This window comes from Nerophis lumbriciformis, linkage group LG33, assembly GCF_033978685.3.
Source record: "Nerophis lumbriciformis linkage group LG33, RoL_Nlum_v2.1, whole genome shotgun sequence".
Taxonomy (NCBI): Eukaryota; Metazoa; Chordata; class Actinopteri; order Syngnathiformes; family Syngnathidae; genus Nerophis; species Nerophis lumbriciformis.
In genome coordinates this window covers 18,217,987-18,290,075 of record NC_084580.2, presented here as the reverse complement: position 1 = coordinate 18,290,075, position 72,089 = coordinate 18,217,987, and the positions used below count along the sequence as shown (strand labels likewise).

The 72,089-nt window shown below is 38.8% G+C and overlaps 4 protein-coding genes and 2 long non-coding RNA genes across 6 annotated transcripts in view; 3 read left to right on the top strand and 3 right to left on the bottom strand.

The window, feature by feature from the left end:
* Positions 1 to 2,832, top strand: part of LOC133575547 (major histocompatibility complex class I-related gene protein-like) — a 7,484-nt gene extending 4,652 nt beyond the window's left edge. Inside the window, exon 7 of the mRNA XM_061928209.2 lies at positions 2,221 to 2,832. Coding sequence (XP_061784193.1) covers positions 2,221 to 2,264 — 44 coding nt within the window. The 3' untranslated portion in view covers positions 2,265 to 2,832. The remainder of the gene's footprint in view (positions 1 to 2,220) is intronic.
* A 6,585-nt stretch (positions 2,833 to 9,417) lies between these two features.
* LOC140677488 (uncharacterized) lies at positions 9,418 to 17,440 on the bottom strand. Its single transcript, XM_072912125.1, has 2 exons — positions 17,407 to 17,440; positions 9,418 to 10,851 (listed from the first exon to the last, which is right to left on the bottom strand). Exons 1-2 carry the CDS (start codon positions 17,438 to 17,440, stop codon positions 9,767 to 9,769), a joined length of 1,119 nt encoding a protein of 372 aa, XP_072768226.1. The 3' UTR covers positions 9,418 to 9,766.
* A 1,577-nt stretch (positions 17,441 to 19,017) lies between these two features.
* LOC140677487 (major histocompatibility complex class I-related gene protein-like) lies at positions 19,018 to 23,763 on the top strand. The gene is made up of 5 exons (XM_072912124.1): positions 19,018 to 19,241; positions 19,826 to 20,092; positions 20,267 to 20,545; positions 23,245 to 23,553; positions 23,666 to 23,763. The coding sequence occupies exons 1-5, from the start codon at positions 19,184 to 19,186 to the stop codon at positions 23,761 to 23,763; spliced, it is 1,011 nt and encodes a 336-aa protein (XP_072768225.1). The 5' UTR covers positions 19,018 to 19,183.
* Positions 23,764 to 41,219: 17,456 nt separating this feature from the next.
* On the bottom strand, positions 41,220 to 46,516 carry LOC133575579 (uncharacterized). The gene is made up of 4 exons (XR_009811512.2): positions 46,381 to 46,516; positions 43,195 to 43,309; positions 42,256 to 42,446; positions 41,220 to 41,372 (listed from the first exon to the last, which is right to left on the bottom strand). It is a non-coding gene; the product is annotated as an uncharacterized lncRNA (long non-coding RNA).
* A 356-nt stretch (positions 46,517 to 46,872) lies between these two features.
* LOC133575578 (uncharacterized) lies at positions 46,873 to 47,957 on the bottom strand. Its single transcript, XR_009811511.2, has 3 exons — positions 47,815 to 47,957; positions 47,495 to 47,715; positions 46,873 to 47,013 (listed from the first exon to the last, which is right to left on the bottom strand). It is a non-coding gene; the product is annotated as an uncharacterized lncRNA (long non-coding RNA).
* An 11,894-nt stretch (positions 47,958 to 59,851) lies between these two features.
* LOC133575577 (major histocompatibility complex class I-related gene protein-like) lies at positions 59,852 to 66,781 on the top strand. The gene is made up of 7 exons (XM_061928255.2): positions 59,852 to 60,046; positions 60,627 to 60,893; positions 61,068 to 61,346; positions 63,322 to 63,630; positions 63,743 to 63,850; positions 63,949 to 63,966; positions 66,256 to 66,781. The coding sequence occupies exons 1-7, from the start codon at positions 59,989 to 59,991 to the stop codon at positions 66,297 to 66,299; spliced, it is 1,083 nt and encodes a 360-aa protein (XP_061784239.1). The 5' UTR covers positions 59,852 to 59,988; the 3' UTR covers positions 66,300 to 66,781.
* Positions 66,782 to 72,089: the final 5,308 nt, after the last annotated feature.

Below are 72,089 nucleotides of genomic sequence, written 5' to 3'. Positions count from 1 at the left end.
TCACTCACACACTTTGTAAGTTTACCCCCACAAAGATTGAAGTTATTAATATCATTTATTACATATTCATCTTTGTTATACACCTTTATGTCAGGTATATTCCATATAATATTGACTTTCTGTTTCTGTTACCATCAAAATTCTGGATTGTTGGTATCTTTGTAAGGGTCAACTTGCAAACTTCCTGTTTTGAGGTGTGATGTAGACACGTGTTACAAGTTTAGCAGGAAAATAAAAACTTCCCTCCATTAGGAGTAGCTTGATACTCGTGTAAGCGCACGCAATAGAAAGTATCACAGCCAACTTTTGATGAGTCGTCATGATAACGAACATTAAGGGCCTGATCTACTAAAGGTTTGTGTGTATTAAAATATGTGCAAACCTGATCTAATTAATTTGTGTGCAGAGTCTCTGAAATGAGCAAAATAGAGAGCGCAATCCATTAAGCGTGTCTGTCTTCATGTATGTGCAGAATATATGCTGATTATCAATCCCCCACAATAGTAGGAGGCGGAGATACAAATGTAACTAAATGAGGCAATTCCTGAAGGAATTGCGTGTGAATGCTCCAATGCTGAAGTTGAACTGAAATGCTGACAGAATGTAGTATGAATGTAAGAATAGAAGAAAGTTTGAATGTTGAAGAGTTTGAATTCCCAGGAAAACCGGAATTTGGTTTGAAACTTGGGGATGTGTTAGTTTGAATGTCCAGGATGAGAGGAATGTGTTAATGTTGAAATGCTTTGAATAGATTGAAAAATGTGGGAATTGCGCAACTTGGAAAAATGTCCCATTCATTTCAATGGGAACTTCCTGGAAAATTGGGATTTTTTTAGGAAATGATTAGGAGCATGAATATCCTGAATGAGCTGAATTTGTTGGTGTTGGAATTGTTTGAATAGGGCAAAACATTTAAAAATAGTAAATGGTATTTGGCAATTTGTTGGAAAATGGTAAAAAAAAACTTGAATGAGTTGAAATGGTTGGTGTTGGAATTTTTCAAATCGGTCGAGAAATGTTGAAATAGTAACATGTTGAATTGAGAAATGGTTTTCCTGGAATTAGTTTTTTGTCCTGATTAAGAGGAATGTTTTGACAGTAGAATGGTTGAAATGCGTTGAAAAATGTGAAAGGAGTAGTCGCCAGAAAAAAGGGTGGAAATGGGGCTTTGGAAAACCAGGAATTGTGGATAATCCTGGACATTTTTTTAACTTGGAAAAAAGGGAAATTTGAATTTCCAGGATGGTGGAATGTGTTGAAGGTGGAATGGTTTAAATAGGTAGAAAGATGTGGAAACGGTGGAAGTTTGAAAAATGGCCAATTCATTTGGAATGGGAAAAATGTCCCGGAAAATCTGGAAATCTGGGAATTTTTGGAATTTGTCAAGGGAAAGCCCGCGATTCCCGAATAGGCTGAACAGTTTGAAGTTGGAACGGTTTGATTCGGGTGAAAAATATGGAAGGTAGAACGCGCCAAAATCTTAACAAGAAGAAGAAGTTTAATAATAAAAAGATGAATTTTGGTGTAGAAAACCATATTAGTGAATGTTTGGAGCATTCACACAATTATTTAGCATCTCACACAGAACAGACTCAAGAATAAAGATCAAGAAGCCAGTAAAAAAGAAGAAGATGAAATGGGCAAAGTGAAAGGAAACAGAGGCATGGCACTAAGTTATCCATACACTTGGGTAAAACTGAATCCATCCTGTTTGGGTCCCACATCAACCTTAAGAAAGTCAATGACTTCACTATAAAAGTGGGTGACATTGTTATCACCAGGAAGGATGAGGTCACCTACCTAGGTTCCATTCTAGAGGCTGATCTTTCCTGTGATAAAATGGCAACCAAGGTAATCAAAAAGGTCAACCAACGAACGAGATTTCTCTCTTGAATCTACTACTACCGCAACCTACTAATAAAAGTCTCAATCAATCAATCAATCAATCAATAATGGGACACTTAGGTAACTAAGACACTGGAGGGCTGGTTGCACATGAGCCTTGAAGCCAAGCTTAACCTGTTTGGAGACTTAGTCTTAGACTAGTCAGGAAGTAGAAGAGCAGAATTCTGCTTCTTGATGCTTCTGATTGAATTGACAGCTGCAAAGATGTGATATGAGTGAAGATGCACCTTCTGGATGGACTTCCTTCACCAGAGTGAGGTGTTGGCTCTGCATGAGCAGCGTAACCAGCTCACGGTGCGTTTTGTGCTCCCACAGCTGGTGACGCTGGTAACGAGCTCTCAGAGAGACGTGAAGGCTGAAGGCTGAGTGAGACACAGTGAGGACTTTTCTTTTTCATGCACCTCCAAATGTTCTTCTGACTTTGTGTGAAGATGATGTTCAACTTGGCTCTCACTCTGCCACATGCTAACATCTGCACTTGGATTCACCTGCTTTTGTTGGGAATGTGCTGAGTCATCTTCTTCCTCCAGGATGCTTTGTGCACTGGAACACAGAGAGATGTCTCCATCGCTGAGGGACCTCATCACACTTGGACATTTCTTTCACATCTGCACTAATTGCTCCTCATCTCATCCATCATGTCTTCTTTGGGTGTTTATGGCTGAGAAAACACCTTCAATCTGCATTTTTCAACAATATTTTGCCAGTGAATCATGTTGATGTTGATCTTTGTGTCCATGTAGTTGTGATGTCATCATTTGGGGCTCACGTGTCATCACATTGACAAGGATTTCTTCTTTCCTTTTCAAACCAATAGACAGCTGCTTATCAGTGAATATCACCTTGTGTCACATGTCATCATTATTTTTTACAAATATTTTGGAACAATAGCACAATTTTTCGGTACTTTTTTATGTTAATGTTAATTGTTTGATAATCAATTTTTGTTGTAATATTTAAGAATGATGATTATGAGAACTGCTGTCCAGTTGTTACATCTTGTTTTCTGGTTACATTAGTCTCCTTTGCAATGCAGTTGCACTTCCAAGACCATTAGATGGCAGCACTGTATAACTATTTATGCTATGTTGTCAAACTAGAAAGTAGCTTTTTTTCAGGAAGATGAATTTGTTAGGTTGCGCCCTACAAAGTGTCAATACTGTAAGTATTGTCGTCATTGCACAAAACTGTAAAATTCTAACTATATTATTAGTTTTCGTTTCCTTTACCAAAGCAAAGGTGTTGAAATCGCCATGTTAAATCGCTCATGCTAATAGTCGCCTGTCTATGGCTAATCCTATGTAAATTAGCATTAAGCTAGCGCATTTTGAAAGGGTGTAGCATTACTTTAGGTTTGAGCGTATTTTTTATTAAGCACACTTTGTTGGTGTTGAAAATGGCAAGGTGACTTAGAGGGAGTTTGGCTGAGTCCGGCCTGAGTGCTGCTTGAGTGATTGTTTACCTGTTTAGTCTGAAACCAGACATGACCAGTCTGAAACCGGACATGACGTCACATGCAACAAAGGTACGAACTACGGCACCGTTGGATTTTACGTGAATTGATAGTACCGAAGGAATTTGGTCATTACCTACAAAAGTACTGAATTGGGTAGCCAACCCTACCAGTTAGTGTGACGGAGGGGGACAGTGACACAAGATTTTTATGACAAAGCGTTGCAAAATATATTTATATTTTTTTAAAATATTTGCTGTTTTTCCTTTCCTTTTTGCATAGTCATATTTTTGCTTGATTGCCAAACATGCCGAGGATGTCATTTGGGAAGTAAACAAGGTAGGCCGTTCATATACTCTTGATATTCAGTGTTTTATGTGTACTATGTTTCATGTACATTCTGGGTGTTTTATTTAGTAAAAACTTGTCAAATACAATTCTGTGTTGGAGGTGGTTTGTCATTACACACATGATAACACTTTCAGCTTGCAGTCATGCAAAACAAGTGTCAAATGTCTCAAGTATTCCTGTCAAAAAGACACAAGCACATACAGCAGATTGTGAGACACTTTTACAGATAAAATAAGATTTTTTTTCCAGCTGTTTGAATTATTTAGTGTGAATTTAGTGTTGCCAACCGTCTCTTGAAAAACATAATTAGAACGAGAAAAACAAAAGTACGTGTCAGGTAATGAGCCTAAAAGGGGCGAACTTTGTCTCGTGTTATTGCCGTTCAGTTTCAGTTCAGTTTATGTGGAACATGCATACGATACATGTAATACATCACATATTTCCAGTTGTTTCATGACAGCACGTCCGAAAAGGAGTAGGAAGAAGCAGAGCTTATTTAATCCTACTCCTTTTCATATCATAGCAATTTTATCCCATTTCCTTGTTCTCTGTAACAGAACAGTGAATAAATAATTAATCTACCATAGTAAGTCAACAAATATTAAATACATAAATAATCCTTATCTAAAAAAAAAAGTTGAAGATGTTCATCATATTTGTTCTTCTTTGTACTTTTTGAACAGTCTCTTAATTTGGATCATATTGGTGCTTTGTTTGGTTTCTTTGGTTAATCCATTCCATCATTTAATTCCACATACAGATATGCTAAAGGTTTTAAGTGTTATAAGTGCATACAAATGTTTTTAATTAGATTTTTCTCTAAGGTTATAGTTCTCCTCTTTTGTAGAGAATACTTGTTGTACATTCTTGGGTAGCAGGTTATAGTTTGCTTTGTACACCATTTTAGCTGTTTGCAAATTGCACCAAATCGTTGAATTTAAATATGTGTGATTCAATAAATAAAGTGTTTGCATGTTCTATCTATATCCAACATTATGTTTTATTATAACTGATCTTTTTTGGGTACCGTATTTTTCGGACTATAAGTCGCAGTTTTTTTCATAGTGCAACTTATGTATGTTTTTTTCCTTCTTTATTATACATTTTCGGCAGGTGCGACTTATACTCCGAAAAATTATTTCTTTTGTCATTTTGATTTTAAAAACGTAAACACAGTTGTCTGCCAATAAATAGCTTCACACAACCATTAAGCATGAGTGGAAGAAAGGTTTTTGTGTTATCATTCATATTCTCTGAAGAATGGCCAAGAAATCATAAATTCTCCCAGGGTTTCTAAACTTATGAGCACAACTATATATATATATATATATATATATATATATATATATATATATATATATATATATATATATATATATATATATATATATAATATATATATATATATATATATATATATATACACAGTATATATATTTTATATATATATATATATATATTAATATATATATATATATATATATATATATATATTTATTAAGTCTTTCATACATACATATATATATATATATATATATATATATATATATATATATATATATATATATTATATATATATATTATATACATATACATTAGCCTATTGTTAAAATAATGAAAAAGCATCATTAAATATATTTGTTTTATTGTATTGTTACATTAATAGCTGTTGTATTATTATAGGATGGCTTGTTAAACATTTCATAGGATTTTCAAAGGGAGGAAAAACCAAGTCATTTAATACAAAATGCAAAAGGAATAAATACATCAAATAAATTTTTTTTAAAAATGGTTAAAAGCCATCGTCCCGGGGAGCATTTAATTTTGTCCCGTGCTTTTTTTTTTTACCGTCCCCGGGACGACGGGACTACGTTAATCTCAAGCCCTGGAAGTTACATTTTATTGTTATTATTATTTGTTTCAGCATTGCACTTTGAAGATGGTCCCTCAGCTCTTTGACAGCTTTGGCTCTTTTTCAGATCAGCAGACGGACTCTAAGTCTTTCATATTTATAGTATATATAAACGTTTCTCATTTCTATTCAGACTTCCATATATATTTAATTTCCTTAACGGCTTGCCATAATATATATATATATATATATATATATATATATATATATATATATATATATATATATATATATATATATGATATATAAGCCAAATTATCCCGATCCAGATATTACTTTAATTAAAGTAATTAAGTAATATTTCCAGGGCTTGAATTTACAACCATTTTAGTCACATATGTGCCCAAAATGTAATCTGTGCAACTTCAAAATATTTGGGAACAAAAAATTATTGTATTGTGAGCTAAGTGGTGGCATTAGCCTCAATGTTGTGAAGTAATAACATAGAGGCTAATGCCATGACTTTCATTGTGTTTCAGTGTCTCTTGAGGGATCAAGCAAGTCATTGTTTCTTGTTGATGCTGTAAACAAAATGTCACTGTGCAAACCCATGTTTGTTGTTGTACTGAACACAGATTGAAAATAAACCCACCGAAATAATAATAACAATGTTTCATTTCTAAGTCTTTGTTAGCCGTTTGTGAAGTTTTGTGCTCGTGCGCTACGTTGGCTCACATCCTGTGCATCTCCTTGGGGGCTCATTTGCATTATTGGGTCTGGTGTCTTTCAACTTCTTCTTCACAATACCCCACAAATTCTCTATGGGGTTCAGGTCAGGGGAGTTGGCAGGCCAATCGAGGACAGTAATACCATGGTCAGTGCACCAGTTACTGGTGGTTTTGGCACTGATCATTAATATATGATCTTGCAGTTATCTACCATAATCTTTTTCCTCTTTTCTATTCCTTCATCATCTTCATGTACTCTTTTTGAACTCAACTTTCCTTCATGCCCTCCTCTCCCCTTCTTTCCTCTCTCCCCTCTAGTCCTATCCATGTCCATACCTTCCTCATACATCCCCTCCTTATCCCATTCCATCTCGATCCACTCACAAATCAGTTTATGCTCAACCGCCAAAAAGATTAAGACACTCTCACTGTCAGCCACCGCTCCTTGGTTCACTTCCGCTTCCGATCCTCCTCCGTCCTTCCAGCTCTTGCTTTTTCCTCCATCTTCTTCTTTCTATTTCCAGCAGACTAGTAGAACATCTTAGGTGTATTGCTGCCTTCCACAGGCTATTAACAGAATGTCCTCCTTCTGTCCGATGGCCCACACTACAGACTTGGACACAAACAGGACAGAAAGTAAAAAGCAGCTTTAAAGGCCTACCGAAACCCACTACTACCGACCACACAGGCTGATAGTTTATACATCAATGATGAAATCTTAACATTGCAACACATGCCAATACGGCCGGGTTAGCTTACTAAAGTGCAATTTTAAATTTTGCGCAAAATATCCTGCTGAAAACGTCTCGGTATGATGACGCCAGCACGTGACATCACGGATTGTCGAGGACATTTTGGGACAGCATGGTGGCCAGCTATTAAGTCGTCTGTTTTCATCGCAAAATTCCACAGTATTCTGGACATCTGTGTTAGTGAATCTTTTGCAATTTGTTCAATGAACAATGGAGACAGCAAAAAAGAAAGCTGTAGGTGGGAATGTATTGCGGCCGACTGCAGTAACACAAACACAGCCGGTGTTTCATTGTTTACATTCCCGGAAGATGACAGTCAAGCTTTACCATTGGCTTGTGGAGAACTGGGACAACAGAGACTCTTACCAGGAGGACTTTGAGTTGGATACGCAGACACGGTACCGTGAGTACGCATGCAGCTGCGGCTTCCAAACATTTGATCGCTTGCCCGTACGTGCGTGCCGCTATGTGCATGTCACGTACGTAACTTTGGGGACTTTGGGGAAATATATGTGCTGTATGAACTTTGGGGAGGTGAACGGTACTTTGGGCTGTGGGATTGAGTGTGGTGTGCAGGTGTTTGAGTTGTATTGGCGGGTTATATGGACGTGGGGGGGGAGGTGTTTGTTATGCGGGATTAATTTGTGGCATATTAAATATAAGCCTGGTTGTGTTGTAGCTAGTAGAGTATATATATATGTCTTGTGTTTATTTACTGTTTTAGTCATTCCCAAGTGAATATCAGGTCCCACCCGCATCTCACAGCATCTTCCTTATCTGAATCGCTCCCACTGCCCTCTAGTCCTTCACTCTCACTTTCCTCATCCACGAATCTTTCATCCTCGCTCAAATTAATAGGGAAATCGTCGCTTTCTCGGTCCGAATCGCTCTCGCTGCTGGTGGCCATGATTGTAAACAATGTGCGGATGTGAGGAGCTCCACAACCTGTGACGTCACGCTACTCGTCTGCTACTTCCGGTACAGGCAAGGCTTTTTTTATCAGCGACCAAAAGTTGCGAACTTTATCGTCGATGTTCTCTACTAAATCCTTTCAGCAGAAATATGGCAATATCGCGAAATGATCAAGTATGACACATAGAATGGACCTGCTATCCCCGTTTAAATAAGAAAATCGCATTTCAGTAGGCCTTTAAGGATGTCAAAACAAAATGTATGCATTCTTTCTAACGGCCGCTGGGTGGCAGCAGAGGCTCCATGTATTACCTGAAGAAACATTTGACTTCTGACCTTTCCACATTATTTATCTCATCTTTACTGCTGGAGTTCAGCTCACTGAGGATGTAAGCTCCATTTTGGTATTTTAATTATCTTTAATTATTCATAAACAGGCTTAAAACAAATCATTATTATCATTATATTATATTATTACATTGAATATTCACATGTTTATAACAGTGCTGACAATTTTAATTTCCCCTCGGGGAAGTATTTCAGATTCTGATAATTACATCACTCTCATAAAGCCTTTAAAGCTGAATATGTTTTATTTACCATAGCTCAGCTGCACAATGTTGGAATATTGACTGCTGATATTAATATTCTTCTATTGTTTAGAATATTACACTTTACTATTTTTCTTTGCTCAAATGAACAGGATGAAAGTGTATTTAATTGTCACTACTGAGTGTAATTATATATAATTATGTACATAATAATCTTCCATTCTTCACCTTCATTACCGCTTGATTCAACACTCATCTTAATTTATCCAGAGAGAACTTGACCATAAAAAGATGGCTGCACATCAATAAACTGTCACTAAACTTCAATAAAACTAAATATATCATTTTTGGATATTTTAAAAATGTAAAACACAAATTATGATGGATAATATTGAAATGAAAGGAATAAAGGTAATCACATTTTTAGGAGTTAATATAGATGATGAAGTAAGCTGGACACTACATATAAATCATATAAAGAAAACATTTAAAAAAAAATGGGAGTGCAATACTAAATAGAATAAAATACATACTTACAAATATTAACTACAATTATTGTACTCAACTTCTGTTGAAGCATACATTGTTTATTGCATAAAGGTCTGGGGACATACATATAAAACAATCACACAACAATATTCATATTACAAAAGAGAGTAATAAAGATAATTAATAGAATAGACTATAGAGACCCAACAAATGATTCATAAAGTCACACATTTTAAAATTGTATAAAAGACAACTGCTCAAATGATGTATAAAGTAAATAATAATATGTTACCAGAAGTGGTCCATATGTGAACCAGTAAATATGAACTAAGAGGGATTTATTTGTAAAACAAATATGTACATCATATAAATGAGTTCATCTATGGAATCATCTACAATTAGCAATTAAAATATGTAACACTTCATTATTTAAAAAAACTTATATAAAAACACTATTTTGAATAAGTATAAAAGTGAATTATGAATATCTACACATACAATGTTTATTGTATGTAACATATTTTATGTACTGTTTATTCTCACCTTTTCAGTCAAATTGTTCCGTTCATTTTAAAGTACACAAATGTGTAAATTAACTCATGTACTTGACTGAAATAAAAGCACTAATCTAAAGTGCCTAATCTATAAATGTCAGAATCATATTAACAAGATTGTGTTACACACACAACGATGATGTCACACATGTTATATGTGCTGATGTTGCTAGAAAGTCAAAGTTAAAGTTCCGACACTTTATTTCAAATCCTGCATCTTCATTTGCTGCTGCTCTTCTCACCAGCACACTTGTGTTTCTTACACTGGTACTTAGAAAATAATCTTACACCACACACACTGCAACTCAACACTTTCTCTCCTGTGTGTGTTCTCATGTGTACTGTAAGAGTGTTTGGGTGACCAAAGCTTTTGTTGCAGCTTGAACAGGAGTATGGTTTTTCACCAGAGTGCGTTCTCAAGTGGGCTTTTAATTGCTGTCTTTCTTTAAAACTGTAACCACACACTGAACATATAAAAGCTTTTTCTCCAGTGTGTGTTCTCATGTGTATTTTTAAACTTAGATTTAATACAAAACTTTTACCACATTCCGAGCAGGAAAAAGGTTTTTCTCCAGTGTGTATTTTTATGTGTGTTTTCAAATGTTGCCTTTGAGTAAAATCTTTACCGCAGAATGAACATGAAAAAGGTTTTTCTCCGGTGTGTGTTCTCATGTGTTCTTTCAAATTTTGCCTTTTTGTAAAATCTTTACCGCAGATTGAACATAAAAAAGGTTTTTCTCCGATGTGTATTCTCATGTGTTCTTTCAAATGGTGCCTTAGAGTAAAATCTTTACCGCAGATTGAACATGAAAAAGGTTTTCCTCCAGTGTGTCTTTTCATGTGTCTTTTCATATTGCAACGGTCTTTAAAAGTTTTGTCACAGAGAGAACATGCGAAGTGAGTGTTGTCAGTGTGACATGTCTTATCATCTTCAGAGTCTTCATCATCAGTGTCAGGAGAGTGTGACGTTGTGTCCTCACTATCTGATAGTAGAGCTAAGATCTTGTCTGCTTGTGATCCTCCACAGTGGTCTCCATCAGCTTCTGTTGTCATGTGTTGTGTTGAGCTGCTGCTTGGAGGCTCCGCCTCTCTCTTCTCCTCACTTTCACCTTTGACCTCATCATGTTCACTATTTACAATCACAACAAACACTGGGAACTCCTCCAGTCCTTGAAGATGCTCTCCCTCTTCACTGATGATGTGTTCCTCCTCTTCCTCCTTAATGTGGGAGGGATGTGGTTCCTCCTTCACCATCTTGAAGCCCCACTTTTGTTGCTCAGGGAGAAGATGTTCTTCACAGACGTCTGCAGGACACAAGACGACAAACATGTTTTAGAAACACCCAGCTTTGCTCAGTTCAACCATGCATTCAGTACGTTTACATGTACTTAAGCAAAACAAATTATTGAATGAACTGTCTTGAAATCTCAGTGGCAGACAAACACGCTGCTCTTTACAACTTTACTCACAGGAAAATAAAAACAAGCTGCGGCGGGGGAACTTTTTTTTACTAAGGATGGGCCACATCCTACTCATAGGCCCATACCCATAGGCCTACTCCGTGGCCTAGTGGGAGATCGGTACGTCGTGAGTCATACCAAAGACTATAAAAATGGGACCTATTACCTCCCTGCTTGGCACTCAGCATCAAGGGTTGGAATTGGGGGTTAAATCACCAAAAATGATTCCCGGGCGCGGCCACCGCTGCTGCCCACTGCTCCCCTCAACCTCCCAGGGGGTGATCAAGGGTGATGGGTCAAATGCAGAGAATAATTTCGCCACACCTAGTGTGTGTGTGTGACAATCATTGGTACTTTTTAACATGGCCTCAAATGTATTGTGCGATGTTATTTAAAGGGGAACATTATCACCAGACCTATGTAAGCGTCAATATATACCTTGATGTTGCAGAAAAAAGACCATGTATTTTTTTTAACCGATTTCCGAAATCTAAATGGGTGAATTTTGGCGAATTAAACGCCTTTCTAAAATTCGCTCTCGGAGCGATGACGTCACAACGTGACGTCACATCGGGAAGCAATCCGCCATTTTCTCAAACACCGAGTCAAATCAGCTCTGTTATTTTCCGTTTTTTTCGACTGTTTTCCGTACCTTGGAGACATCATGCCTCGTCGGTGTGTTGTCGGAGGGTGTAACAACACAAACAGGGACGGATTCAAGTTGCACCAGTGGCCCAAAGATGCGAAAGTGGCAAGAAATTGGACGTTTGTTCCGCACCCTTTACCGACAAAAGCTATGCTACGACAGAGATGGCAAGAATGTGTGGATATCCTGCGACACTCAAAGCAGATGCATTTCCAACGATAAAGTCAAAGAAATCTGCCGCCAGACCCCCATTGAATCTGCCGGAGTGTGTGAGCAATTCAGGGACAAAGGACCTCTGTAGCACGGCAAGCAATGGCGGCAGTTTGTTCCCGCAGACGAGCGAGCTAAACCCCCTGGATGTCTTGGCTCACACCCTCCCTTATGCCACCAAAGATGATCAAGAGAAGAATATCGACCCTAGCTTCCCTGGCCTGCTGACATCAACTCCAAAACTGGACAGATCAGCTTTCAGGAAAAGATAGCGGATGAGGGTATGTCTACAGAATATATTAATTGATGAAAATGGGCTGTCTGCACTCTCAAAGTGCATGTTGTTGCCAAATGTATTTCATATGCTGTAAACCTAGTTCATAGTTGTTAGTTTCCTTTAATGCCAAACAAACACATACCAATCGTTGGTTAGAAGGCGATCGCCGAATTCGTCCTCGCTTTCTCCCGTGTCGCTGGCTGTCGTGTCGTTTTCGTCGGTTTCGCTTGCATACGGTTCAAACAGATATGGCTCAATAGCTTCAGTTTCTTCTTCAATTTAGTTTTCGCTACCTGCCTCCACACTACAACCATCCGTTTCAATACATGCGTAATCTGTTGAATCGCTTAAGCCGCTGAAATCCGAGTCTGAATCCGAGCTAATGTCGCTATAGCTTGCTGTTCTATGCGCCATGTTTGTTTGTGTTGGCTTCACTATGTGACGTCACAGGAAAATGGACGAGTGTATATAACGATGGTTAAAATCAGGCACTTTGAAGCTTTTTTTAGGGATATTGCGTGATGGGTAACATTTTGAAAAAAACTTCTTAAAATAAAATAAGCCACTGGGAACTGATTTTTAATGGTTTAAACCCTTCTGAAATTGTGATAATGTTCCCCTTTAAGGACTTCAACACAAAATGTATGCATCCTTTCTAATGGCCACTGGGGGGCAGTAGAGGTAACTATTCCAGCAAGGTTTTACAAAGTGTTCTACAAGGTCTGACTCAAATTGCCTACCTGGTCTGTGTGACTACACTCTGGCAACCCATGTTGTCTGATATAGTCCTCAAACATACATTTTGCTACTGTAAATCCAATCCAATCCACTTTATTTATATAACAAATTTAAACAACAAAAATGTTTCCAAAGTGCGGCATAACAATATTAAAAACAATATTAAAAACAATATTAAAAACAATATTCAAATATTATCCTTAGCTGCACCAATGACTGAATAAAAACAACAAATAAATAAATATAAAACCAATATAAAAACAATACAAAAATAAATATAATTAAAAACGATTTTAAAGGGTAAAACCAATTAAAACAGTAAATAGAAATAAACATGTATAAAACAAACACACAGGACAACAGAGGACAGAGGACCACACAACTCACGTAGTGTTAAAAGCCAAAGAATAAAAGTGGGTCTTAAGACGAGACTTAAAACACTCCACTGTGGGAGCAGTTTGAACATGGAGGGGCAGAGTGTTCTAGAGCTTAGGGCCGACCACAGAGAAGGCCCTGTCTCCCCTGGATTTAAAGGCACGCTGGAAAAGGTTGACATAGCGTGTAAAGTAGTCCATAACCACAAGTACACACCTGTTGCCCTGAGATGTAACAGGTAGCTCATTAATATTCATAGCGGCAGATCCTATCATGTTGAAATGTACCATCTTTATCTTTCATGATGGTCACTGCGGTTAAGCGGCTTGGATCAAGCGTCCAGTCAATGTTTGGCTTTACCGTGTCTAATTTCACATTTCACTTTCCTTTTCTTGGATGCTTTGCCAGCAGAAGATTCAGCCTCATGCTTTTCCCCTCCTCCCACTTTTAGCACTTTGGCCACAGCGAGTCAATCACATGAATTGTTTCAGCTTTAGTTTTTACTTCCTGATCCAACCCTGGCTTGGAATTGAACCCTGGCTTGGAATCTAACCCATGCGAGGCAGAACTGCCAAATGTGATCAACTATCATTAACAGAAATAAAACTATAAAATGGGTGAAGTCAGCACAAAGCGTCAGATGGACAGAACAACTGTGCCAAGAGCCAAGGTCAAAGTTTTCTTCTGCTTGGAGACGGCACATATCTAACATTAACATACACACCTTGATGAGTTACCCACTAGATTTCTAAAGTCTGTGCTGAGCAGTTTGTCACCACAATTCCTTCATCTAGTTAACGTCTCACTTCAGACTGGAACATTTCCAAAGGCCTTAAAGGGGCTGTTTGCAACATTTACACAGATGTCTAGAGGGCGCTAACTTTCCAATTGATTTCACACAGCATATCCCTCCTTTCTTTCGGCTTCTAGGCCGTAATGATGTAACTACATACGTACGTAACACATGCATTAGCTTTAAGTGTTGTTAGCTAATAATAGCGACTTGAATAGTTAGCGTTAGCTGTCATTGAATGTAAATCTTATCTTAACAATAACATTATTGCAAATTGTTTGTTGCCTCTCTTGGACTGCTTTTGTACGTGTGCACGCCTTCTCTGCACGTACGTGTTGACCAGACAGGGTGAGTGACCGCCGTAAACACCAATCATTTTATACTGGTAACATTTTTTATTGAATTCAATTCAAATGTTATACACTGATATTAATTGTTGAGTAGCTCTAGACTAGATTCATCTACATTTGATGTCAAAAGAGGAATAAGACAAAGCTGTGGAAGATCACCTTTACTATTTATAATGGTGGCAGAAATGTTAGCTATTTTCATGAAGAACTCTTTTATAGAAGGCATTCAAGTGATGGGAAATGAGATATTGATAAGTCAACTTGCTGATGAAGTCACACTTTTTTTTGAAAATCATCATCAAATCCCTTTGGCCCTACAAGCTATTGATTTGTTTTCTAAAGCTTCTGGACTGGACTTCAACATGCACAAGTGTGAAATCCTCACCTTACACCATTGTCCAAGCACAACATTGCACAATATCAAAGTGAAAGATGAGGGCAAATATTTAGGCATTGTTTAATGTAACAAATAAGATCAGAGCAGATAAGGTCAACTTGGAAAAGCGTATATTGATCGCTGTAAATCAATCCTAAACAGGTGGCTTCAGCGGGACTTATCCATCTTTGGAAGAATCTTGCTGACTAAAATGGATAGCATGTCCAAACTTATCTACCCGGCTTGTTCCCTGCCTACTACAACCAAGATTGTCACAACTATTGATGACGTCAACCTAAAATTCATGTGGAAAAGCAAATGTCATTATATAAGAAAAGTAGCAATGATTAAATGTGTTGAAGAGGGTTTTAATATGATTGACTTGAATCTAATGATTGGAGTCTTAAAAGTAAAATGGTTAAATATTATCGTGTGAATTCACATTCAATATGGTGTATAATTCGAAATGCCGTATTTCAGAGATTGGGAGGTATACGTTTTCTGTTGTGACTTTCATGTAAATTCATTACCACTCAAACTGTTTCATTTCCACCCACAGAGAAACTATTGTTTAAACACTATTTGTATCCCCTGAATACACCTACCGGTATATGGAATTAGTGTTACATTCTAGTTCATAGAACATCCATAAACCTGTAAAAAAAAAAAAAAAGTAACTCGACAGGAATGTGGGCTATGTCATGTGTGTGTCTGTGTATATATAAATATATATCATTTTATTATTTGTACATTATATCAATATCTAAATATTACATTAATAATAATAAGTCCACCATTGTTTATTCATTTTAATAAGTGGTATGACCGTGTGAGAACTTCTGTAACTAAGACAAATCTACATGTGTGACACGTTAGCCTGGTGAGAATGTTTCTTACCACCCAGCCACCAATGTATGTGACACGGTTGTTAGGTAAGGGACAGTTCTGAGGTGGTGTCCAGTTGGCATAGTCATGCTGGACAAGAACTCTTGGCACCACCTCAAAGGCATCTGGAATGCTGTCCTCCGAGTCCTTCGTCATAGGGAGGATCTTAGTGTTGTCTTGTGCTGTGGCATTTCCAGTTTTGCTGGGTTCAATGCCACAGTGTACAGCCAGCTTGGCCTAGATTGAGTGGAATTGCTGTGTGTTGGCATTGTTGTTGCAATAATAAGAGAAGTTAAGTTAAAGTTAAAGTACCAACAATAGTCACACACACACTAGGTGTGGGGAAATTTGTCCTCTGCATTTGACCCATCCCCTTGTTCACCCCCTGGGAGGTGAGGGGAGCAGTGAGCAGCAGCGGTGCCACGCCCGGGAATCATTTTTGGTGGTTTAACCCCCAATTCCAATCCTTGATGCTGAGTGCCAAGCAGGGAGGTAATGGGTCCCATTTTTTAAGTCTTTGGTATGACTCGGCCAGGGTTTGAACTCTCCACCTTCCAGTCTCAGGGCAGACACTCTAACCACAAGGCCACTGAGCAAGTCTAATGACCCGTTTACTGCACACCAAATCTGATTATTTTTTTGCCCTCAAGTGACGAAGATTTGATTTTTTTTGACAGTCCAAACGCTCCAAAGTCCTTCACATCTGATCTTTTGGCATCAGATTGAGGCCACATCAGGAGGTAGTCCTGGATCCCATTGGATTCTGATCTTTTTAAGTGGGACTTCTGTCTAAACGCAATGCGACCTGAATGTGAATTTCTCATCAGCTTTGGACGAGCTACGTCATTCGTGTGCTCCGTAAAAGACTCAGTCACCGGCAGAAGTGGATATTTCAACCACAACATCCGGTTTTGGTGAGCAAAGTCTATTTAAGGTCACCACATTTTTGGTGCATCACTTGTCAGTAGTGCACAAATAATAAGCTATATGTAATATATTATTTACTTGGATTCCAAAGAAATAACAACTGTTGAAGGAACATAATTCACTTTGTGGTGAGTGGAAAAATAAAGCTCCTGTAGATCTGCGCTGATGTTCGTGTCTCCTCTACTTAAAAGCCATTAAAAGATCACAACCCTCACAAATATATTACACTATATACATCCATTCATACATTATATTACTTTACTTTACTTTCACCTAAAAAAACACTCATTTTAAAGGACTTGTATTTTATTTTGTGGTAGTAGCGACTTCCTCCCGGTCAACTTCACAGACAAAATATGAACTTCACAGCATAAAAACAACGGCAGACATGAATTGTAGATGAGACTAATATTTGTAGCAGGAAATCAACTGCAAACAAACTTATCCTTAACTTAAACTTAATGTTTAACTAGTGGAGCCCTCAGATGTAAAGACATTGGTGCATCTAATGGTTTCTTCTCTAAATCCATGTGAGTGTCAAATGAAGTGAGGTCAGTAACGTCTTGCTGATGATAAATGCGTTCAATCTTTAAAAACTATATTTTTAAAATCCACTCCATCCCATTTTAAATATCTTTTTGTAATGATGGCTTTTATATTTGCTGCTAAACCTTTCTGCAAGGATTCAGGTAAATAAACAGTAGCCTAATGGGACTCTAGACCATGGTCTGAAACCCGGGAGTGGCCAGATGTGCCTCTAGGTCACGTGATTGCAAGCCAGCTATAGGACATTTTGTGCTCAAACTCTACACTCACTCTCACTTGTTTTAGTTCTACGCTCCAGCTGCTTGACCATCGTGTCAATTAAGCCACGAAGAAGAACAAACGGTATGACGTCATATGCAACCCGGCTCGTGCGAGCTACATTTTTCATACACAAAAGTCGCTTTCTTAAAGTGAAACCCAATCTCCTACATTAAAATATTAATTACATATTGGAAAATGGTAAGAAGTAGAAACAGCCTTAAATTTTAATATTTATTGGAGAAATTTAAGTTGTTTTTAATAAGCCCAATTTTAATTTATTATATTTACTAATATATGTTTTATTTTAATCTCATTTGTATTGTGTCTTATTTTTCAAGGTCTGGTTGGTACGAGCATTGTATTTATTTTGATTTATTTTATATTCCTATGTAATTGTTTAACTTGCTATAAAATATTGAATATTGAAAGTGCCTTGATATGTGTGTGCATTGTATATGTATGTTCAATTCTTCAATTATTACACACATACAAACAGTTACAAATAAAATATTTTTTTGTCCTTTTAAAAGAGTGTTTTAAACGCTTAGACCAGGGGTGTCCAAACTTTTTCCACTCAGGGCCACAGACTGAAAAATCAAAGCATGCGGGGGCCATTTTTATATTTTTCCTTTTTTAAAACCAATACAATATATAGGTTGTTTTTTTTTAACTTTTATGGCTTTCCTCAAGTTTGGTCCCGGGTACCCGGAAGGGTCTCAGTCATAAAAAACGTTAGAAATAAGTCTTAAATTATTTTTTCATTTAACGCTTGAATCTCGATGTCAACTTCAGGTCTGTCTGTCGTTATAACGTTTTTTTAAATGTTGTTTTTATGTTTATGCCCTTTATGTCAAAACCCTTATTTATATGGCAAACACACAAACTATGCAACATTTCCCCCCAAAATATTTCAAAGTGGAATATTTGATGTGAAGTAATTGGAACCTTAAATAGGTCAATAATTCATAACAATAAAAAAAATAAAAAGAATAAGTGTTGAAAATAAGCCAAATTTCTATTTTTGTTTTTACTTTTAATGCTTAAGTCTGTAGATCTGTTGATTATAAGATTTTATAATTCTTTCAATTGTTGTTTGTTTGTTTGTTTGATGCCCTTTTTGTGAAAGAAAACTATGTTTCGCACAACATATGCAATATTTTCCCCCCAAAATATTTCAAAGTGGAATTGTTCCAGTGAAGTAATTGGAGCCTTCAATAGGTCAATAACAGTCCACATGGCAGCTTTGTGTTATTAGTGTCAACATTGCCACTTTTTCTTGTTACATTTCACCTGTTTACTCTTTTATTACACTTTTTCATGTTTGACATTTTTATTGTAGTATTTTCAGAATGTGCCGGGGGCCGTTAACAAATTAGCTGGGGGCCACAAATGGCCCTCGGGCCGCCCTTTGGACATGCCTGGCTTAGACGCTACAATATGACTTATGTAAAAGGTTCATCTTGTTGTTGTGTATTGTTCCTATGAAGTGTGTGTGTGTATTATAATAAAGCTGCTTCAAAAAACATGACGTCACCCTCGCTAGATTCACTTTTATTCTTGTAATGATGATATGACTTTTATTTTGTTAATATTCATGTGTTAGCTGCGTTGCTGTCAAATATTTGTCTCCTCCTCCAGAAAGTTCTTTCAAGTCACGTGATTTTATACAATCTCGTTTCCGCCTTGGCGTCCATTTCATGTTTACTCGTCAAGCAAGTTGTCGTCGCCTTGCTTTTCTCTGAGGATTAAAACTAGAAACTTTTTTTATTGACTTCGGCACTTGTGACATTTAATGATGAACTTGCTTTTCTTCTTTCTCCTAGTTGTACAAACACACAGCGTGACGCCTGGTAAGTCCACTTTCTTTACAACTTTATACACCTCATTCCTACATGCTCATTTCATAAAAGAAAGGAAAGAGAAAAAGAAAAAAGTTCTCAAACTGATAACATGAAATATGAACTCTTAAGTCTAAAAAGTGACTTTACATGTTTCTTAAATGCTTTTTTTTACTGGGAATAGTCCTAATATTTAAATGAAGAGTATTCTAATATTGTTGTTGTATTCCATTGTAAACATTCCATAAGGCGCTGCTATATTTCCATGCTTTGGCAGTGACATCACTAGTTTGAACTTCCCCTCACCTAGAAAAACTACTTTTACTTCTCTGCTAGCAATAATGTCATATATTTATTTGACACTTACGGTTGTAGAAGGAAATAAGTCAAGTTATTCATGTGTGTGGTCTTAAAGTGAGGTATAAATATGAAGTCAAAGACAAACGCTGTTATTGTCTCTTAGAACAGGAAGTGATTGTTTACTGTGAGAAGCAGCAGTGTTTGAAGTTGAAATGAAGACAGCATCATTTCAAATAGGAATTGTTCAACATGAAACTAAAGAATCAAATGTTGTTTTTCTGCCTTTTGTCTTTCAGTGATTCATTCACTCATGTATTTCACCACTGCATCCTCTCAAGTTCCAAACTTCCCAGAGTATGTGGAGGTTGGTTATGTTGATGAAGTTGAGATTAGTTACTATGACAGCAACATCAGGAAAGCAGAATCCAAACAGGACTGGATGAACAAAATCACAGCAGAGGATCCAAACTACTGGCAGAGAGAAACAGAGTACAATGTTGTTAGAGAACATGTCTTCAAAGACAACATTGAAACACTTAAGAAGCGTTTCAACCAAACTGGAGGTTTGTTTATGTTGAACTTTCTACTATTCTAATATATTTGATATGTTTATACTGTATTAAAAACACACATTACTGCACTGATATACCTTGTCTCTGTCCATCCCATAATAACCTACAACAAAGACATGTTGTGTGTTAGTTTCACTCTGCTTTACAACACTTTGTGTCTCTCAGGTGTTCACACTTACCAGGTGATGTCAGGATGTGAATGGAATGATGAGACTGATGAGGTTAAAGGTTGGAAGCAGATCAGTTATGATGGAGAAGATTTCATATCGTTGGACATGAAGACATGGACATTTACTGCAGCAAAACAACAAGCTTTCCCCTCCAAACTCAAGTGGGACCAAGACATATTTCTACTAGACGACAAGAAGTATTATTTCACTGAGCGTTGTCCTTCTTACTTGAAGAAGTATGTGGAGTATGGGAAGAAGGTCCTAATGAGAACAGGTAGAAGCACACCTTGTACTTTCACCTTTGAACATGTTAGCACTCCCCCTATAGGAACATTACTGACATTACACTCTGTCTCTTTATACTCTTTTTTTTTTCACCTCCTTTTCTCTCCATCTTTACCTCCATTCTCTCCTTTTCTTTTCATATTTACCTTCATTCTCTCCTTTTCTCTCCATCTTGACCTTCATTCTCTCCTTTTCTTTTCATCTTTACCTTCATTCTCTCCTTTTCTCTCCATCTTTACCTCAAATTTCTCCTTTTTTTTGCATCTTTTCCTTCTTTTCTCTCATCTTTCCCTTCATTTGTTCTTTTTCTCTCCATTCTCTCCTTTTATCACAATGTTTATCTTTTATTCTCACCTTTTCTTTCCATATTTACCTTCATTTACTCCATTGTTACTTCATTCTCGCCTTTTCTCTTTCTTTACCTACATTCTCTCCTTTTCTCTCCATCTTCACCTTCATTCTCTCCTTTTCTCTCCATCTTGACCTCCATTCTCTCATTTTCTCTTCATCTTGACCTCCATTGTCTCCTTTTCTCTCCATCTTGACCTTCATTCTCTCCTTTTCTCTCCATCTTTACCTCAATTTACTCCTTTTTTCTGCATCTTTTCCTTCTTTTCTCTCATCTTTCCCTTCATTTTTTCCTTTTCTCTCCATCTTCACCTCCATTCTCTCCTTTTATCACCATCTTTACATTTTAATCTCACATTTTCTCTCCATATTTACCTCCATTCGCTCCATTTCTCTTTATATTCATTCTCTCCTTCTCTCTCCATCTTTACCTTCTTTCTCTCTATCTTTACCTCCATTCTCTCTTTTTCTCTCCATCTTTATCTTCATTCTCTCCTTTTCGCTCCATCTTTTCCTCAATTTTCTCCTTTTTTCTGCATCTTTTCCTTCTTTTCTCTCATCTTTCCCTTCATTTTTTCCTTTTCTCTCCATCTGTATCTCCATTCTCTCCTTTTATCACAATCTTTATCTTTTATTCTCACCTTTTCTTTCCATCTTTACCTTCATTTACTCCATCGTTACTTCATTCTCGCCTTTTCTCTTTCTTTACCTACATTTTCTCCTTTTTTCTCCATCTTTACCTCCATTTTGTCCGTTTATCGCCATCTTTACCTTGATTGTCTCCATTTCTCTCCAACTTGATCTTTTATTCTCTCCTTTTCTCTCCATCTTTACCTTCATTCTCTCCTTTTCTCTCCATCTTTACCTCAAATGTTCTCATTTTTTCTGCATCTTTGCCTTCTTTTCGCTAATCTTTCCCTTCATTTTCTACTTTTCTCTCCAATCTCTCTTTTTCTCTCCATCTTTATCTTCATTCTCTCCTTTTCGCTCCATCTTTTCCTCAATTTTCTCCTTTTTTCTGCATCTTTTCCTTCTTTTCTCTCATATTTCCCTTCATTTTTTCCTTTTCTCTCCATCTTTACCTCCATTTTCTCCTTTTATCACAATCTTTATCTTTTATTCTCACCTTTTCTTTCCATCTTTACCTTCATTTACTCCATCGTTACTTCATTCTCGCCTTTTCTCTTTTTTTACCTACATTTTCTCCTTTTTTCTCCATCTTTACCTCCATTTTGTCCGTTTATCGCCATCTTTACCTTGATTGTCTCCATTTCTCTCCAACTTGACCTTTTATTCTCTCCTTTTCTCTCCATCTTTACCTTCATTCTCTCCTTTTCTCTCCATCTTTACCTCAAATGTTCTCATTTTTTCTGCATCTTTGCCTTCTTTTCGCTAATCTTTCCCTTCATTTTCTACTTTTCTCTCCATATTTACCTCCATTCTCTCCTTTTCTCTCCATCCTGACCTTCATTCTCTCCTTTTCTCTCCATCTTTACCTCAATTTTCTCCTTTTTTCTGCATCCTTTCCTTTTCTCTCATCTTTCCCTTCATGTTTTCCTTTTCTCTCCATCTTTACCTCAATTCTCTCCTTTTATCACAATCTTTATCTTTTATTCTCACCTTTTCTTTCCATCTTTACCTTCATATACTCCATCGTTACTTCATTCTCGCCTTTTCTCTTTCTTTACCGACATTTTCTCCTTTTTTATCCATCTTTACCTCCATTTGTCCGTTTATCTCCATCTTTACCTTCATTCTCTCCATCTTTACCTTCATTCTCTCCTTTTCTCTCCATCTTTACCTCAAATGTTCTCCTTTTTTCTGCATCTTTGCCTTCTTTTCTCTAATCTTTCCCTTCATTTTCTCTTCTCTCCATCTTTACCTCCATTCTCTCCTTTTATCACCATCTTTACCTTTTAATCTCACATTTTCTCTCCACCTTTACCTCATTCTCTCCATTTCTCTTTATGTGCATTCTCTCCTTGTCTCTCCATCTTTACCTCCTTTCTCTCCATCTTTACCTCCAATCTCTCTTTTTCTCTCCATCTTTACCTTCACTCTCTCCTTTTCCCTCAATCTTTACCTCAATTTTCTCCTTTTTTCTGCATCTTTGCCTTCTTTTCTCCCATCTTTACCTTCATTCTCTCCTTTTCTCTCTCTCTTTAACTACATTTTCTCCTTTTTTTCTATCTTTACCTCCATTTTGTCCATTTATCTCTATCTTTACCTTAATTGTCTCCTTTTCTCTCCATCTTTACCTTTATTCTCTCTCTTTCACTCCATCTTTACTTCCATCTTCTCTCCACGTCATCCTCCATTCACACGTCACTTCCTGTGCAGAGCTTCCAGAGGTGTTTCTCCTCCAGAAGACGCCATCCTCTCCGGTCACCTGCATGGCGACAGGTTTCTACCCCGACCTAGCCGACTTGTTTTGGAGGAAAGACGGCGAGCAGATCTTCGAGGACGTGGAGCACGGAGAGCTGCTCCCCAACCACGACGGAACCTTCCAGATGTCGGTGGAGCTGAAAGTGGAGGTGACGGCCGAGGTGGAGGGCAAGTACGAATGTGTGTTCCAGCTGTCTGGCGTCAAGGAGGACCTGGTCACCAAGCTGGAGAGAAGAAGCATCCTGAGCAACGCAAGCCATGAAGGTGAGAAAGACACATCTAGGACATGTTGAATAGTGTCAATGTAACCACCTGATGTTCCTTCATGTGACTTATGAAGCAGCTGTCAAACAAATAAACCATACCATACCAACAGGCAACGTGAGCGTCACTGCCACGCTGGCGGTCCTCGCTGTGGTGGTCCTCCTGGCGGCCGGCATCTTCATCATCATCTTCATCATCAAGCGTCGCTGAAGCAGACAAGGTGAGGGACACAAATGTTTCCTCTTTCAGGAAGACGCGAAAAAGTCTCTGCCTTCATTCATGAGATGTGAATTTCACCTGCTTTCTCTTTCATTTCAGCCGAATACGATCCAGCTGGTAAGTAAAACATCTTCTCTTTCTTGGAAACCATAACAATAAACAAAGCAGTGGTGAAGCATCACTCACACACTTTGTAAGTTTACCCCCACAAAGATTGAAGTTATTAATATCATTTATTACATATTCATCTTTGTTATACACCTTTATGTCAGGTATATTCCATATAATATTGACTTTCTGTTTCTGTTACCACCAAAATTCTGGATTGTTGGTATCTTTGTAAGGGTCAACTTGCAAACTTCCTGTTTTAAGGTGTGATGTAGACACGTGTCACAAGTTCAGCAGGAAAATAAAAGCTTCCCTCCATTAGGAGTAGCTTGATACTCGTGTAAGCGCACGCAATAGAAAGTATCACAGCCAACTTTTGATGAGTCGTCATGATAACGAACATGAAGGGCCTGATCTACTAAAGGTTTGTGTGTATTAAAATATGTGCAAACCTGATCTAATTAATTTGTGTGCAGAGTCTCTGAAATGAGCAAAATAGAGAGCGCAATCCATTAAGCGTGTCTGTCTTCATGTATGTGCAGAATATATGCTGATTATCAATCCCCCACAATAGTAGGAGGAGGAGATACAAATGTAACTAAATGAGGCAATTCCTGAAGGAATTGCGTGTGAATGCTCCAATGCTGAAGTTGAACTGAAATGCTGACAGAATGTAGTATGAATGTAAGAATAGAAGAAAGTTTGAATGTTGAAGAGTTTGAATTCCCAGGAAAACCGGAATTTGGTTTGAAACTTGGGAAAGTGTTAGTTTGAATGTCCAGGATGAGAGGAATGTGTTAATGTTGAAATGCTTTGAATAGATTGAAAAATGTGGGAATTGCGCAACTTGGAAAAATGTCCCATTCATTTCAATGGGAACTTCCTTGAAAATTGGGATTTTTTTAGGAAATGATTAGGAGCATGAATATTCTGAATGAGCTGAATTTGTTGGTGTTGGAATTGTTTGAATTGGGCAAACAATTGAAAAATAGTAAATGGTATTTGGCAATTTGTTGGAAAATGGTAAAAAATCTTGAATGAGTTGAAATGGTTGGTGTTGGAATTTTTCAAATCGGTCGAGAAATGTTGAAATAGTAACATGTTGAATTGAGAAATGGTATTCCTGGAATTAGTTTTTTGTCCTGATTAAGAGGAATGTTTTGACAGTAGAATGGTTGAAATGCGTTGAAAAATGTGAAAGGAGTAGTCGCCAGGAAAAAAGGGTGGAAATGGGGCTTTGGAAAACCAGGAATTGTGGAAAATCCTGGAATTTTTTTGAACTGGGAAAAAGGGAAATTTGAATTTCCAGGATGGTGGAATGTGTTGAAGGTGGAATGGTTTAAATAGGTAGAAAAATGTGGAAACGGTGGAAGTTTGAAATGGCCAATTCATTTGGAATGGGAAAAATGTCCCGGGAATTCTGGGAAATCTGGGAATTTTTGGAATTTGTCAAGGGAAAGCCCGCGATTCCCGAATAGGCTGAACAGTTTGAAGTTGGAACGGTTTGATTCGGGTGTAAAATATGGAAGGTAGAACACGCCAAAATCTTAACAAGAAGAAGAAGTTTAATAATAAATAGATGAATTTTGGTGTAGAAAACCATATTAGTGAATGTTTGGAGCATTCACACAATTATTTAGCATCTCACACAGAACAGACTCAAGAATAAAGATCAAGAAGCCAGTAAAAAAGAAGAAGATGAAATGGGCAAAGTGAAAGGAAACAGAGGCATGGCACTAAGCTATCCATACACTTGGGTAAAACTGAATCCATCCTGTTTGGGTCCCACATCAACCTTAAGAAAGTCAATGACTTCACTATAAAAGTGGGTGACATTGTTATCACCAGGAAGGATGAGGTCACCTACCTAGGTTCCATTCTAGAGGCTGATCTTTCCTGTGATAAAATGGCAACCAAGGTAATCAAAAAGGTCAACCAACGAACGAGATTTCTCTCCAGAATCTACTACTACCGCAACCTACTAATAAAAGTCTCAATCAATCAATCAATCAATAATGGGACACTTAGGTGACTAAGACACTGGAGGGCTGGTTGCACATGAGCCTTGAAGCCAAGCTTAACCTGTTTGGAGACTTAGTCTTAGACTAGTCAGGAAGTAGAAGAGCAGAATTCTGCTTCTTGATGCTTCTGATTGAATTGACAGCTGCAAAGATGTGATATGAGTGAAGATGCACCTTCTGGATGGACTTCCTTCACCAGAGTGAGGTGTTGGCTCTGCATGAGCAGCGTAACCAGCTCACGGTGCGTTTTGTGCTCCCACAGCTGGTGACGCTGGTAACGAGCTCTCAGAGAGACGTGAAGGCTGAAGGCTGAGTGAGACACAGTGAGGACTTTTCTTTTTCATGCACCTCCAAATGTTCTTCTGACTTTGTGTGAAGATGATGTTCAACTTGGCTCTCACTCTGCCACATGCTAACATCTGCACTTGGATTCACCTGCTTTTGTTGGGAATGTGCTGAGTCATCTTCTTCCTCCAGGATGCTTTGTGCACTGGAACACAGAGAGATGTCTCCATCGCTGAGGGACCTCATCACACTTGGACGTTTCTTTCACATCTGCACTAATTGCTCCTCATCTCATCCATCATGTCTTCTTTGGGTGTTTATGGCTGAGAAAACACCTTCAAGCTGCATTTTTTCAACAATATTTTGCCAGTGAATCATGTTGATGTTGATCTTTGTGTCCATGTAGTTGTGATGTCATCATTTGGGGCTCACGTGTCATCACATTGACAAGGATGTCTTCTTTCCTTTTCAAACCAAAAGACAGCTGCTTATCAGTGAATATCACCTTGTGTCACATGTCATCATTATTTTTACAAATATTTTGGAACAATAGCACCATTTTTCGGTACTTTTTTATGTTAATGTTAATTGTTTGATAATCAATTTTTGTTGTAACATTTAAGAATGATGATTATGAGAACTGCTGTCCAGTTGTTACATCTTATTTTCTGGTTACATTAGTCTCATTTGCAATGCAGTTGCACTTCCAAGACCATTAGATGGCAGCACTGTATAACTATTTATGCTATGTTGTCAAACTAGAAAGTAGCTTTTTTTCAGGAAGATGAATTTGTTAGGTTGCGCCCTACAAAGTGTCAATACTGTAAGTATTGTCGTCATTGCACAAAACTGTAAAATTCTAACTGTATTATTAGTTTTCGTTTCCTTTACCAAAGCAAAGGTGTTGAAATCGCCATGTTAAATCGCTCATGCTAATAGTCGCCTGTCTATGGCTAATACTATGTAAATTAGCATTAAGCTAGCGCATTTTGAAAGGGTGTAGCATTACTTTAGGTTTGAGCGTATTTTTTATTAAGCACACTTTGTTGGTGTTGAAAATGGCAAGGTGACTTAGAGGGAGTTTGGCTGAGTCCGGCCTGAGTGCTGCTTGAGTGATTGTTTACGTGTTTAGTCTGAAACCAGACATGACCAGTCTGAAACCGGACATGACGTCACATGCAACAAAGGTACGAACTACGGCACCGTTGGATTTTACGTGAATTGATAGTACCGAAGGAATTTGGTCATTACCTACAAAAGTACTGAATTGGGTAGCCAACCCTACCAGTTAGTGTGACGGAGGGAGACAGTGACACAAGATTTTTATGACAAAGCGTTGTGAAATATATTTATATTTGTTTTAAATATTTGTTGTTTTTCCGTTCCTTTTTGCATAGTCATATTTTTGCTTGATTGCCAAACATGCCGAGGATGTCATTTGGGAAGTAAATAAGGTAGGCCGTTCATATACTCTTGATATTCAGTGTTTTATGTGTACTATGTTTCATGTACATTCTGGGTGTTTTATTCAGTAAAAACTTTTCAAATACATTCTTTGTTGGAGGTGGTTTGTCATTACACACATGATAACACTTTCAGCTTGCAGTCATGCAAAACAAGTGTCAAATGTCTCAAGTATTCCTGTCAAAAAGACACAAGCACATACAGCAGATTGTGAGACACTTTTACAGATAAAATAAGTTTTTTTTCCCAGCTGTTTGAATTATTTAGTGTGAATTTAGTGTTGCCAACCGTCTCTTGAAAAAACATAATTGGAATGAAAAACAAAAGTACGTGTCACGTAATGAGCCTAAAAGGGGCGAACTTTGTCTCGTGTTATTGCCGTTCAGTTTCAGTTCAGTTTATGTGGAACATGCATACGATACATGTAATGCATCACATATTTCCAGTTGTTTCATGACAGCACGTCTGAAAAGGAGTAGGAAGAAGCAGAGCTTACTTAATCCTACCCCTTTTCATATCATAGCAATTGTATCCCATTTCCTTGTTCTCTGTAACAGAACAGTGAATAAATAATTAATCTACCGTAGTAAGTCAACAAATATTAAATACATAAATAATCCTTATCTAAAAAAAAAAGGTTGAAGATGTTCATCATATTTGTTCTTCTTTGTACGTTTTGAACAGTTTCTTAAACTGGATCATATTGGTTTCTTTTGTTAATCCATTCCATCATTTAATTCCACATACAGATAGATATGCTAAAGGTTTTAAGTGTTATAAGTGCATACAAATGTTTTCAATTAGATTTTTGTCTAAGGTTATATTTCTCCTCTTTTGTAGAGAATACTTGTTGTACATTCTTGGGTTAGCAGGTTATAGTTTGCTTTGTACACCATTTTATCTGTTTGCAAATTGCACCAAATCGTTGAATTTCAATATGTGTGATTCAATAAATAAAGTGTTTGCATGTTCTCTATATCCAACATTATGTATTATTATAACTGATCTTTTTTGGGTACCGTATTTTTCAGACTATAAGTCACAGTTTTTTTCGTAGTTTGCCAGTGCAACTTATATGTTTTTTTTTCTTCTTTATTATACATTTTCGGCCGGTGCGACTTATACTCCGAAAAATACGGTACTTTCTTTTGTAATTGTGATTTAAAAACAGTAAACAAAGTTGTCTGCTAATAAATAGCTTCATACAACCATTAAGCATGAGTGGAAGAAAGGTTTTTGTGTTATCATTCATATTCTCTGAAGAATGGCCAAGAAATATATATATGTATATATATATTGGCTTTACCCTAACACCTTTTCTAGATCAAACACTCTGAAAAACGTCTTCTAGTCCACAGGTTTATTGACCGTAAAAAGGGTAAAACTGAAAGCATACAAGCAGAAGGATGCTTACATTACAGACATGCACACACAGCCAACTACACACACAAGCATACTACAATAAAACATACATTGTGCTGTGTATTGAACTTAAATGGATAAATAAATGCCACAAAATATGTAATTTAAGTGCTCTACAACAAACTAGCTTACTATGCTAACATTCACTTCACTGTATGAATTACGAAAATTAGCATGACTGACTTTTGGCCATAAAACGTCCCAAATTACATCACAACCAACAAATAATACAACTCCATCAAATATTAGCATACTACTCAACAATACATACCGATGATACTTTGTTTGGCATGAGATTCGAGCAGATGAAAACGTTTGCAATCGTCACCGAACTAGCTTAAAGTAGACCTGAAAGGAACTCCTTGTTAACATGGACATTACTGTAAACTAGGCTATGCTGCCTCCTGCTGTCTAAAGGAGGAAGTGCACCTCACTGTTGAATTCCAAAGTGAACTTAAACACTGATTTTACATATATTATTAATAAATTCAACAAACAAGACAGAACACTCCCCGCCTGGCGGATTAAGCCGCCACTACCAAACTGTCCCAAAGGATACTTTGGCTTCTCTGGTGCCATAAGCAGGATTGTCTCTGTGACTGGCCGCAGGAACACTTTGGTCCCATCCTTTCTGGAGACTTTTATCTCCACTTTGCGAACTCTGCCATCTTTGCTTGGGAAGACTTGTGTAATTAGTCCTAAAGGCCAATGGTTTCTCTTCAGTTGGTCATCTTTGAGGAGCACTACACTTCCAGGCAGGAGGTTAGGGTGGGGTGAATGCCACTTCCTTTGTGGCTGAAGTGTGGCTAGGTATTGCTTCTTCCATTTGTCCCAAAAGGTTTGAGCCAAATGCTGGACTTGACGCCACTGTTGCTGGTGGAGATCTTTCACCCAGTCGCCTACGGGAGCAGTTGAGGGACTGACCTTTTGTGTGAGGAGTGTTGCTGGTGAGAATATTTGGGGGTCATCTGGGTCGGTGGACACTGGTACAAGAGGTCTGGCATTGATGATATAACCAAGAACGACCTTGCTGTCGCTGTAGAAAGTGATGTCAACCTCCATGTCCATCTCTGAGGTGAGGAGCTCAGCAAGCTCAACCGCTAATACTGCAGAACAAAGCTCAAGTCTAGGGATAGTTTGTTCTGACAAGGGTGTAAGCTTGGCCATTCCCATGAGAAATCCCACGTGGTTGGTTCCATTTTTCTCTGTGAGTTTTAAGTGTGCAACTGCTGCAATTGCCTTTGTGGAAGCGTCACAAAAGATGACTATCTCTCTTTTTGACACCGCTGTAGGAGAGGCCTGTGTATAAACTCTTGGGATCTGGAGATTGCTGAGATCTTTCAATGAGCATCGCCATATTGACCATGTCTCTTCCATTTCTTGAGGAAGAGGTGCATCCCAATCTCCGTTGTTCTGCATGAACTCACGCAGGATCAGCTTGCCTTGTATGGTGACAGGGGCAAGAAATCCTAGGGGATCATAGATGCTGTTGACAGTTGACAAGACACCTCTGCGGGTGAAAGGCTTTTGCTCATCAGCTACTTGAAAGATAAATGTGTCTGACGTTAGATCCCAGTTAAGTCCCAGACTATGTTGCATGGGCAGGGTATCTGAAGTGCTGAAGTGAAGTCCAGGTCCTTTAAGTTGATGGCATGGTCCTGAGATGGGAATGCATTCATAACTTTTCCTTTATTTGAGGCGATTTTGTGAAGCCTCAAGTTTGAGTCTGACAGAACCTCTTGCGTCCTCTTGAGCAACTTCAATACAGTTTCGACATAGGGAAGTGACGTTAGCCCATCATCTACATAAAAGTCGCGGTTGACCAACTGCTTTACAACGGGCTCTGCATTTTTCAGTCTTAAACAGTAGATGGCCACTGCGGGAGAGGGACCATTTCCAAAGACATGGACCCTCATTCTGTATTCCATGATGTCTTCACATGAGTTGTTGTTTCTGAACCATAAAAACCTGAGATAATTGCGGTCCTCTTCTCTGACTAAGAAACAGTGGTACATCTGCTGAACGTCTGCTGTTATGGCTACAGCTTCTTTGCAAAACCTGAGGAGTACCCCTATAAGGGTGTTGTTGAGGTCGGGTCCAGTTAACAGCACGTCATTTAGTGATACACCATAGTATTGGGCGCTGGAGTCAAACACCACACGGATGTTACCAGGTTTCTTCGGATGGTAGACACCAAAGGCCGGTAAATACCATCTTTCTTCATTAGATGTGAGTGGGGGAGCTATTTCAGCATGTTCATTTTGAAAGATATTTTCCATGAAGCTAAAAAAGTGCTCTTTCATCACTGGTTTTCTTTCGAAGTTGCGTCTCAAGAGAGGAAAAAGGATTTGTTTTTGTTGTTGTCAGAAAGCTTGGGCTAGGAGTCTTAAATGACAGCGGAGCTACCCAGCTGTTGGTTATGTCCTTTTTCAAACCCCTCTCCATGATTTGCAGGAAGGCGATGTCATCAATGAATGGACCAACTTTGTTGTCATCTTTAGTCTGCTGAAACACTGTAGAGCCCACGTCATCTTGCTTACATTTCTTTGTGAAGGTTACCTTTGAGTTTTCAGGGCTTTGAAACTGGCCATGTCTCTCCTTGACTTGAAATACGTTAGGACAAGGTTTAAAGACTGTGGTACGCCTTTGTTCAGTCGTAATGGTGTTGAAGTTATTCACTGTGGTCGGCTTGTGAACATCTACCAAACCTACATTTCCAACGATCACCCATCCAAGGTCAAGTTTTTGAGCATAGGGACCATCGCGTGGCCCATCAACCTGTTTGCGCACTTTGTGGACAGGGATGATGTCTCTCCCAAGGAGAAGCATGATAGACGCGTTAGGATCCAGCTCTGGGATGAGGTTAGCAACTGATTTGAGGTGAGTATGGTTGGCTGCAGCATTAGGTGTTGGGATTTCTGATCTGTTGTTAGGTAGATCATCACATTCCAGGAGGCTTGGTAAAGAGAGGCGCACTTTTCCATCCATGGATTCAATTTTATAGCCTGAAGCTCTTCTCCCAGTGGTTTCCGTCACTCCAGAGCAGGTTCGGAGTGTGTATGGAGATGAAGGATTTTGAATGTTGAAGATCTCAAAGAACTCTGAACGAGCAAGGGACTTGTTACTCTGCTCGTCGATGATTGCATAAACTTTCAGGGATTTCTCAGGACGGCTGCTAGGATATATTTTAACAAGGCAGATCTTTGAGCAGGATTTGTAGCTTTGATCGCACCACATACATCTGTACATCAAGCACTGACCTCAGTTGAAGGTTCTGAGTCTTGCTCCCCGCCAAGCTGTGTCAGGGGGGTTGGGACCTGGATCCATGGTGCAGGTCCAGGATGAAGTGCAGAAATGTGTTTTGCGCTCTCACACTCAGTGCACTTAGTAATACATTTACAGTTTTTTGCTATGTGTTGAGTGGATGTGCAACACTTAAAACATATGCCATTCTCTTTCAGGAATTCTTGCGTTGTTGCAACGGCATTGTACGGAAGGCCCGACATTTCTGGAGTATGTGAGGCTTTTTATAAATAGGGCATTGTTTCTCGGGATCATCATCTTCAAAGTGTTGCTTGTCATTAATAGGAGGGGCAGTAGACTGGAAATCGATCTTATGAACTGAGACTTTTCTATTTTGGATCTGCTTCCATTGGACTTTGTCTGATTTTGAGGTGTCAATTTGACCTGCAAACTTGAAGCCTGGGTCATTCCTAATTATAGCTTGTTTTCCAATGAAGTCAACAAAAACATAAAAGGGGGGAAATGTTACATTGTGTTGTAATGTATTGTTTGTGCCAACGTTGAGCCACTTTTCTTGAAGGTTGAATGGTAACTTTTGAACTAATGGGTTTATCCCACGCGCTGTGTCCAAATATGCAAGGCCAGGCAGGTCTCCATCTTCCTTGGCTGCCTCCAATTCAATGAGAAAATCCCTCAACTCATGGAGCTTTGAATAGTCTCTGTTGATGATTTTAGGGAAGCTGTGGATCCGTTCAAACAGTGAATCCTCAACCATTTTGGGTGCGCTGTAACAGGTTTCCAGTCTGTCCCATATCCTTTTTAGGCCTTTGTCTGGGGAGTTGACATGGACAGCCCTGATGCGTTTTGCGTGCTTAGCTGACTCCTTGCCTAGCCACGTGACCAACAAATCCATTTCTTCACTGGACGTTATGTTGAGGCCTCTGACTGTGTTCACAAAGGACTGTTTCCATGCCCTGTAACTGCATGGCTGGTCGCTGAACTTTATCAGGCTCGTTGTGACTAGCTCACGGTGAGGTAGATATCTTGCAAAGTCTGCCACATTCCCTTGATCGTAGACAGGCTGACAAGGTGTACGGCTGGACCTTGGATGCAAAGGAGAACTGTAGCTTGACTTGTAATCTTGGTGATTGTCTCGTATGTTGTTTGAAGATGGACTGGTGACTGATGTGACTTCTGGCCGTGAAGGTGTCGTCCTTTGTTGTAGGGTAGAAACAAAGCCAACTCTGTGTTCATTGTGCTCTGTCTGGAGATGTGAGTGTTGAATGGAGCTCACATCTGGTGGTTTATAATGTTGTGTTTCATTCCATGATGATGGCTGATTGTGTGGTGATTCAACTTTTATTTGACTTTTCTCTTGGGCCTGAGTGGCTATGTATTCTTTTGTGCGCTCTAATGTGTCAACTGAATGTTCAAACAACTGCTTGATGTGACAATAGGAGCTGCTTCGATCACTTCCTTCCACAGCGGCTTCCAAGACCTCCGCTTTGGCGAGTGCAGCTGCTGCGTCCTGCTCCAGTCAGAGCATGTCCATCTCACCTTCTAGTTGTGCTTTTTCCACTTTGAGTGTCATTTCTTTTTGTGCAAAAGACAGACGTACTTTGGCTGCCTCTGCTTTTGCGCATGCTCTGGCAGCTGCAGCCTCGATGGAGGAAACTTTTGACCTCGTTGAAGCACGTGAAGTGGTACATTTTGTCCGTATTGAGCTTTCTGTGCAATCCATTATTTGTTCTTGTGCATGCTGTCTTATCTTCTGCGTTAAAGACATCGTTTTACTGTGCCGCCCTCGATATGTAGGAATATCTTGGCTTTACCCTAACACCTTTTCTAGATCAAACACTCTGAAACGTCTTCTTGTCCACAGGTTTATTGACCGTAAAAAGGGTAAAACTGAAAACATATAAGCAGAAGGATGCTTACATTACAGACATGCACACACAGCCAATTACACACACAAACATACTACAATAAAACATGCATTATGCTGTATACATAAACGCCACAAAACATGTAATTTAAGTGCTCTACAACAAACTAGCTTACTATGCTAACATTCACTTCACTGTATGAATTACGAAAATTAGCATGACTGACTTTTGGCCATAAAACGTCCCAAATTACATCACAGCCAACAAAAAAATACAACTCAAATCAAAAATGAGCATACTACTCAACGATACATACCGATGATACTTTGTTTGGCATGAGATTCGAGCAGATGAAAATGTTTGCGATCGTCACCGAACTAGCTTAAAGGAGACTTGAAAGGAACTCCTTGTTGAGCCCTGTTAATGAATGTATGAAAGTGCAGTCGTCCATACCTCATTAGGGAGACCATCACACATTTATTTTTCCCATGCTCTCTTAATAGATAGTGCCAACTCAAGCTCTTTACTAAAACAGAAAGTAAAATTAGAGAGGAGATTTTTTTTGTTTGGAGAAATCGAAAATAATTCCAAGAGAGCATGTCCTTTCTCTTTGGTTTCAAATGAGGGATGTTCTCGCTTACAAAATGTCTAAGTTGCATATATCTGAAAAAATTAGAGTTAGATAAACTATACTTTTCTTGTAATTGGCCAAAGGAAGCAACATTTCCATCAATATTGAAATCCTGTAGACATCTTAGCCCCTTCCTATGCCATGCTGCACATGTCTTGTCCAATAATGCTGTGGTAAAGACAAGATTATGGCAGACTGGTGTATGGATCCATATATTTGGAACTTTATAGATGTTTTTTATTTGCATTAAGATCCTATGAGAATTTCTTACAACAAAACTATGACTTACTGACTTGATAGATGAAGCCTGAGTAAAAAGTAAAGATGTCAAGGAGGCATATGGCTTTATTAGGGACATCAATTCAAATTGTATCCACAAAGGGACATAGTTGAATAATTCATAGTCTGATGACCACCATTGCCAGTATGTCAATGACCACCATTGCCAGTATGTCAATGACCACCATTGCCAGTATGTTAATGACCACCATTGCCAGTATGTTAATGACCACCATTGCCAGTATGTCAATGACCACCATTGCCAGTATGTTAATGACCACCATTGCCAGTATGTCAATGACCACCATTGCCAGTATGTTAATGACCACCATTGCCAGTATGTTAATGACCACCATTGCCAGTATGTCAATGACCACCATTGCCAGTATGTTAATAACCACCATTGCCAGTATGCCGATGCCCGAGCATTTGCTGCCCAATAACAATGTTTGAATATCGGAAGACCCAAACCACCACGGGTAGATCTGAATATAGGTTTTTTAGATAATCTATGTTTTTTATACCCCCAAACAAAATCCAAAATGTTTGTATCTGTTTTCTTAAAGTAATAATTTGATATAAAAATTGGTAGATTTTGGAAGAGGTACGAAAATGTTGGTAGGGATACCATCTTTATGGCATTCACTCATAGATAGTGGTAGGATTCTCCAGTATTCTATGTTGGATTTCAGTTTGTCTCAGGAAGGTTTAATTTTAACAATGATTTAGGACTTTTAGATATTTTGAGTCCGAGATATATAATATAATACGGTACAATTTTCACTGGACAGTTCTGCAAGTCAATATTTTCACCAATAAAAATAAGATCACTTTTGGCCCAATTTATGGTATAGCCAGAAATTTTACCAAAAGAGCTAATATATTGAAAAAGGTTAGGGATGTCCTGCTTGGGATTCATTGGAGTGACAATTAAATCATCTGCGTACAAGCTGGCGAGAGCTTCTGATGCACCAACTGGAATGGCTCTAATACTAGGGTGATTCCTTATTCCTATTGGCTAGGGTTCTAGTGCTATCTTAAATAGCACGGGAGACAGACAGTCTCCTTGACGTACTCCTCGGTGTTGACTAAATGGCCCTGATTTCATGTTATTTGTGATAACAGCGGATTTAGGAGAGTGATAAATCATTTTAATCCAATTTACAAAAGTTTCCCCAAAATCAAACCTCCTCATAACTTTAAATAAATATGGCCATTCAATAGAATCAAAGGCTTTCTGGGCGTCCAGTGACAGGACAGCTCCATTGGCATAGTCCCTCTTGTCAGAATACAAAATGTTTACCTAGCGTCACACATCAAAAAAAGAATGCCTACCAGGTGTAAAGCCAACTTGATCTGCATGAATAATTGTTTCTATGGGTTTGTTTAATCTAGTGGCTAGTACCTTTGTAAAAATGTTGTGGTCAAGGTTGAGCAGAGAGATAGGCCTATATTTAGATGGATTGCTCTTTCAATACAACACAGATGTTTGCCTCATAAAGAGACAGTGGAAATGTTTTATTTGTTCTGGAATCATTGATCATCCTAAGTAATAGAGCCACAAGGGACAACAACCCTTTCCACAGACTACACACACACACACACCAAAAACACAAATCTTAGAAGCCTACAACAATATATTTGAAGAAGACTTTAGGATTAAAAGTGAAGATGTGAGGTGAAAAAAGTACAAATGCAGCAATAAAAACATCCAACTCCACTCACGATGGCTCTAAAGTTTAGTTATGTGTTGCTAACTTTAGCCTTTTTCTTCTTTGTTGATGTTTTGCAGTAGTTAACATCCATGATGTAACAATGCTGCTAATCTACCAGAGTCCACATTTTGTTAACCATTTTATTCATTCATACTTTTAATTGGATAATAACATCAATAAAATGCAATCGAAAAAATGTGTGATTTTATAAGACACAATTTAAATAAGATGCCCTCTCTTTAAATAATGAGAAAATAAAATACAATAGTAGCTACATATATAATATTCAATACATGCACACAACTTAAAAAGTAACGACAGGACAACATATAAGACTAGAAGATGAGAAGCACTCCATACAACATCAAATATACATTCATATTAAACATGCTGTGTTTTTAAAGTACCGGTATCATTTAGCACAATCACTGTTTAAGTGTTTTTAAATCCCTGCAGCTTCCATGACTGTTACACACTTGTGTCTACTGACCTGATTCTTAAACCTGAACATCTTATCACACACACAGTGCAACTAAACAGTTTCTGTCCAGTGTGTGATCTCATGTGTGCGGTCATGGTTTGCCTTGTGGAGAAACTCTTCTTACAAACAGAGCAAGTAAAAGCTTTCTCACCTGTGTGTGTTCTCACGTGCAATATAATTTCCTTCTTAGTGTTGAATCTTTTAGCACAAGCTGAGCAAGCAAAAGGTCTCTCTCCAGTGTGTGTTCTCATGTGTCTGATCATGCTTTGCTTTCTGGATAAACTCTTCTTACAAACAGGGCAAGTAAAAGGTTTCTCACCTGTGTGTGTTCTCATGTGCAATATAATTTCCTGTTTAGTGTTGAATCTTTTAGCACAAGTTGAGCAAGCAAAAGGTTTCTCTCCAGTGTGTGTTCTCATGTGTGTGGTCATGCGTTCCTTTCTGGAGAAACTCTTCTTACAAACAGAGCAAATAAAAGGTTTCTCACCTGTGTGTGTTCTCATGTGTGTGGTCATGTCATTCTTAGTGTTGAATCTTTTAGTACAAGCTGAGCAAGCAAAAGGTTTCTCTCCAGTGTGTGTTCTCATGTGTGTGGTCATGTCACCCTTTTTGGAAAAACTCTTCTTACAAACGGAGCAAGTAAAAGGTTTCTCTCCAGTGTGTAATCTCATGTGTGTGGCATGTAATGTTTTGTGGAGAAACTCTTCTTACAAACAGAGCAGGTAAAAGGTTTCTCTCCAGTATGTATTTTCATGTGAACTGTAAAATGACTCTTCCGTCTAAATGATTTCCCACATTCAGAGCAGTCAAAGTGTTTGTTGTTAGTGTGATGTCTCGTATCACTTTTAGAGTCCTTTTTACTCTCCAAAGGTTTTTGGATGTGGTCACTGTGATCAGAAGAGTCTGACATCATGTGGTCCATGTCTGACAGTGGAGCAAAGAGGCTGTCTGGTTCTGACTTTATATCTTCACAATGCTCTCCATCAGCTTCTGTGAAGTGTTGACTTACAAGCTCCGCCCCTCTGTTCTCCTCACTTTGACTGTGATGAAGCTGTAAGGACTGAGCTTCATCTTCATCATGAAGCTGCTCCTCTTTAATGTGGGAGGGGGCCTGTAGCTCCTTCTGTCCCACACTGGTGTGCCACTCCTCTCCATGACTCTCCGCTGACAAAATGAAAATTGCAAAAGTCGTACCAATTTATTAGAATGGAGACATAATCAATCAATCAATCAATCAATTCCTTTATTGTCATTGTCATAATAACACTTAAGTCATACACGAACAACAAGATTTTGTTTGAGCTTTACTAACTACAGACCAGTTTCATTACTTCCACCATTCTCCAAAATCAAGGAAAAACTATTCCATAGCCGATTAGATATATTTATCAACAAAAGTGGGACGCTCGTGGAGAACCAATATGGATTCCCAGCAAATATCTCAACATCTGGTCAACATATGTAATAACAAGTGTATGTAAGATATTGAAATTAATCAAAACAATGTATGTGTCTATATATATATATATATATATATATATATATATATATATATATAAATATACAAACCCCGTTTCCATATGAGTTGGGAAATTGTGTTAGATGTAAATATTAACGGAATACAATCATTTGCAAATCCTTTTCAACCCATATTCAATTGAATGCACTACAAAGACAAGATATTTGATGTTCAAACTCATAAACTTTATTTTTTTTTTGCAAATAATAATTAACTTAGAATTTCATGGCTGCAACACGTGCCAAAGTAGTTGGGAAAGGGCATGTTCACCACTGTGTTACATCACCTTTTCTTTAAACAACACGCAATAAACGATTGGGAACTGAGGAAACTAATTGTTGAAGCTTTGAAAGTGGAATTCTTTCCCATTCTTGTTTTATGTAGAGCTTCAGTCGTTCAACAGTCCGGGGTTTCCGCTGTCGTGTTTTACGCTTCATAATGCGCCACACATTTTCAATGGGAGACAGGTCTGGACTGCAGGCGGACCAGGAAAGGACCCGCACTCTTTTTTTGACGAAGCCACGCTGTTGTAACACGTGCTGAATGAGGCTTGGCATTGTCTTGCTGAAATAAGCAGGGGCGTCCATGAAAAAGACGGCGCTTAGATGGCAGCATATGTTGTTCCAAAACCTGTATGTACCTTTCAGCATTAATGGTGCCTTCACAGATGTGTAAGTTACCCATGCCTTGGGCACTAATGCACCCCCATACCATCACAGATGCTGGCTTTTCAACTTTGTGTCGATAACAGTCTGGATGGTTCGCTTCCCCTTTGGTCCGGATGACACGATGTCGAATATTTCCAAAAACAATTTGAAATGTGGACTCGTCAGACCACAGAACACTTTTCCACTTTGCATGAGTCCATCTTAGATGATCTCGGGCCCAGAGAAGCCGGCGGCATTTCTGGATGTTGTTGATAAATGGCTTTCGCTTTGCATAGTATAGCTTTAACTTGCACTTACAGATGTAGCGACAAACTGTATTTAGTGACAGTGGTTTTCTGAAGTGTTCCTGAGCCCATGTGGTGATATCCTTTAGAGATTGATGTCGGTTTTTGATACAGTGCCGTCTGAGGGATCGAAGGTCACGGTCATTCAGTGTTGGTTTCCGGCCATGCCGCTTACGTGGAGTGATTTCTCCAGGTTCTCTGAACCTTTTGATGATATTATGGACTGTAAATTTCTTGCAATTGCACTTTGAGAAACGTTGTTTTTAAACTGTTTGACTATTTGCTCACACAGTTGTGGACAAAGGGGTGTACCTCGCCCCATCCTTTCTTGTGAAAGACTGAGCATTTTTTGGGAAGCTGTTTTTATACCCAATCATGGCACCCACCTGTTCCCAATTAGCCTGCACATCTGTGGGATGTTCCAAATAAGTGTTTGATGAGCATTCCTCAACTTTATCAGTATTTATTGCCACCTTTCCCAACTTCTTTGTCACGTGTTGCTGGCATCAAATTCTAAAGTTAATGATTATTTGCAAAAAAAAAGTTTATCAGTTTGAACATCAAATATGTTGTCTTTGTAGCATATTCAACTGAATATGGGTTGAAAATGATTTGAAAATCATTGTATTCCGTTTATATTTACATCTAACACAATTTCCCAACTCATATGGAAACGGGGTTAGTAGATAGAGAGAGAGAGAGAGAGAGAGAGAGAGAGAGAGAGAGAGAGAGAGAGAGAGAGAGAGAGAGAGAGAGAGAGATCGTAATAACTTGAAGTAAATAATGAAGATTGAAAACCAATTACAAAAAACTAAGTGTGTGTGTGTGTGTGTGTGTGCGTGTGTGTGTGTGTGTGTGTGTGTGTGTGTGTGTGTGTGTGTGTGTGCCCTCCCTGCAAAAAATGTTCTATAGAATTTCTAAAGAATATCTCTATAGAATTTCTAATGAACTTTAGGACCGAAGTTCTATAGAATTTCTAAAGAATATCTCTATAGAATTTCTAATGAACTTTAGGACCGAAGTTCTATAGAACAGGATTCTAAAGAATGGTTCTATAGAACATGGTTCTAAAGAATGGTTCTATAGAACAGGGTTCTAAAGAATGGTTCTATAGAACATGGTTCTAAAGAATGGTTCTATAGAACAGGGTTCTAAAGAATGGTTCTATAGATCTCCTCTAAAGAATAGTGCTATAGAAGAAAGTTCTAAAGAGTAGTTCTATAGAACAGGCTCCTATGGAATGGCTTTCTGTGGAATACGGTTCAGAATGATGTAGAAATGATTGGGCAGGCATTCTACAAAATCTGTGGTCTAACACTGGCAATGGAGAAAGACAAATATTGCAGTTGAATGAATGTTGACTTGTATTTATTATATACATGTAACTCAAATCTTGACGTAATAAATAAATGTCAGCAGCATAAATCAACATGATCACCGCGCTTCCCCGACTGTTAGAGACGGCTAGACGTCCAGCAGAATTTGTTTCTGAGGCCTTCTTTTTTTCCCATTTTCTGCGCAATGTTCAGTTTCACTCCAATGATTTTCTTTATCACATTTGCTTCACTTGAGGGATGGAGCTTCTTCACAAAATCTGAAAGATCAATAAAATATACCAGAATTAGTGTCTGCAGACACCAAGACACTAGCTGTCATGCAATGAGTCACACTATGGCATTTTTCAGCTCGATAAAGAGAGTGATGTCTATCATTTAATCAATGCAATGGATAGTCAACACACTGCATACATTGCATATCACGCGTTTCTATGCTGTAAGGCACTTGCACTGCTTGACGCACACAAAATCATATGTGGTGCAATCATGCCAGGCTTTACGAACTGCAACAAATCTGTATCAAATTCTGACAGTGCATGTACACTATTCATTAGCTATATAGAAAATCCATTCAGTGTGTGAAATATTTTTCAAATTATTTTCAGGATTTCACTTTCTTGTGAATCTTGTTGTGTACTTGATGGGTGTCCCCAATGGCGTTCGAACAATCACGAAAGTGCATTAATAGAATTCTAATAAAAATATTTAACTTCAATCTGATTGAAACCATATCCACATCGGGAAGGGGATCTGACACATTCCCTATCTAAAAGTCGTTCACTTCTCAACTTGCAGCAGAACTCACGGAAATTCCCGACGCTAGTTGTTAAATAGTAAGGCGGAGAATGCCGATATAAGATATCAAACGAGAAAAAGGTGTAGATATCCGTGCGCTGCGGTTTTTGCTTTGTCACTTGATGTTGGTTTCCGACGAGATCAAAGCTAATGTGACCACCCATGCCTATAAATCTGTCAAAACGAACATCTCGCAGTCAATTCATGGACCAAGCAGACTGGAAGCTATGGATATCTATACTTCATGCCAAACGATCACGGAACGACTTGGAGATAGGAAAAGGGTCAGATCCACTTCCCTGATGTGGATATGGTTTTAATCAGATTGATTTAACTTATACTCACCAATAATAGCAGACACTTTCTTGTCATCCAGTTTTGGTTTCTCATGCTTATCCTTAAAAGCATTGGATTTTTTTCCTGTCAAGCTGCTGTTGGCCAGCTCCTCTCTGGCAGAGCGACAGCAGGACGTCGAGCTGATAGTATTGTTGCCTGACGTGATAAGTCGTCCATCTTCATTAGCAGGCCAGGAAGTCCTTTAATAGAAAAAAGTACATTGTGATGCAGACACAATAAAAAAAAAATACATTAATAACATGAAGCTGGCGATATCCAAACCGCTCGGCTCTAACCCCAGCTATCATAATGTAAGGGTATTTTGATAGGAATCTTGTTCAAGTCAAGGGAAACATGGTAAGGAAGCAATCAAAGATGAAAAATATATATAACCATATATATTAATTCATCCTGACCACGCGAAGATTTAATATTTGTCGGTCAAGTATTAATCAGATATCCAGCTGAGACAAAATATCAAGAAGGAAGGGACGTAACTCTTGCTAATATAAGAGAAACACACAAAAACGGACGGACAGACAGACAAACAAACAAGTACCATATGTCCTCCCCTTATTTAGAGGGGAGGACATCACAACTTAGGATGTTGTATATGCAACAGTTCTGAAATTATCCCAAATCATAAATGGATTTTTATTGGAAAAAAGGGGCATAACTCTGGAAAATATTGTCCGAGACGACTCATTTTCGATAGGCTTCTTGTTACACTAAGATAAATAGATGTAACAAGTTTGGTTTCCGTACATGAAACGATTCTGTAAATATTGCGGTGACGGATGGACAGCCGTACATGACGACAATACCCGTAGGCCAAAGTTAGATGAAAATACAGTAATAAGAAAGTTATTTCATACATCGACATGTAAGCATATTTTCCATCAACCTATGATAATTACAATAACATACTTCTAGAATAAGAAAACCTACCTTCAACAACCCTCAATGCATCTCGAAGGGATTTGTTTTCCTCTCTCAACTGGAGGACTTCCTTCTTCAGGGATTCCATTTCTGTACATGTATCTTTCGGTGAAGTTCTTCCCAGCTGAAAATGTCAAAATAGTAAATCAAATGAAATAATTTGTATTATGATTAATTTGGGCGCTCATATGTTTTCCGGAAGCAATTTGTCCTGGATACGGCCCTGACAGCACCATATAAGTTTTACATGTATAAGCAACCTTGTAGGCACATTAATTTGAATATGCTACATGTACATGTAGCAGTAAGCCATTCACACAGTAGGCACTGTTCATCAGGTATTTGTAGTGTTATTTTCATATACCGTATTTTCCGCACTATAAGGCGCACCGGATTATTAGCCGCACCTTCTATGAATTACATATTTCATAATTTTGTCCACCAATAAGCCGCCCCGGACTAAAAGCCGCGCCTACGCTGCGCTAAAGTGAATGTCAAAAAAACGCTGCGCTAAAGTGAATGTCAAAAAAACAGTCAGATAGTTCAGTCAAACTTTAATAATATATTGAAAACCAGCGTTCTAACAACTCTGTCCCAAAATGTACGCAAATGTGCAATCACAAACATAGTAAAATTCAAAATGGTGTAGAGCAATAAATAGCAACATAATGTTGCTCGAACGTTAATGTCACAACACACAAAATAAACATAGCGCTCACCTTCTGAAGTTATTCTTCATTCGTAAATCCTTCGAATTCTTCGTCTTCGGTGTCCGAATTGAAAAGTTGCGCAAGCGTGGGATCCAAAAATGGCCGGCTCCGCCTCGTCGAAGTCATCGGATTCAGTGTCGCTGTTGTTGTGCAGCAGTTCTGTGAATCCTGCCTTCCGGAAAGCTCGGACCACAGTTGTGACCGAAATATCTGCCCAGGCATTTACGATCCACTGGCAGATGTTGGCGTATGTCGACCGGCGCTATCTGCCCGTCTTAGTGAAGGTGTGTTCGCCTTCGGAGCTGTGTGAAAAAAGCCACCCGGCCTCTTCGCGTAAACTTCCCTTAACCACTCGCTCATCTTTTCTTCATCCATCCATCCCTTCGAGTTAGCTTTTATGATGACGCCGGCTGGAAAGGTCTCTTTTGGATGGGTGGAAGTTAGCATGGCAAGCTAGAACCACAGTGAAGGATGACTCCTCATTCTCTGTGGTGCGAATATTCACCGTACGTGCTCCCGTTCCACAGTGCAGTTCACAGGAATATCAGTTGCTGTGAAATACGGTAGTAATCCGTGTGCGGATGGAGAGATTGCGTCTTTTTATGAACCGGATCCTTGTCCTTTGTAGGAGCCATTTTGTGGTCTTTACAGATGTAAACAGGAAATGAAACGTACGGTGATATCCGCGCGTTTTTTCTTCTTCTTCCGGGGGCGGGTGAAGCGCTTCCTGTTCTATGGGGGCGGGTGAAGCGCTTCCTGTTCTATGGGGGCGGGTGCTTTCCTTGGCGGTTGCTTGCGTAGAAGAAGAAGCGCTTCCTGTTCTACCGGGAAAAAAGATGGCGGCTGTTTACCGAAGTTGCGAGACCGAAACTTTATGAAAATGAATCGTAATAAAGCGCACCGGGTTATTAGGCGCACTGTCAGCTTTTGAGAAAAATTTTGGTTTTTAGGTGCGCCTTATAGTGCGGAAAATACGGTAAGTAAAAGTATAAACTTGTGTTTTAAACCAGTTGCCAGGGATGCAATTTTTACGTCCTCGATTTCAAATGAATGCTAGGTACTTGTGATTGTTTGCCTCGAGAGGGTGCTTTGATTACCGTATTTTCCGCACTATAAGGCGCACCTAAAAACCACAATTTTTCTCAAAAGCTGACAGTGCGCCTTATAACCCGGTGCGCTTTATTACGATTCATTTTCATAAAGTTTCGGTCTCGCAACTTCGGTAAACAGCCGCCATCTTTTTTCCCGGTAGAACAGGAAGCGCTTCTTCTTCTACGCAAGCAACCGCCAAGGAAAGCACCCGCCCCCATAGAACAGGAAGCGCTTCACCCGCCCCCATAGAACAGGAAGCGCTTCACCCGCCCCCGGAAGAAGAAGAAAAAACGCGCGGATATCACCGTACGTTTCATTTCCTGTTTACATCTGTAAAGACCACAAAATGGCTCCTACTACGCGACAAGGATCCGGTTCATAAAAAGACGCAATCTCTCCATCTGCACACGGATTACTACCGTATTTCACAGCAACTGATATTCCTGTGAACTGCACTGTGGAACGGGAGCACGTACGGTGAATATTCGCACCACAGGGAATGAGAAGTCATCCTTCACTGTGGTTCTAGCTTGCCATGCTAACTTCCTCCCATGGTGATATTCAAAAGGAAGACCTTGCCAAAAGAGACCTTTCCAGCCGGCGTCATCATAAAAGCTAACTCGAAGGGATGGATGGATGAAGAAAAGATGAGCGAGTGGTTAAGGGAAGTTTACGCGAAGAGGCCGGGTGGCTTTTTTCACACAGCTCCGAAGGCGAACACACCTTCACTAAGACGGGCAGATAGCGCCGGTCGACATACGCCAACATCTGCCAGTGGATCGTAAATGCCTGGGCAGATATTTCGGTCACAACTGTGGTCCGAGCTTTCCGGAAGGCAGGATTCACAGAACTGCTGCACAACAACAGCGACACTGAATCCGATGACTTCGACGAGGCGGAGCCGGCCATTTTTGGATCCCACGCTTGCGCAACTTTTCAATTCGGACACCAAAGACGAAGAATTCGAAGAATTTACGAATGAAGAATAACTTCAGAAGGTGAGCGCTATGTTTATTTTGTGTGTTGTGACATTAACGTTCGAGCAACATTATGTTGCTATTTATTGCTCTACACCATTTTGAATTTTACTATGTTTGTGATTGCACATTTGCGTACATTTTGGGACAGAGTTGTTAGAACGCTGGTTTTCAATATATTATTAAAGTTTGACTGAACTATCTGACTGTTTTTTTGACATTCACTTTAGCGCAGCGTTTTTTTGACATTCACTTTAGCGCAGCGTAGGCGCGGCTTATAGTCCGGGCGGCTTATTGGTGGACAAAATTATGAAATATGTAATTCATAGAAGGTGCGGCTAATAATCCGGTGCGCCTTATAGTGCGGAAAATACGGTAACCAATAAAATCCTATTCTATTCTATTCATGTACTCACAGCAGCAAGTTGGGCCTTCAATTGTGCCCGAGCATCATATCCCACAGCTGTACGGCTTACTTTCCTCTTTTTCTTCTGAAAAATCAAGATTAACAAGAAAACGTGTTCAGTTCTTTTATATGCCATTGAAGTGAAGAAATATGTTTGCAGAAATGATAGATTTTCGAGTACATGCAGAAAGTCTGTCAACACCTCAATTTGTCTTGAATATTATTCTGTCTGAGTTGGTCGAATTGAATCAAAATATTCAATAACTTTAAAGCCTACAATGAAACATGATTTGATTAACTTTTATGATAAAGAAAAACTGACAAGGTACTTCAAAAGTATGGGATTGAATCCTACAAAACCTCACACAGTTGAAACACCACTGAAATAGTGAGTGAGTGAATTAACGTTTAACGTCGCTTTCAACACTATTTCGGTCATATCGCGACAACACCACTGAAATAAAAGTACCTGCTGTCTGTCAGATAGTCTCCTCAACACCTTCATCCTTGCTCTCACTGTCTGATGACCAAGACTTTGGCTGTTTGTTTCTCTTGCCTCTGCCATATTCCAAATCACCAGTAAGGGGTACATCCTTGCCATCCTGAGCGGCTTTCAAATATGGCGTCAGTTCACGTGTGTCTTCTGTGTAAAAACAAATATGTGCCACATTAAGCTAAATTAAACTGTACAGTTAGTCATACATTTCAGCAGCAGATTGTTATCACTAAATTACTTTGGTATACCTACAGTTCTGATGATTCAGAAATTCACCTCAGCGAGAAACAAATTTCACCTTACTTTCCCTTATTTACAGGCTTACAGCCATATTAAAAAATTGTCAAGGTTAAGTCTGTACTATCATGACAATCACCTCAGCATAGCAGATTGAAACATTCAGTATACCAGGGCTGCACTGATGAGAAATTACTATCAATCATGGAAGAAAAAAAATTATATTATTTAAATTTAACTTTACATAAACAAAGTCGAAAGTTCAAGGTGTAAAATCAGAAGTACATTAAATATATCTATATTAAATATATCTATATTTATATGTACTTCTGGTAAAACGTATACTTTTTACTGAATTGAATTGAAAAGTTTTCAACTGTTTATTAATTACCACCAAATCTCAGAATTCTTGCCACGTATTTGGTTTGTGACTGCTTCCTTCCTCCTGCTTTGTTGAGTGGCCATGGAACTTGGACTTCTTCATCACTGTCCCAATTTTCTCCATTCATCTTCTCTCGAGAACCGCTCGTGGTTAATATACTATATTTCGTCTCGATGATCATCCTCCCCTTGCTTCCGTTTGGCGACCTGACTGGGGGCCAAACTCCTTCTCTGTGTGATCACACAAGCCTGACGTTACAAACAATGGAGGGATGATAATAATAATAATAATAATAATAATAATAAATTAGGCTAGTTTTGCTAGCTCACCATTTCCGCCCGTGCCTCGAAGCTGCTGTTTGGCTCAACGTTAGCCCGCTTGTGACGTCTCGCATCGCTAAACCTAAATGTGATGTTTAAGCCAACAAAGTTACCGTCAATGAACTCCGACGTGACTTGAGCAGCTTAGAAAGAGCGAGTGAAGTCAACATGGACGTTGTGGCCGCCATCACCAACTCAAACTGCCCGCGAAATCTGCTTTGCAACTACGGCAAGCGCGAAGGGGAAAAATAAATAATTTTAAAAAAAAAGTTGATTTGAAACATATTCGCACTTATTAGTGTCGGATATGAGAAACATTGATACAACGCGATTATTACCAACTATACATGAATTTGGTTGTGTTTGCAGCCTTAAAACAGTTTTGTTATTTTATAACAAAACGAGAGCAGTTCTATCTATCGTGTTTGGGGGGGGGGGGGTTTGTAATGTTACGGCGGGAAAAGTAGTAAACTAAATATAACATTGAACCATGCTTTTGAAAATGTATACATTTAAATCCTGGCAAATACTGACTTTTAACAATATAAATTGTTACTTACATGAGTTCGGTAAAGTGTTTTCCTATTGGGCTCCGTGAAGAAACGTGTCTGGGCTTGTTCCACAGCTGCATGCAGGTACGTGGGCGGGTCCTGACGTTTTAGGTCTGATTTAAACCTTTGAACTGAGTTTTGCTAAATCAATTTATGTTGGAAGTCCAATAAAATTAATTTTATCACATAAAAAAGTAAGTTACGAAAATATTCACACTTTTTACTTATAGATAACTCAAAAACTCTAAAAATAAAAATAAATTGATTTATTGGAATAAATATACTTTTAAAAATAAAGTCTGCCGAAGTTCTGGGTGTCCGCCTTGAAATGACACCTCACAATTTTGAATGATACAAAATTAACATTTTCATAATTGAGGGAGACATCCTGCATTGTTCAAAAAACAAGCTCAAGTCTGGTGAATCAACTTAATGAGATTAATCAATGCTATGGTGATAGCGCTGCTGCCATTTTATAGAATTTTATTCCATGGAACAATCTATAGAACTTTCAGCAGATAAAGGATAATGTCTATAGAATTTCTGTTAGACATTCTATAGAATGCCCAGTTCTATAGAACAATCTATAGACCTTTCAGCAGATAAAGTAATGTCTATAGAATTTCTGTTAGACATTCTATAGAATGCCCAGTTCTATAGAACAATCTATGGACTTTTCATCAGATAATGTAATGTCTATAGAATTTCTATAGGATATTCTATAGAATTCCCAGCTCTATACAACAGTGAAAAGACCTTCCAGCACATGAAGCTGATGTCTATAGAATTTCTATAGAATTTTGAATACATATTCTATAGAATCTTCAGTTCTAAAGAAATTCCGACGAAATTCTATAGCGTTCTATATATTTCTATAGAGATTCTATAGAACATTTTTTGCAGGGATGCATGTAAGTCAGAATCAGGAAGTAAAATAACAACCTAAATTAGATTTGATTACAGTATAAAATGTATTTGGTGACTGTGTGAGTTTGGCGATTTGGCGATCTAGTCTGAGACGTCATTTTCTGTTTGTAGCGTTTCTGCGTAATATGGGCTCTTGTGTAAAGAAGCATTGTGTGCGTTCCTGACTAAAATGTAAGTATACGTCGAATATAGCACGGTTATTAATGCTAAAATGCCTATAATGTGTTAGATGTAGCCTTAAACGAGTGTTTGTTTGCAACAATGTTTGTGCTTGACGACATAATTCGCCAGCTCAACTTTCGCCCTGTTAATACTTCTTCTTACACAGTAGTTACCCTATTCTACCACTAGATGGCGACACAGACCACGTTTAAAGCACTGTCTAAATCAACAGTGCTTATTCCCCATTCATCTCTAACGGACTGCTTTAATAGTCCATGTACATTTGTTTATATATTAGTTTTATAACACATTGTAGAGTACATTATATTATGCATAATATTATATATTTCCTGTTGTTTTATTGCATATTATATTGCCTAAATGTATCCTAATCATTATTTGTATGTGTTCCCTTTAGACCACACATCACACACACCTATACTACAATTGTTCAACTTCATCATTAAAGAGTGCCTGAAAGCCTCTCTGTGCCCTACTCTCTGACCAGAGTCCTTGTCCTAAGAAGATATCAGACCAGCATTCCGCATCCAGAGTAACCTACTCTATCACAGGGAATATACAAAGTCTTTTGCTTTTATTTTCCTGCAGTATTGTTGTCTTTTAAATGCTACTTTCTGTATATGTTGTGTTCTATCTGTGTGAGATAAACAAATATTTCAACTGAAACCATCTCAGGCTTTCTTGTAGCAGTGAATGTGTATCGTGATGAAACTGTACCCTTTCCTATGCAAACTTCTCATAACTCCTTCAATCAATCAATCACACATTGTTACAAACTGAGAGGAACATCAACCTCAAACTGTCTCGTTTTCATGAAGAATCTAAATCAAAGCATTGCATCATCCCCACAAGACAAACAATCTTCCTATTGAAGAAAAGTGTTAATAATGAAATATAAAGTTAGTAAAGATGTGAGAGTAAGAAGAAAACAAACATTGAATCAATTATAATGAAAAATGAGGTAAAAGGCAACGTGAATGTTAAACTAAGCTCCTGCCTCTCGCCTACACGTCAATTTATCATGCAGGAGCCAAAAGTCACCAGCAGATGGCAGTACTGTATTGTAATGTCCTACATATAGTACCATTAAAATGTTGCTGGTCACACAAATAAAACACACAATCCTCTGTTTTTGTCAAAATACCTCTAGTAGTGATACAAATGTGCTCCGGCAAAATCAATCAATCAGTGTTTATTTATATAGCCCTAAATCACAAGTGTCTCAAAGGGCTGCACAAGCCACAACGACATCCTCGGTACAGAGCCCACATAAGGGCAAGGAAAAACTCACCCCAGTGGGACGTCGATGTGAATGACTATGAGAAACCTTGGAGAGGACCGCATATGTGGGAAACCCCCCCTCCCCTCACCGAATGCAATGGCTGTCGAGTGGGTCTGACATAATATTGTGAGAGTACAGTCCATAGTGGATCCAACATAATAGTAAGAGTCCAGTCCATAGTGGGGTCAGCAGGAAACCATCCCGAGCGGAGACGGGTCTGCAGCGCAGAGATGTTCCCAACCGATACACAGGCGAGCGGTCCACCCCGGGTCCCGACTCTGGACAGCCAGCACTTCATCCATGGCCACCGGACCTGTGTGTCTCCCTCTCCACAAGGGATAGGGGGAGCAGAGGAGAAAGGAAAAGAAATGGCAGATCAACTGCTCGAAAAAGGGGGTCTATTTAAAGGCTAGAGTATACAAATGAGTTTTAAGATGGGACTTAAATGCTTCTACTGAGGTAGCATCTCTAACTGTTACCGGGAGGGCATTCCATAGAACTCGAGCCCGAATAGAAAACGCTCTATAGTCCGCAGACTTTTTTTGGGCTCTGGGAATCACTAATAAGCCAGAGTTCTTTGAACGCAGATTTCTTGCCGGGACATATGGCACAATACAATCGGCAAGATAGGACGGAGCTAGACCGTGTAGTATTTTATACGTAAGTAGTAAAACCTTAAAGTCACATCTTAAGTGCACAGGAAGCCAGTGCAGGTGAGCCAGTGTAGGCGTAATATGATCAAACTTTCTTGTTCTTGTCAAAAGTCTAGCAGCCGCATTTTGTACCAATTGTAATCTTTTAATGCTAGACATAGGGAGACCTGAAAATAATACGTTACAGTAGTCGAGACGAGACGTAACGAACGCATGAATAATGATCTCAGCGTCGCTAGTGGACAAAATGGAACAAATTTTAGCGATATTACGGAGATGAAAGAAGGCCGTTTTAGTAACACTCTTAATGTGTGACTCAAAGGAGAGAGTTGGGTCGAAGATAATACCCAGATTCTTTGCCGAGTCGCTTTGTGTAATTGTTTGGTTGTCAAATGTTAAAGTGGTATTATTAAATAAATGTCGGTGTCTAGCAGGACCGATAATCAGCATTTCCGTTTTCTTGGCGTTGAGTTGCAAGAAGTTAGCGCACATCCATTGTTTAATTTCATTAAGACACGCCTCCAGCTGACTACAATCCGGCGTGTTGGTCAGCTCTAGGGGCATGTAGAGTTGGGTGTCATCAGCATAACAGTGAAAGCTAACACCGTATTTGCGTATGATGTCCCCTAGCGGCAGCATGTAGATACTAAAGAGTGCAGGGCCAAGAACGGAACCCTGAGAAAACTCTGCACGTTACCTTAACATAGTCCGAGGTCACATTGTTATGGGAGACGCACTGCATCATGTCAGTAAGATAAGAGTTAAACCACGACAAGGCTAAGTCTGACATACAAATACGTGTTTTGATACGCTCTAATAAAATATTATGATCGACGGTATCGAAAGCAGCGCTAAGATCAAGAAGCAGCAACATAGATGACGCATCAGAATCCATCGTTTGCAATAGATCATTAGTCATTTTTGTGAGGGCTGTCTCCGTAGAGTGATTCGCCCTGAACCCGGATTGAAAAGGTTCACAGAGATTGTTAGACACTAAGTGTTCATTTAGCTGCTGTGCAACAAATTTTTCGAGGATTTTCGAAATAAACGGAAGGTGGGACACCGGTCGGTAGTTTACCATGAGGTCAGGATCGAGGTTAGGTCTTTTGAGCAGAGGATGAATAACCGCTTTCTCGAATGCGAGGGGAACAGTGCCGGAGGAAAGTGATACGTTTATAATATTTAGCACTGATGGACCTAATAATACAAAAAGCTCCTTGATAAGTTTCCCAGGAAGTGGGTCAAGTAAACATGTTGTTTGTTTTATCCCACTTACACGCCGTAATAGTTCCTCTAATGTTATTTCATCAAAAAGAGAGAGACTATTTTGTATTGCAGTATCCGTCGTATATACAGTCGTATCTCTGTTAATAGAACCCAGTTGTAGCTGGGATGCGTTATCTTTAATCTCCTTTCTAATGAGTTCAATTTTCTTATTAAAGAAATTCATAAAGTCATCTGCCGAGTGGGTGGAGCTATTGGGAGGAGTCCCTTGTTGGGTTAGCGATGCTACTGTACTAAACAAAAATTTAGGGTCGTTTTTGTTGAGGCGGATGAGATTTGAGTAATATTTAGCTTTAGCTAAGGTAAGCATGCATTTATACGATATTAAACTATCACTCCATGCTTGATGGAAAACCTCAAGCTTGGTCGCGCGCCATTTGCGTTCCAACTTTCTACATGATAATTTATGGGCTCTGGTTTCTTCTGTAAACCATGTGGTGCGCCTTTTAGGGGCCCTTTTTTGTTTTAGCGGTGCTACACTATCAATAGTTTCGCACGGGGCATTGTCAAAGTTGTTAGTTAGGTTATCAATAGAGCCGACATAATTTGGGAATGGTGCCATTACCGAAGGCAGTAGGTCAGCAAGAGTCATCGTTGTGGCAGCATTAATGTTGCGGCTGCTATAGCAGTTATTATTATTATTAGTTTGTTGACAATGAGTCAGAACTTCGAATTTTATAAGGTAATGATCGGACATTACTTTAGTATACGGGAGTACCATAACTTCGGAGGTGGTGACACCCCTGACCAGCACTAGATCTATCGTATTACCGTTGCGATGCGTAGGTTCATTTATTATTTGTGTAAGACCACAGCTATCAATTATAGTCTTTATAGAGGGTCCGATGGGGTATTCATATGGATATTAAAGTCCCCCATTATGATTATATTGTCTGCGTGCGTCACTAGATCAACAACGAACTCTGACAATTCATTGATAAAGTCCGAGTCTGGCCCTGGGGGGCGGTAGATAACAGCCAGGTCGAGAGGCAGCGGTGCGACAGACCTCATAGTAAGCACCTCAAACGATTTGTATTTATTATTTAGGTTAGGGGTAAGGTTAAAGTTTTCATTGTATATTAGTGCGACCCCCCCACCCCTTTTGAGGGGACGGGCAATATGCGCATTCGTATAGTTAGGAGGAGATGCCTCATTTAGCGCAAAAAAATCGTCTGGTTTGAGCCAGGTTTCGCTAAGACCAATGACGTTAAGATTGTTGTCTCTAATGACCTCATTAACTAATAACGTTTTGGGAGACAATGATCTTATGTTTAAAAAGCCCATATTATAAGTATTGGGCTGTTTTGACGAGTTTTTGTTTAAATTATCCGTGGTAGCAATATTAATAATGTTGCGTTTATTATACGTAGTGCACTTTAAGTAGTTTCGACCATATCTAGGAATTGATGCGATAATAAAAGTGGGTCTTAAGACGAGACTTAAAACACTCCACTGTGGGAGCAGTTTGAACATGGAGGGGCAGAGTGTTCTAGAGCTTAGGGCCGACCACAGAGAAGGCCCTGTCTCCCCTGGATTTAAAGGCACGCTGGAAAAAGGTTGACATAGCGTGTAAAATAGTCCATGACCACAAGTACACACCTGTTGCCCTGAGATGTAACAGGTAGCTCATTAATATTCATAGCGGCAGATCTAACATGTTGAAATGTACCATCTTTATCTTTCATGATGGTCACCGCGGTTAAGCGACTTGGATCAAGCGTCCAGTCAATGTTTGGCTTTACCGTGTCTAATTTCACATTTCACTTCCCTTTTCTTGGATGCTTTGCCACCAGAAGATTCAGCCTCATGCTTTTCCCCTCCTCCCACTTTTAGCACTTTGGCCACAGCGAGTCAATCACATGAATTGTTTCAGCTTTAGTTTTTACTTCCTGATCCAACCCTGGCTTGGAATCTAACCCTGGCTTGGAATCTAACCCATGCGAGGCAGAACTGCCAAATGTGATTAACTATCATTAACAGAAATAAAACTATAACATCGGTGAAGTCAGCACAAAGCGTCAGATGGACAGAACAACTGTGCCAAGAACCAAGGTCAAAGATTTTCTTCTGCTTGGAGACGGCACATATCTAACATTAACATACACACCTTGATGAGTTACCCACTAGATTTCTAAAGTCTGTGCTGAGCAGTTTGTCACCACAATTCCTTCATCTAGTTAACATCTCACTTCAGACTGGAACATTTCCAAAGGCCTTAAAGGGGCTGTTTGCAACATTTACACAGATGTCTAGAGGGCGCTAACTTTCCAATTGTTTTCACACAGCATATCCCTCCTTTCTTTCGGCTTCTAGGCCGTAATGATGTAACTACATACGTACGTAACACATGCATTAGCTTTAAGTGTTGTTAGCTAATAATAGTGATTTGGATAGTTAGCGTTAGCTGTCATTGAATGTAAATCTTATCTTAACAACAACATGATTGCAAATTGTTTGTTGCCTCTCTTGGACTGCTTTTGTACGTGTGCACGCCTTCTCTGCACGTACGTGTTGACCAGACAGGGTGAGTGACCGCCGTAAACACCAATCATTTTATACTGGTAACATTTTTTATTGAATTCAATTCAAATGTTATCCACTGATATTAATAGTTGAGTAGCTCTAGACTAGTTTAATCTACATTTGATGTCAAAAGAGGAATAAGACAAAGCTGTGGAAGATCACCTTTACTATTTATAATGGTGGCAGAAATGTTAGTTATTTTCATAAAGAACTCTTTTATAGAAGGCATTCAAGTGATGGGAAATGAGATATTGATAAGTCAACTTGCTGATGAAGCCACACTTTTTTTTTGAAAATCATCATCAAATCCCTTTGGCCCTACAAGCTATTGATTTGTTTTCTAAAGCTTCTGGACTGGACTTCAACATGGACAAGTGTGAAATCCTCACCTTACACCATTGTCCAAGCACAACATTGCACAATATCAAAGTGAAAGATGAGGGCAAATATTTAGGCATTGTTTAATGTAACAAATAAGATCAGAGCAGATAAGGTCAACTTGGAAAAGCGTATATTGATGGCTGTAAATCAATCCTAAACAGGTGGCTTCAGCGGGACTTATCCATCTTTGGAAGAATCTTGCTGACTAAAATGGATAGCATGTCCAGACTTATCTACCCGGCTTGTTCCCTGCCTACTACAACCAAGATTGTCACAACTATTGATGACGTCAACCTAAAATTCATGTGGAAAAGCAAATGTCATTATATAAGAAAGGTAGCAATGATTAAATGTGTTGAAGAGGGTTTTAATATGATTGACTTGAATCTAATGATTGGAGTCTTAAAAGTAAAATGGTTAAATATTATCTTGTGAATTCACATTCAATATGGTGTATAATTACAAATGCCGTATTTCAGAGATTGGGAGGTATACGTTTTCTGTTGTGACTTTCATGTAAATTCATTACCACTCAAACTGTTTAATTTCCACCCACAGAGAAACTATTGTTTAAACACTATTTTTATCCCCTCAATACACCTATATGGAATTAGTGTTACATTCTAGTTCATAGAAAATCCCTAAACCTGTAAATAGAAGAATGTAACTCTACAGGAATGTGCGCTATGTCATGTGTGTGTCTGTGTATATATAAATATATATCATTTTATTATTTGTACATTATATCAATATCTATATATTACATTAATAATAATAAGTCCACCATTGTTTATTCATTTTAATAAGTGGTATGACCGTGTGAGAACTTCTGTAACTAAGACAAATCTACATGTGTGACACGTTAGCCTGGTGAGAATGTTTCTTACCACCCAGCCACCAATGTATGTGACACGGTTGTTAGGTAAGGGACAGTTCTGAGGTGGTGTCCAGTTGGCATAGTCATGCTGGACAAGAACTCTTGGCACCACCTCAAAGGCATCTGGAATGCTGTCCTCCAAGTCCTTCGTCATAGGGAGGATCTTAGTGTTGTCTTGTGCTGTGGCATTTCCAGTTTTGCTGGGTTCAATGCCACAGTGTACAGCCAGCTTGGCCTAGATTGAGTGGAATTGCTGTGTGTTGGCATTGTTGTTGCAATAATAAGAGAAGTTAAGTTAAAGTGAAAGTACCAACAATAGTCACACACACACTAGGTGTGGGGAAATTTGTCCTCTGCATTCGACCCATCCCCTTGTTCACCCCCTGGGAGGTGAGGGGAGCAGTGAGCAGCAGCGGTGCCACGCCCGGGAATCATTTTTGGTGGTTTAACCCCCAATTCCAACCCTTGATGCTGAGTGCCAAGCAGGGAGGTAATGGGTCCCATTTTTTAAGTCTTTGGTATGACTCGGCCAGGGTTTGAACTCTCCACCTTCCAGTCTCAGGGCAGACACTCTAACCACAAGGCCACTGAGCAAGTCTAATGACCCATTTACTGCACACCAAATCTGATTATTTTTCTGCCCTCAAGTGATGAAGATTTTATTTTTTTTGACAGTCCAAACGCTCCAAAGTCCTTCACATCTGATCTTTTGTCATCAGATTGAGGCCACATCAGGAGGTAGTCCTGGATCCCATTGGATTCTGATCTTTTGAAGTGTGACTTCGGTCTAAACGCAATGCGACCTGAATGTGAATTTCTCATCAGCTTTGGACGAGCTACGTCATTCGTGTGCTCCGTAAAGGACTCAGTCACCAGCAGAAGTGGATATTTCAACCACAACATCCGGTTTTGGTGAGCAAAGTCTATTTAAGACCACCACATTTTTGGTGCATCACTTGTCAGTAGTGCACAAATAATAAGCTGTATGTAATATATTATTTACTTGGATTCCAAAGAAATAACAACTGTTGAAGGAACATAATTCACTTTGTGGTGAGTGGAAAAATAAAGCTCCTGTAGATCCACGCTGATGTTTGTGTCTCCTCTACTTAAAAGCCATTAAAAGATCACAACCCTCCCAAATATATTACACTATATACATCCATTCATACATTATATTACTTTACTTTACCTTCACGTAAAAAAACACTCATTTTAAAGGACTTGTATTTTATTTTGTGGTAGTAGCGACTTCCTCTCGGTCAACTTCACAGACAAAATATGAACTTCACAGCATAAAAACAACGGCAGACATGAATTGTAGATGAGACTAATATTTGTAGCAGGAAATCAACTGCAAACAAACTTATCCTTAACTTAAACTTAATGTTTAATTAGTGGAGCCCTCAGATGTAAAGACATTGGTGCATCTAATGGTTTCTTCTCTAAATCCTTGTGAGTGTCAAATGAAGTGAGGTCAGTAACGTCTTGCTGATGATAAATGCTTTCAATCTTTAAAAACTATATTTTTAAAATCCACTCCATCCCATTTTAAATATCTTTTTGTAATGATGGCTTTTATATTTGCTGCTAAACCTTTCTGCAAGGATTCAGGTAAATAAACAGTAGCCTAAAGGGACTCGAGACCATGGTCTGAAACCCGGGAGTGGCCAGATGTGCCTCTAGGTCACGTGATTGCAAGCCAGCTATAGGACATTTTGTGCTCAAACTCTACACTCACTCTCACTTGTTTTAGTTCTACGCTCCAGCTGCTTGACCATCGTGTCAATTAAGCCACGAAGAAGAACAAACGGTATGACGTCATATGCAACCCAGCTCGTGCGAGCTACATTTTTCATACACAAAAGTCGCTTTCTTAAAGTGAAACCCAATCTCCTACATTAAAATATTAATTACATATTGGAAAATGGTAAGAAGTAAAAACAGCCTTAAATTTAAATATTTATTGGAGAAATTTAAGTTGTTTTTAATAAGCCCAATTTTAATTTATTAGATTTACTTATATATGTTTTATTTTAATCTCATTTGTATTGTGTCTTATTTTTCAAGGTGTGGTTGGTATGAGCATTGTATTTAATTTGATTTATTTTATATTCCTATGTAATTGTTTAACTTGCTATAAAATATTGAATATTGAAAGTGCCTTGATATGTGTGTGCATTGTATATGTATGTTCAATTCTTCAATTATTACACACATACAAACAGTTACAAATAAAATAGTTTTTTGTCCTTTTAAAAGAGTGTTTTAAACGCTTAGACCAGGGGTGTCCAAACTTTTTCCACTCAGGGCCACAGACTGAAAAATCAAAGCATGCGGGGGCCATTTTTATATTTTTCCTTTTTTAAAACCAATACAATATATAGTTGTTTTTTTTTAACCTTTATGGCTTTCCTCAAGTTTGGTCCCGGGTACCCGGAAGGGTCTCAGTCATAAAAAATGTTAGAAATAAGTCATAAATTATTTTTTCATTTAACGCTTGAATCTCGATATCAACTTCAGGTCTGTCTGTCGTTATAACGTTTTATTAAATGTTGTTTTTATGTTTATGCCCTTTATGTCAAAACCCTTATTTTTATGGCAAACACACAAACTATGCAACATTTCCCCCCAAAATATTTCAAAGTGGAATATTTGATGTGAAGTAATTGGAACCATAAATAGGTCAATAATTCATAACAATAAAAAAATAAAAAGAATAAGTGTTGGAAATAAGCCAAATTTCTATTTTTTTTTTTACTTTTAACGCTTAAGTCTGTAGATCTGTTGATTATAAGATTTTATAATTTTTTCATTTTTTGTTTGTTTGTTTGTTTGATGCCCTTTTTTTAAAAGAAAACTACGTTTCGCACAAAATATGCAGTATTTTCCCCCCAAAATATTTCAAAGTGGAATTGTTCCAGTGAAGTAATTGGAGCCTTCAATAGGTCAATAACAGTCCACATGGCAGCTTTGTGTTATTAGTGTCAACATTGCCACTTTTTCTTGTTACATTTCACCTGTTTACTCTTTTATTACACTTTTTCATGTTTGACATTTTTATTGTAGTATTTTCAGAATGTGCCGGGGGCCGTTAACAAATTAGCTGGGGGCCACGAATGGCCCTCGGGCCGCCCTTTGGACATGCCTGGCTTAGACGCTACAATATGACTTATGTAAAAGGTTCATCTTGTTGTTGTGTATTGTTCCTATAAAGTGTGTGTGTGTATTATAATAAAGCTGCTTCAAAAAACATGACGTCACCCTCGCTAGAATCACTTTTATTCTTGTAATGATGATATGACTTTTATTTTGTTAATATTCATGTGTTAGCTGCGTTGCTGTCAAATATTTGTCTCCTCCTCCAGAAAGTTCTTTCAAGTCACGTGATTTTATAGAAGCTCGTTTCCGCCTTGGCGTCCATTTCATGTTTACTCGTCAAGCAAGTTGTCGTCGCCTTGCTTTTCTCTGAGGATTAAAACTAGAAACTTTTTTTATTGACTTCGGCACTTGTGACATTTAATGATGAACTTGCTTTTCTTCTTTCTCCTAGTTGTACAAACACACAGCGTGACGCCTGGTAAGTCCACTTTCTTTACAACTTTATACACCTCATTCCTACATGCTCATTTCATAAAAGAAAGGAAAGAGAAAAAGAAAAAAGTTCTCAAACTGATAACATGAAAGATTAACTCTTAAGTCTAAAAAGTGACTTTAAATGTTTCTTAAATGCTTTTACTGGGAATAGTCCTAATATTTAAATGAAGAGTATTATAATATTGTTGTTGTATTCCATTGTAAACATTCCATAAGGCGCTGCTATATTTCCATGCTTTGGCAGTGACATCACTAGTTTGAACTTCCCCTCACCTAGAAAAACTACTTTTACTTCTCTGCTAGCAATAATGTCATATATTTATTTGACACTTACGGTTGTAGAAGGAAATAAGTCCAGTTATTCATGTGTGTGGTCTTAAAGTGAGGTATAAATATGAAGTCAAAGACAAACGCTGTTATTGTCTCTTAGAACAGGAAGTGATTGTTTACTGTGAGAAGCAGCAGTGTTTGAAGTTGAAATGAAGACAGCATCATTTCAAATAGGAATTGTTCAACATGAAACTAAAGAATCAAATGTTGTTTTTATGCCTTTTGTCTTTCAGTGATTCATTCACTCAAGTATTTCACCACTGCATCCTCTCAAGTTCCAAACTTCCCAGAGTTTGTGAGTGTTGGTTATGTTGATGAAGTTGAGATTAGTTACTATGACAGCAACATCAGGAAAGCAGAATCCAAACAGGACTGGATGAACAAAATCACAGCAGAGGATCCAAACTACTGGCAGAGAGAAACAGAGAAGAATGTTGTTATAGAACATGTCTCCAAAACCAACATTGAAATAGCCATGAAGCGTTTCAACCAAACTGGAGGTTTGTTTATGTTGAACTTTCTACTATTCTAATATATTTGATATGTTTATACTGTATTAAAAACACACATTACTGCACTGATATACCTTGTCTCTGTCCATCCCATAATAACCTACAACAAAGACATGTTGTGTGTTAGTTTCACTCTGCTTTACAACACTTTGTGTCTCTCAGGTGTTCACACTTACCAGGTGATGACAGGATGTGAATGGAATGATGAGACTGATGAGGTTAAAGGTTGGAGGCAGTTCAGTTATGATGGAGAAGATTTCATATCGTTGGACATGAAGACATGGACATTTACTGCAGCAAAACAACAAGCTTTCCCCTCCAAACTCAAGTGGGACCAAGACATATTTCTACTAGCCGACAATAAGTATTATCACACTGAGGAATGTCCTTCTTACTTGAAGAAGTATGTGGAGTATGGGAAGAAGGTCCTAATGAGAACAGGTAGAAGCACACCTTGTACTTTCACCTTTTAACATGTTAGCACTCCCCCTATAGGAACATTACTGACATTACACTCTGTCTCTTTATACTCTTTTCTCTTCACCTCCTTTTCTCTCCATCTTTATCTCCATTCTCTCCATTTCTTTTCATATTTACCTCCATTCTCTCCTTTTCTCTCCATCTTTACCTCCATTCTCTCCTTTTCTTTTCATATTTACCTTCATTCTCTCCTTTCCTCTTCATCTTTACCTTCATTCTCTCCTTTTCTCTCCATCTTTACCTTCATTATCTCCTTTTCTCTCCATCTTTACCTTCATTTACTCCATCATTACTTCATTCTCGCCTTTTCTATTTCTTTACCTCCATTTTGTCCGTTTCTCTCCATCTTGACCTCCATTCTCTCCTTTTCTCTTCATCTTTACCTCAGTTTTCTCCTTTTTTCTGCATCTTTTCCTTATTTTCTCTCATCTTTCCCTTCATTTTTTCCTTTTCTCTCCATCTTTACCTCCATTCTCTCCTTTTATCACAATCTTTATATTTTATTCTCACCTTTTCTTTCCATCTTTACCTTCATTTACTCCATCGTTACTTCATTCTTGCCTTTTCTCTTTCTTTACCTACATTTTCTCCTTTTTTCTCCATCTTTACCTCCATTTTGTCCGTTTATCGCCATCTTTACCTTCATTGTCTCCATTTCTCTCCAACTTGACCTTTTATTCTCTCCTTTTCTCTCCATCTTTACCTTCATTCTCTCCATCTTTACCTCAAATGTTCTTCTTTTTTCTGCATCTTTGCCTTCTTTTCGCTAATCTTTCCCTTCATTTTCTCCTTTTCTCTCCATCTTCACCTCCATTCTCTCCTTTAATCACCATCTTTACATTTTAATCTCACATTTTCTCTCCATCTTTACCTCCATTCTCTCCATTTCTCTTTATCTTCATTCTCTCCTTCTCTCTCCATCTTTACCTCCTTTCTCTCCATCTTTACCCCCATTCTCTCTTTTTCTCTCCATCTTTATCTTCATTCTCTCCTTTTCGCTCCATCTTTTCCTCAATTTTCTCCTTTTTTCTGCATCTTTTCCTTCTTTTCTCTCATCTTTCCCTTCATTTTTTCCTTTTCTCTCCATCTTCACCTCCATTCTCTCCTTTTATCACAATCTTTATCTTTTATTCTCACCTTTTCTTTCCATCTTTACCTTCATTTACTCCATCGTTACTTCATTTTCGCCTTTTCTCTTTCTTTACCTACATTTTCTCCTTTTTTCTCCATCTTTACCTTCATTGTCTCCTTTTTTCTCCATCTTTACCTTCATTCTCTCCTTTTCTCTCCATCTTTACCTCAAATGTTCTCTTTTTTCTGCATCTTTGCCTTCTTTTCTCTTATCTTTCCCTTCATTTTCTCTTCTCTCCATCTTTACCTCCATTCTCTCCTTTTATCACCATCTTTACCTTTTAATCTCACATTTTCTCTCCACCTTTACCTCCATTCTCTCCATTTCTCTTTATGTGCATTATCTCTCTTTCTCTCTCCATCTTTACCTCCTTTCTCTCCATCTTTACCTCCATTCTCTCTTTTTCTCTCCATCTTTACCTTCATTCTCTCCTTTTCCCTCCATCTTTACCTCAATTTTCTCCTTTTTTCTGCATCTTTGCCTTCTTTTCTCTCATCTTTGCCTTCATTTTCTCCTTTTCTCTCAATCTTTACCTCCATTCTCTCCTTTTATCACCATATTTACCTTTTATTCTCACCTTTTCTCTCCATCTTTACCTTCATTCTCTCCTTTTCTCTCTCTCTTTACCTACATTTTACCTCCTTTTTTTTCTATCTTTACCTCCATTTTGTCCATTTATCTCTATCTTTACCTTAATTGTCTCCTTTTCTCTCCAACTTTACCTTTATTCTCTCTCTTTCACTCCATCTTTACCTCCATCTTCTCTCCACGTCATCCTCCATTCACATGTCACTTCCTGTGCAGAGCTTCCAGAGGTGTTCCTCCTCCAGAAGACGCCATCCTCTCCGGTCACCTGCATGGCGACAGGTTTCTACCCCGACCTAGCCGACTTGTTTTGGAGGAAAGACGGCGAGCAGATCTTCGAGGACGTGGAGCACGGAGAGCTGCTCCCCAACCACGACGGAACCTTCCAGATGTCGGTGGAGCTGAAAGTGGAGGTGACGGCCGAGGTGGAGGGCAAGTACGAATGTGTGTTCCAGCTGTCTGGCGTCAAGGAGGACCTGGTCACCAAGCTGGAGAGAAGAAGCATCCTGAGCAACGCAAGCCATGAAGGTGAGAAAGACACATCTAGGACATGTTGAATAGTGTCAATGTAACCACCTGATGTTCCTTCATGTGACTTATGAAGCAGCTGTCAAACAAATAAACCATACCATACCAACAGGCAACGTGAGCGTCACTGCCACGCTGGCGGTCCTCGCTGTGGTGGTCCTCCTGGCGGCCGGCATCTTCATCATCATCTTCATCATCAAGCGTCGCCGAAGCAGACAAGGTGAGGGACACAAATGTTTCCTCTTTCAGGAAGACGCGAAAAAGTCTCTGCCTTCATTCATGAGATGTGAATTTCACCTGCTTTCTCTTTCATTTCAGCCGAATACGATCCAGCTGGTAAGTAAAACATCTTCTCTTTCTTGGAAACCATAACAATAAACAAAGCAGTGGTGAAGCATCACTCACACACTTTGTAAGTTTACCCCCACAAAGATTGAAGTTATTAATATCATTTATTACATATTCATCTTTGTTATACACCTTTATGTCAGGTATATTCCATATAATATTGACTTTCTGTTTCTGTTACCACCAAAATTCTGGATTGTTGGTATCTTTGTAAGGGTCAACTTGCAAACTTCCTGTTTTAAGGTGTGATGTAGACACGTGTTACAAGTTCAGCAGGAAAATAAAAGCTTCCCTCCATTAGGAGTAGCTTGATACTCGTGTAAGCGCACGCAATAGAAAGTATCACAGCCAACTTTTGATGAGTCGTCATGATAACGAACATTAAGGGCCTGATCTACTAAAGGTTTGTGTGTAGTAAAATATGTGCAAACCTGATCTAATTAATTTGTGTGCAGAGTCTCTGAAATGAGCAAAATAGAGAGCGCAATCCATTAAGCGTGTCTGTCTTCATGTATGTGCAGAATATATGCTGATTATCAATCCCCCACAATAGTAGGAGGAGGAGATACAAATGTAACTAAATGAGGCAATTCCTGAAGGAATTGCGTGTGAATGCTCCAATGCTGAAGTTGAACTGAAATGCTGACAGAATGTAGTATGAATGTAAGAATAGAAGAAAGTTTGAATGTTGAAGAGTTTGAATTCCCAGGAAAACCGGAATTTGGTTTGAAACTTGGGAAAGTGTTAGTTTGAATGTCCAGGATGAGAGGAATGTGTTAATGTTGAAATGCTTTGAATAGATTGAAACATGTGGGAATTGCGCAACTTGGAAAAATGTCCCATTCATTTCAATGGGAACTTCCTGGAAAATTGGGATTTTTTTAGGAAATGATTAGGAGCATGAATATCCTGAATGAGCTGAATTTGTTGGTGTTGGAATTGTTTGAATAGGGCAAAACATTGAAAAATAGTAAATGGTATTCGGCAATTTGTTGGAAAATGGTAAAAAAAATCTTGAATGAGTTGAAATGGTTGGTGTTGGAATTTTTCAAATCGGTCGAGAAATGTTGAAATAGTAACATGTTGAATTGAGAAATGGTATTCCTGGAATTAGTTTTTTGTCCTGATTAAGAGGAATGTTTTGACAGTAGAATGGTTGAAATGCGTTGAAAAATGTGAAAGGAGTAGTCGCCAGAAAAAAGGGTGGAAATGGGGCTTTGGAAAACCAGGAATTGTGGAAAATCCTGGAATTTTTTTTAACTTGGAAAAAAGGGAAATTTGAATTTCCAGGATGGTGGAATGTGTTGAAGGTGGAATGGTTTAAATAGGTAGAAAAATGTGGAAACGGTGGAAGTTTGAAAAATGGCCAATTCATTTGGAATGGGGAAAATGTCCTGGAAAATCTGGAATTCTGGGAAATCTTGGAATTTTTGGAATTTGTCAAGGGAAAGCCCGCGATTCCCGAATAGGCTGAACAGTTTGAAGTTGGAACGGTTTGATTCGGGTGAAAAATATGGAAGGTAGAACGCGCCAAAATCTTAACAAGAAGAAGAAGTTTAATAATAAATAGATGAATTTTGGTGTAGAAAACCATATTAGTGAATGTTTGGAGCATTCACACAATTATTTAGCATCTCACACAGAACAGACTCAAGAATAAAGATCAAGAAGCCAGTAAAAAAGAAGAAGATGAAATGGGCAAAGTGAAAGGAAACAGAGGCAGGGCACTAAGCTATCCATACACTTGGGTAAAACGGAATCCATCCTGTTTGGGTCCCACATCAACCTTAAGAAAGTCAATGACTTCACTATAAAAGTGGGTGACATTGTTATCACCAGGAAGGATGAGGTCACCTACCTAGGTTCCATTCTAGAGCATGTCTTTCCTGTGATAAAATGGCAACCAAGGTAATCAAAAAGGTCAACCAACGAACGAGATTTCTCTCTAGAATCTACTACTACCGCAACCTACTAATAAAAGTCTCAATCAATCAATCAATCAATCAATAATGGGACACTTAGGTGACTAAGACACTGGAGGGCTGGTTGCACATGAGCCTTGAAGCCAAGCTTAACCTGTTTGGAGACTTAGTCTTAGACTAGTCAGGAAGTAGAAGAGCAGAATTCTGCTTCTTGATGCTTCTGATTGAATTGACAGCTGCAAAGATGTGATATGAGTGAAGATGCACCTTCTGGATGGACTTCCTTCACCAGAGTGAGGTGTTGGCTCTGCATGAGCAGCGTAACCAGCTCACGGTGCGTTTTGTGCTCCCACAGCTGGTGACGCTGGTAACGAGCTCTCAGAGAGACGTGAAGGCTGAAGGCTGAGTGAGACACAGTGAGGACTTTTCTTTTTCATGCACCTCCAAATGTTCTTCTGACTTTGTGTGAAGATGATGTTCAACTTGGCTCTCACTCTGCCACATGCTAACATCTGCACTTGGATTCACCTGCTTTTGTTGGGAATGTGCTGAGTCATCTTCTTCCTCCAGGATGCTTTGTGCACTGGAACACAGAGAGATGTCTCCATCGCTGAGGGACCTCATCACACTTGGACGTTTCTTTCACATCTGCACTAATTGCTCCTCATCTCATCCATCATGTCTTCTTTGGGTGTTTATGGCTGAGAAAACACCTTCAATCTGCATTTTTCAACAATATTTTGCCAGTGAATCATGTTGATGTTGATCTTTGTGTCCATGTAGTTGTGATGTCATCATTTGGGGCTCACGTGTCATCACATTGACAAGGATGTCTTCTTTCCTTTTCAAACCAATAGACAGCTGCTTATCAGTGAATATCACCTTGTGTCACATGTCATCATTATTTTTACAAATATTTTGGAACAATAGCACAATTTTTCGGTACTTTTTTATGTTAATGTTAATTGTTTGATAATCAATTTTTTGTTGTAACATTTAAGAATGATGATTATGAGAACTGCTGTCCAGTTGTTATATCTTGTTTTCTGGTTACATTAGTCTCATTTGCAATGCAGTTGCACTTCCAAGACCATTAGATGGCAGCACTGTATAACTATTTATGCTATGTTATCAAACTAGAAAGTAGCTTTTTTTCAGGAAGATGAATTTGTTAGGTTGCGCCCTACAAAGTGTCAATACTGTAAGTATTGTCGTCATTGCACAAAACTGTAAAATTCTAACTATATTATTAGTTATTGTTTCCTTTACCAAATCAAAGGTGTTGAAATCGCCATGTAAAATCGCTCATGCTAATAGTCGCCTGTCTATGGCTAATCCTATGTAAATTAGCATTAAGCTAGCGCATTTTGAAAGGGTGTAGCATTACTTTACGTTTGAGCGTATTTTTTATTAAGCACACTTTGTTGGTGTTGAAAATGGCAAGGTGACTTAGAGGGAGTTTGGCTGAGTCCGGCCTGAGTGCTGCTTGAGTGATTGTTTACGTGTTTAGTCTGAAACCAGACATGACCAGTCTGAAACCGGACATGACGTCACATGCAACAAAGGTATCGAACTACGGCACCGTTTGATTTTACGTGAATTGATAGTACCGAGGGAATTCGGTCATTACCTACAAAAGTACTGAATTGGGTAGCCAACCCTACCAGTTAGTGTGACGGAGGGGGACAGTGACACAAGATTTTTATGACAAAGCGTTGTGAAATATATTTATATATTTTTTTAAATATTTGTTGTTTTTCCTTTATTTTGCATAGTCATATTTTTGCTTGATTGCCAAACATGCCGAGGATGTCATTTGGGAAGTAAACAAGGTAGGCCGTTCATATACTCTTGATATTCAGTGTTTTATGTGTACTATGTTTCATGTACATTCTGGGTGTTTTATTCAGTAAAAACTTGTCAAATACAATTCTGTGTTGGAGGTGGTTTGTCATTACACACATGATAACACTTTCAGCTTGCAGTCATGCAAAACAAGTGTCAAATGTCTCAAGTATTCCTGTCAAAAAGACACAAGCACATACAGCAGATTGTGAGACACTTTTACAGATAAAATAAGATTTTTTTTCTCAGGTGTTTGAATTATTTAGTGTGAATTTGGTGTTGCCAACCGTCTCTTGAAAAACAGAATTAGAATGAAAAACAAAAGTACGTGTCACGTAATGAGCCTAAAAGGGGCAAACTTTGTCTCGTGTTATTGCCGTTCAGTTTCAGTTCAGTTTATGTGGAACATGCATACGATACATGTAATGCATCACATATTTCCAGTTGTTTCATGACAGCACGTCTGAAAAGGAGTAGGAAGAAGCAGAGCTTACTTAATCCTACCCCTTTTCATATCATAGCAATTTTATCCCATTTCCTTGTTCTCTGTAACAGAACAGTGAATAAATAATTAATCTACCATAGTAAGTTAACAAATATTAAATACATAAATAATAAACTTATGAGCACAACTATATATATATATATATATATATATATATATATATATATATATATTTTTATATATATATATATATATATATATATATATATATATATATATATATATATATATATATATATATATCAGAGGTGGGACCAAGTCATTGTTTTGCAAGTCACAAGTAAGTCTCAAGTCTTTGCCCTCAAGTCCGAGTCAAGTCCCGAGTCAAGACAGGCAAGCCCCGAGTCAAGTCCAAAGTCAAGACTGGAAAGTCTCAAGTCAAGTCCTAAGTCCTGCATTTTGAGTTTCGAGTCCTTTCAAGTCCTTTTAACCACAGACTAATATATTAACACAGATTGTGTATGCTTTTCAAACGCTGTATTTATTTATTAAAACAAGTGCATTTTAAATTGCAGGAAAGAAAATTGTGCTGACATTGTACTTCATAATAGCACTATTAACCAGTCATTTTAAACATTAACTCATTCCTTTACAGAACAAACACATTGAAAAATAAAGTGCAAATGTACTTATTTGTACAAAAGTGTTAACATTGAAAAAACATGACATATACGTGAACATAACAAAAAAGTTGTACTTTTTATATGTCAGGGCCCTATGCTGCATTGCATTCGCAAAAGACCAAATTAGCCAAGAGTCTGTCAGTCATTTGTGCACGATGGGGGCGTAGTATGATGCCACCATGGCTGAAAACTCGCTCCACTGGAGCACTGGAGGCAGGCACCGCCAAGACTCTCATGGCCACTCGTAACAGTGAAGGAAGAGTCTTCATGTTCAATGCCCAGAACAAAAGGGGGGGGAGAATTTTTTTGGGTTGGTGCACTACTTGTAAGTGTATCTTGTGTTTTTTATGTTGATTTAATTAAAAAAAGAAAAAAAAAAAATAATAATTCTTGTGCGGCCCGATACCATTTGATCCACGGACCAGTACCGGGCCGCGGCCCGGTGGTTGGGGACCACTGAGGTAAACAACCAACAGTATGTCAGAAAGCTAGCTAAAACGGTACACATATTCATAATATAGTATACATTTTAACTGACCTTTATTTTACTATTTTTGTCTTTTTTTAGGTGGCTAAAATACGCGGTGCTGCTGACCGCCGTCTAACGTTACGTGTGATATATTGACTAACGTAACCCTGCTTAAAAAAAATCACTGAACAAAAAGTATGAATAAGGTAGTGAACTGCAACAGATTCCCGTGTTTGCAATAACGTTATAACGTTAGCAGTGAGTTTGCAGCCTCACTGATTTAACTACACAGCAAATAAAAGTCACGTTACTTAGCCAATAAACGTTATCTTACATTCAAAACTTACCCTTCTTTGTGCAACTTCAAATGCCGGACGAAGTTGGAAGTTGTTGCCTCTCCATCAGTAATTTTCGAACCGCATGTGTTGCATACTGCAAACCGTTTTGTGTTGACCACCTCGTAATTTTTATACCCAAACAAAATTATTTTAGGTATCATTTTTTGTTCACTGGCGTGTGGTTTGGACATGTCTTCTTCGTTGGTTGTCCTGCAATTTGATTGGATGAATGCTGTGTGATGAAAACAAAGTAGATCTAATTTGATTGGCTGTTGTACTGAGAGCACACCAGCTGACACACGCAACGCTGATAGACAAGTACACGATGAAAAATACGGAGCGCTCCCGAATAACTTTTTCATCTTTGGGTTTTGGGGAAAGTAGCAAGTCATGTCAAGTCATGTCAATTCAAAAGGCTCAAGTCCAAGTGAAGTCACAAGTCATTGATGTTAAAGTCTAAGTCGAGTTGCAAGTCTTTTTACATTTTGTCAAGTCGAGTCTAAAGTCATCAAATTCATGACTCGAGTCTGACTCGAGTCCAAGTCATGTGACTCGAGTCCACACCTCTGCTCATCAACACTTGACTTGTCTGTCTAATGGTACGTCCCTGGGTCTGATCAACACTTTACTTGTCTGTCTAATGGTACGTCCCTGGGTCTGATCAACACTTGACTTGTCTGTCTAATGGTACGTCCCTGGGTCTGATCAACACTTTACTTGTCTGTCTAATGGTACGTCCCTGGGTCTGATCAACACTTGACTTGTCTGTCTAATGGTACGTCCCTGGGTCTGATCAACACTTGACTTGTCTGTCTAATGGTACGTCCCTGGGTCTGATCAACACTTGACTTGTCTGTCTAATGGTACGTCCCTGGGTCTGATCAACACTTTACTTGTCTGTCTAATGGTACGTCCCTGGGTCTGATCAACACTTTACTTGTCTGTCTAATGGTACGTCCCTGAGTCTGATCAACACTTTACTTGTCTGTCTAATAGTACGTCCCTGGGTCTGATCAACACTTGACTTGTCTGTCTAATGGTACGTCCCTGGGTCTGATCAACACTTTACTTGTCTGTCTAATGGTACGTCCCTGGGTCCGATCAACACTTTACTTGTCTGTCTAATGGTACGTCCCTGGGTCTGATCAACACTTGACTTGTCTGTCTAATGGTATGTCCCTGGGTCTGATCAACACTTTACTTGTCTGTCTAATGGTACGTCCCTGGGTCTGATCAACACTTGACTTGTCTGTCTAATGGTACGTCCCTGGGTCTGATCAACACTTGACTTGTCTGTCTAATGGTACGTCCCTGGGTCTGATCAACACTTTACTTGTCTGTCTAATGGTACGTCCCTGGGTCTGATCAACACTACTTGTCTGTCTAATGGTACGTCCCTGGGTCTGATCAACACTTTACTTGTCTGTCTAATGGTACGTCCCTGGGTCTGATCAACACTTGACTTGTCTGTCTAATGGTACGTCCCTGGGTCTGATCAACACTTGACTTGTCTGTCTAATGGTACGTCCCTGGGTCTGATCAACACTTTACTTGTCTGTCTAATGCTACGTCCCTGGGTCAACACTTGACTTGTCTGTCAAAAAGTACGTCCCTGGGTCAACACTTTACTTGTCTGTCTAATGGTACGTCCCTGGGTCTGATCAACACTTTACTTGTCTGTCTAATGGTACGTCCCTGGGTCTGATCAACACTTGACTTGTCTGTCTAATGGTACGTCCCTGGGTCTGATCAACACTTTACTTGTCTGTCTAATGGTACGTCCCTGGGTCTGATCAACACTTCACTTGTCTGTCTAATGGTACGTCCCTGGGTCTGATCAACACTTTACTTGTCTGTCTAATGGTACGTCCCTGGGTCAACACTTTACTTGTCTGTCTAATGGTACGTCCCTGGGTCTGATCAACACTTTACTTGTCTGTCTAACGGTACGTCCCTGGGTCTAATCAACACTTTACTTGTCTGTCTAACGGTACGTCCCTGTGTCTGATCAACACTTCACTTGTCTGTCTAATGGTACGTCCCTGGGTCTGATCAACACTTTACTTGTCTGTCTAATGGTACGTCCCTGGGTCAACACTTTACTTGTCTGTCTAATGGTACGTCCCTGGGTCTGATCAACACTTTACTTGTCTGTCTAACGGTACGTCCCTGGGTCTGATCAACACTTTACTTGTCTGTCTAACGGTACGTCCCTGGGTCTGATCAACACTTGACTTGTCTGTCTAATGGTACGTCCCTGGGTCTGATCAACACTTGACTTGTCTGTCTAATGGTACGTCCCTGGGTCTGATCAACACTTGACTTGTCTGTCTAATGGTACGTCCCTGGGTCTGATCAACACTTTACTTGTCTGTCTAATGGTACGTCCCTGGGTCTGATCAACACTAC

Coding starts and splice junctions, on each gene's coding strand:
- LOC140677488 (XM_072912125.1), bottom strand. CDS start 17,440: ATGGTCAAGCAGCTGGAGCGTAGAACTAAAACAA. Junction 10,852..17,406: donor GGAGCGTAGAACTAAAACAA/GTGAGAGTGAGT, acceptor TGTGTCCTGCAG/ACGTCTGTGAAGAACATCTT.
- LOC140677487 (XM_072912124.1), top strand. CDS start 19,184: ATGATGAACTTGCTTTTCTTCTTTCTCCTAGTTGTACAAACACACAGC. Junction 20,093..20,266: donor GCGTTTCAACCAAACTGGAG/GTTTGTTTATGT, acceptor TGTGTCTCTCAG/GTGTTCACACTTACCAGGTG. Junction 23,554..23,665: donor GAGCAACGCAAGCCATGAAG/GTGAGAAAGACA, acceptor CCATACCAACAG/GCAACGTGAGCGTCACTGCC.
- LOC133575577 (XM_061928255.2), top strand. CDS start 59,989: ATGATGAACTTGCTTTTCTTCTTTCTCCTAGTTGTACAAACACACAGC. Junction 60,047..60,626: donor AACACACAGCGTGACGCCTG/GTAAGTCCACTT, acceptor TTTGTCTTTCAG/TGATTCATTCACTCAAGTAT. Junction 61,347..63,321: donor GAAGGTCCTAATGAGAACAG/GTAGAAGCACAC, acceptor CTTCCTGTGCAG/AGCTTCCAGAGGTGTTCCTC.